Here is a 68756-nt window from a genome sequence, read left to right as displayed (position 1 = left end):
TGGTGTGGTGTGGTGTGGTGTGGTGTGGTGTGGTGTGGTGTGGTGTGGTGTGGTGTGGTAAACTTACTGGAACTGGTATTATTTGTTGGTAACAAAAAAAAAAAAGAAAAGAAGGAAGACGATAGAGATTTCACCAAATATAGAGCAGTGTTGGGGCACACTCAGGTAGGAAGCAGAGACAAGCTTATCTTACCAAAAACTTCTCTGTTTTCGCTTAGTCAGTAAGACAAACAAGAACACAAAGAAATCCCATCCTATAAACAACCTCCAGAGCACCCTGTGATTGCTTCCTTTGACTGACAGAGGAATAATTCACTTCCTGTCCACTTGAAACTTTCAACAAAAACAAGTTAGAGTAAAAAAGATACCGTAGAACATTTTGGCATGATGCCAAAAATATGAATGCATGTTCTTACCTGTAATTCAGTGGCACTGACATGCCTTGATATCAATCTACCTTAGAGCTGCTTTTTAACGTAACCGGTAACTTAACAAACATTTCTAGGATATGCAAAAATATTTCTGATGAAGGGAACAATCCAGTTTCCTACACTGAATCCTTCATGTTCTGAGCACACAGCCTTGTCTTAATTAAATAATTTTGCTGTTATTTTTATTTTCTAGTATTATATCATAAATTACACTCCTCTGCCATCAATAATTACATCAAATAAATACAGTATTAAAATACCTGAGTGCCTATGAGAAGTTCCAAATTAATGTAACTGGAAAGTCAGGCATTTTTTTTTTTACTGAATGGATGGTAAGACTCTAATTCTCCTACTTTCTCAGCCAGTCTGCTACAAGCCTCAACCAGAATTTTGATCCAAATGCTACAGAAGTCAATGGGAAGGTTGACATTGACTTCAGCAAGCTTCAGCTCAATTGCTGGAAGAAGCAAAACTTCTGTCCTCATGGATCTTCAAAGCAGTTAATGATGGCTGAGAACAACAGCTATGTTAGTTTTGTTATGGTAACATCCATCCAACAAGAACTAAACCAAGACATACTTCTTTGCTATTCCCCATGAAACACCCACAGACAAAAGCTCTCTGTCACTGCCTCCTTTGGATTGTGTTCAAAATACTGAATGAAATGCAAAAAATCCTAAATAAATAATATTTTCACCTGTCCTTCTCTTTATTTCACTCTGTTGCAATTTAAGAATCAACATTGGAGAAATGCTTTTCACCAATAGTAACTGAAGTCTGCTCTTGCAGTTTCTTAATTCTGATCAACTTTAACCACTTGAAACTCCTAACCCACCTCTAAAATATTTTTTCAGTGGTTAAATATGCACACAGTACTTTGTGAAAGTACTAAAATTAACATGCAACATTTTTAAAGTTTTTTGAGTAAAGTTTCTATCCTCAATTACATTTAAATCCTAGAGGAATGTAAGATACTGTCTTTGCTCACTGTATGTGTCAGGAACTCACAGCTAAAAGTTTAGGAGTATGTTTCATATTTATAGGATGAAATGAGACTTTTCTTTTTGTTAGCAAGTTAAAAACTGAATTCACACTCATTTGACAGACAAAAATTCTGCCTGTGATTACTTCAATCCAACTCTGAAGGAACTTTTACACACTGAATGGAACAAATTTACATTGAGTGCTTAACAAATGTTTCCGGAAATTTCCACAGCATATCAATGTACTCATTTAAGAGGAAAATGCATACTGAAAAATGGGATTGCACACAGCACAAAAGATCAAATTATATTGCAAAATTGTATATGCTGAAGGTTATAAGCATCATTTTACACATTAGAGGTCAATGTGAAGGCACTGCAGCAAGCATTACTCTTTTCTGATACATATGAGGACAACTTCTGCTATAAAATACCCGTGTTTTAGTACTAATGAAAGAATGTGATTAAGAATGGTCACAGCTTACTTTGTTACTGAGTTCTCTATCTCACCGAGGCTACCTAAAATGAAAATAAAGTACCACTGCAACTTTCTGAATCAATTAGTCTACTTAAAAAGCTGCACAATTAACATATTTCAGTAGTTGGAGCTGCAGTTTTTACTGATGGTACTGCTTAGTGTTATGACCATCTAGAATGGAATAACCCAAATCTTTGGAATTGAGCAAACATGATCAGGATGTATTTTTCCACAGATGATTACTTCATAAAACACTTAAAAAGAAGTTCCATAATCTTAAATGAACTGTGTTTTATAAATGAATAAAGATTTCTTTAGGATATTAAACTCCCAGCCCCAGTGTTTCATTAAAGACTAATGAATACTGCTATGTACTCAGTTGGGGTTTTTTTCTATGGAAAAGATAAGAATCTCTCTCCTGGCCTAGACCTAAGCAAGAAAAAGAGAGAGGGAGAAGACTGTATTTTCCTTATTTGTTCACATTTTAAATGTTACTGTAAATCATCACAGAATGATGAATGATGAAAGGTAAACATCAAGAAATGGAAGAATATGTGCTTCTGTTGGTAATAGCACGTTATCAAAACACCTTCCCATAGGAACAATCTACAAAGCTTCATGAATTATAGGGGCAGAAGAAGCAGAAGTACAAATCTTGTATCTTAGTTAACTCCAACTTTAAATCTTCTAATTTCTTAAGCAAGTTTGTAGGTATGTTGCAAAATAAAGGTCAACACTTAAAGATGCTCACTATACTGGAAAGTGCAGACAAGACCATAAAAAAGAAGAAAAGAATGAAATTGGATTAATCCATCCTATGCAATGGTAAAGGTTATGAACTTCTACTTCTGAAACAACTTTTAGGAAGCGTTTCTGAAATAACAGGGGGAAAATGCCCAATAAAAATGTGTTTCTATAATTACTTTGCTTTTAAGGCAGTTTTCAGCACACATTCCAGAGGTCTTACAATGGATCTGTCTTCAATTTTCAATTAAAGCAGATGGGACTGTGCACAAGAAGAAAGCAAATTAGTATCTTCCATATATAACCACAAATAATCCCTAAACTCGGATACTTTGTACAATTACAGTGATGTCTCCTAATTGTGTCTAAAAATTATACTCTAAAATTGAACAGAATCTACAATAATAAATAGTTTGAACTCAAGATTAATGAGATCTGAGACATTGGTCAATAAAAGAAATAAAGGAGCTCTAATGGAAGAGACAGCTAAAACTGTTTCACTTCCAGCAATGCAAACATTTTCCTGCATCTTGTCAAACACAATCAATCCTTTCCCATCTTTCACATAGATCCCTGAAATATCAGTGAGGTCCCTATCCCAGCAAGAAGTAGGGAGGCTCAGCTTGTTTTGCTGCCATTGAAATGCCTCCAAATTATACCTCCTAGACCAGTGGATTCACTGTGTAAAATCAAGGCTGCTCTTCCCCCACTCCCTTCCACGCAAGGACAGACTTAACTGACAGGCAAAGATCCTTGCCGAGGCAGGAGCACAGGGAAGCTGCAGGGACGTAACAAACACACACATTGTTTTTGTGTTTCAGCTACAACAACCTGAAAAAATATTCTGTGACCCAAACTGATTTGCAGTTTGTGTTTAGGGAGAAAGAATCAAAATCTGACTACTTTGAAAGCACGGTGCAGCCTAATGCATTATTAAGAGTAGAAATTACAGCTATTACTTTCAATATTTTTATGCAAGCTTTCTCTTCAGCAGATTAGGAGAAACAGTCTATATCTATAGCAACCAGGAGAGAGGAGGGATGGATAAATCCAGTCCAAACCATTTCTCCTTAAAACCTTGCATCACTACCTTCACTATAGCAAGCATAATAGCTCATTTTTATTGCCACTTGACTGAAGCCTCATTAAAAACATGGTCAGCTGATTTTAATTCCTTTTTAATAAACAGAATGTACATGAGGAAAACTGCAGCAATACTACTCTGGAAAGCTTCCTTTGTTTCTTAAAGGAATTTAATTTTTTTTGTCTTAGAAAAAGATTTCTTAGGGATAGTTTGTTTAGTTTTCCCTCTGTGATCTCCGTAACCACCCTAGGTAGGTATTAAAACAGGAAAAAATACAAAATTCTCCTAGTCATGACCTTCTTGACTTAAAGTGAGCTTTGGGAAGATACTGTTAGCGAAATGAGACTGACTCTATTAATAGATATTAATATTAATAGCCAATTCAGGTGAGCATACAGTGCTGAGTGCCTCAGTGCAAGGAAAGGACTGCCAGGGAGAGTGTCACAGGAGAATTGCATCGATTTGAAACACACAGAGTTTGTTTCCAGGATCCCTTCATGCCAGTGTTGGTCATTTCACTGGTGGGGATGTTTAGTATAGATGGTACCTTCTAAATGAAGAAGGGGTCTGTCGAGAATGTCTCAACAGAAAGCGGCTGTTTAATGGTCCGCACTGGGCAGCACTGGGCATTTTCTGACAGCTCTGAAAGAGCCTTAACCCGGAGCCAGTGCTGACTTCCACCTCCAGGAGAACGAGTTGGAGGGGGAACTCCACCAAAGGCTGCATCTGGGGGTTTGTGGCCCGGCAATTTCCTGTCTCTTTCACATATAATGGCAGTTCAGTGGCTGAATCCAACAAAGCGGGAGAAGGGTTAAATATGTGCAAGCTGGAAGCATTTTCAGGGACTCGCCACCGGCGCACCCCGATTTTAGGGGCCTCGTGAGCCCCGGCGGAAGTTTTCAGCAGGCAGGGACAGCGGGTGAGAGCGGCCCCGCAGAGGTGTCCCCCGAGACGGGACAGCCGCCGGGGCAGGGGCTGCGGGCGGAGCGGCGGGGGCAGGAGGTGTGAGGGGCCGGGAGCGGGTCGTGAAGGACCGGGGGACGGGGACAGGCAGCGGGAGGCGGTGCTGAGGCACCGGCGGACGGGGCCGCTTATCCGGAGCCAGTGGTGAGGGACCAGAGGACGGGGCTCCGGAGCCGCCGGTGAGGGACGGGGCGGACGGGGCCGCTTCTCCGGAGCCGGGGGAAAGGGACGGGTGGACGGGCCCCTCAGCGACCGCCGTGCGGGCGCGGCCGCCGGGGCCCTGCCAAGCTGCCTGCGGGGAAGCTCCAGGGCAGCAGCGCGGGTAGCGCTCCCCGCCAGCCCCGCGCCCCCTGCCCCTCGCCCCACTCACCGATCCGCGCCTCGGCGGCGGCCCCCGGCGGCTGGATGCGCGGGGCGGCGGCGAGCACCTGCGGCAGCGGCGGCGGCGGCAGCAGCAGCAGCAGCAGCAGCGGGAGGACGGAGCCGAGCGCGCCCATCATGCCTGGCCCATCGCATGCCCCGCTCCCCTGCCCGCCGCCGCCAGCCCTCACTCCATGCCGCCCGCCCGCCCTCTGCCTCCCGCGGCCGCTCCCCGGCTCCGGCAGCCGCAGCAGATTCAACACCCAGGACAGCGACCAGCGCCGCCCGCCCCCGGCCCCGCCCCGGCCCGCCCGGCAGCCGTGAGGGGGGAGCGGTCCCCGCCGCCCGCTCCGCCCTGCCCGCCCCGCCGGGACCGCGAGGAAGCGGCTCTCCCCTGGCCAGGGCAGCGCTGGGGCTCCTCCGGCCCCTGAACCTCACCGGCCGTGGCGGAGGCCGGGATCCTGCCCGCCTCCGCTGGCATCGCCCGTAAAGATGGCTGGGCTTGGGAAGGGAGTAAACGTTCTTGTTCCACACACCTGTACGGGGAAACAATGGAACCGTACGGGGGCAATGGTCATGAACTAAAACATGGGAAGTTTCACCTCAACAAGAAGGAGAGCTTCTTTACGTTGAGGGTGGCTGAGCACGGGAACAGCTGCCCACGGAGGTCATGGAGTCTCCCTCTCTGGAGACATTCCAAACCCACCGGGACATGTTCCTGTGTCATCTGCTCCAGGTGATGCTGCCTTGGCAGGGAGGTTGGACAAGGTGATCTCTAGATGTCCCTTTGAGCCCTAAAAAGTCTGAGATTCTGTGAAACCAGTTCACCCTATCAAAGTTCTGTCCTGAAATGTGCCAGCTGAGTGGATCCTCCCTGTGGCCTCCTCAGCAATGGTTTGTGTACCAATGCTTTCTCCACAGAAAATTACTGGCTATCCCAAAGGATTTAATGAGACCTCAGGTAAACACCTCTGTGAGTTTACCTGGGAGACATCCACATGGGTGATGTGTTCATCCTCCACCTCCTGTCCCCAAATCACTCCACGCAAGTGGGACCATCAGTCCAGGCTGCCAGGGAGGGATCAGGAGTCTCAAGCCCATGGAGTCCCTGCTGGTTCACAGGCTCTTCTTTTTCTCATGAACTCACTGCAGCAATACTCAGCCTTTAATGCAGCAGTCACAGACACCAAGGTAACACAGCACAGGTGCCATGTCTCCGTGCAGGGCATGTGTTTTTGGCCAGGACAGCCAGCTCCATGCTACACCAAGTGATGTTGGTCCCAGCCCCCTCTGTCACCCAAACATCTACTTTATTCCTCCCTGAAGTTTCAGATTCCCCCCACCTTCTTCATACTTCAGGTAAACAGCTCTAACTATACCTGATATGCTTCATCTCTGGCTTTAACCAGACTGAGACACACTCAAGGTATTTAAAGAGTAAAAATTGTAGTAAAAAGAATAAAAAATGAAGTGGCTTTGCCATGGAACAGAAAAGTAAATAACAAAAGTCCACAGAGAACAGACTAAGCCTGGGAGAGCAGAGACCTTCCTCCTTGCTCACTTCCAAGACCTGGGGCAGGGGCGCTAGGTGGGAGCTCTTGGGGGGAACAAGAGGCATTTACAGACAGCTGCAGACAACTCTTATCCTCTCAGTTTTGCTCTGTGGGACAAGCATGAACCTCTGTGCTGGAAAAATCATTACTTCTAGAACTGGTGCAAAGTCACCTCCTTTCCTTTGTGGTTAAGGTTGGTGACTCAGATGCAAAAAAGGGCAATACTTGATTCAGAAAACAGAAATTTCAAGAAAAATGTATTGATACTAGATGGTCTTTTCAAGCATTTCTGCTCTTGAGGTCTGTTACATGACTGTTTATGTCTTGCAGGAGAGTGGTTTCAGTAAGCCAAAAGGTCCCTTTACCTCAGAAAAATCAATTTTGATGACACTGAGAGAAATCTGAGCACTAAAATGGGAGAAACAAAAAAGGAGGGAAAAGCATTCTGTGGAAAGGACAAGATGAGAAATGAAAGTGCTGAAACATAAATTAGTATATTCTCATGGGTTATGCAAACCATCTGGCTTTAAAAGCTAGTAGTGGGAACAAGGAAAAAGGTCATCAGAATTAGCAGAGAAGTGCAAAACAACTGAAGGTAAGAAAGGAGCAAATGGCAGGCACAGCAAAAGAACAAGTTGTACGTCAAAATACAAAATAGCAGTGATATTACTGGAAGTAGTGCAGTTCTGCAAGGAATGATTTGCATAGTTCCTGTGAATTTATGATCAAATACTATGCAGATTTTAAAAGGAAATTAAAATTCTCATAGCCACTCCATGCATAGGATTAGCAAAATAACGACATTTGTTCAAAAGCATTTGAAGCAATGTGAAAAATCAGGACAGAAAGGGCATTCATGGAAGACAGGAAGAAATCCTTGAATATACAAATTCAGTAAAGGCAGGAGTCAGGTGTCAAGCAAAGAGTAAAGAGTGAATCAGTAGGTGAATTAGGCATTTGGAGATAACTCAAGTAGCAATTCTCAGGACTGGGAAGTGCAAGGCATTCCCTACCTGGCTGTATTTTACAGTTTTATAGTAGGCTTCACCTAACAAAGATACACAGATCTGTCTTAAAGCCCCAGGAGCAGACAGATTGAAGGCATGTGTATAAGGTATAATGAATTTTGTTAATGAGGTGTAAAAACTGCAAGACTTGAGTCTGTGTGCAAATTAGATGAAAAATAGTATCACGGTGTAAATAACATGTCACATGCAGCTTCCTTGCTGGTTCACAGTCATTTTATCAAGATGATTATCAGTGCCAAGGTTTTCAATAGTTTATATAATAAATTAAGCATCCATGTTTAGGTCTACCAACCTTGTGAGGTTGTTTTGATTGTGTTTTTTCTTATCATGTTTTCAATAAGTTTCTGAACTGTGGAAAAAAAAATCCCAACATGTGCAAGTCATTTGTGAAAATTTCTAGAAAGACTAGAGAAATTACTCCATTCCTGAAGTCAGGGATGTTGTGGGGCTCAAACAGAACTGTAGGACTTGATAGTTTTGAAAAAGGGGTATCAGCACATTATTTCTGTAAGGGCATATTTGAATCTTTTTGGTAAGGGATTCTAAAAATATTGAATGGTGGCTGAGAGGGTAGAATATCAGCTCTCCCTTGCTAATGTGTCTGGAGGTGAGTGTGAGGCTTCATGAAAGAATGACTTTGGAAATAATAGAACTGAAAATTTCAGCACAGTGAGGTTTAGCATGTCCTTAATTGCTGGAGTTAAGTCTTTTTATGATACCCATTTAGATGTGAAAAACATGCTAGGCAAAGTAAAGAGAGCTGGATAATCTATATGACTTTATGCATATGAAAGATTTACATCCTTATCCATGGCAACCACAGCTGAACAGGAGTTTTTCAAGGGAACACTTTTCTGTTTGAAAATGCTGTGTTGTCTGACTAAGGTTTTTAATGAGAAATATACATGTTTTAATCAAAAATCCACTAGTAAAGGCTAGAAAAAAGATCCAGAAGGGGCCAGAAATGATCCCAGGATGGCTAATTAGCCCAGTAGCCAGGACACTTGTGTGGCCTGGTATTTTAAATGTTCAAGTGTTTGCTCTGGTTGATTCAAAGACATGAACTAACCACTGGATATTTAGGTCAGCTTCTCTCAATTTCACTGGCCTGTTCAAGATCTTATTAAAAGCAAAAGGCCCTGCTAGAAAAGGCCTTGTCGGTAGTCGTTTAGCATGGAAGAGGCAAGAAGATCATTATAGGATTTATTTTGTTGATTTAATACTGTTTAGAATGAAATATTAGGAGTAGTGAATTAATCAACTGAGAATTGAATTAATGGTAGAATTTTTTAGAGACGTAAGAACAAAAAGTGCCAAAATTACACGAACCAAACATTGATTGCGTGTAAAAAACAAGCACAGGATTCAGTTAAACATTGCCAGAGAATAAGTTAGGCATAAAGATACACAAAGGGAAAATACCCTTAATACTTAACATTTTATAAATAATTGTGATATGAATAAAATGCAAACAGGATTTAATGAATACAGGATAGTTAGAGGCTCAGTATTAGAACTTACAACCCAAAGGTAACATCTGAGTTTTACTGTGTACTTAGTTACTGAGGTCATGTTAGAAAGCTTTTGCAGGGTTGTTTTTTAATTACAAATGGGAATTATATTTATAAGCATAGGTACACCTGTGTCATTAGGGACCGAGTCCGGAGAGCTGGCCGGATAAACGACACGTACACCGATATGATTAAGCATCGTTCTCCCTTTATTGTTCAACTAGGCCAACTTATATCTACTTTTGCAAAGATTCACGCCCAGTCCCTCTAGACAGCCTCTAATCAGTGGGGGAGCCAACCAGTGCATAACTTGCCAAGGACTCTCAGAGCTGCCTGCAGCCAGGTGCTTTCCAGGCCTGCCTGCAGCCAGGGGCCTGTTCAGGGGCTTTTCCTCAGCAACGCTGGGTTGTCCAATCTTTCCAGGGGTATCATATGCCCTTGTTCCATAAGGAATCCCTCTACACATCCCCCATTTTCTTTTTTGGGCAACCCAGGCCTGGTTGATGATCTCTCGCAGCCCCGCTTTGACGCAGGAAAAAATGCACCCAAGTACTATTAAGCCTGATATAACTACAAATAGCAATCGGCAGCCTTCTACTACCAAGGTACGCAGCCATCCGGTGATACCCAGACCCTTAAGCCAATCTCCAATAGGGTCATCTGTCTCCCGAAGGTTGTGCAGGCCCCTCTGGAGGTCAGAGAGGTGCTTCTGAATTGAGACAGAGTGGTCAGAAAGATTCATACAGCACATACCTTGGAAAACTTCACAGCCGTGGCTGTGGGCTAATAGTAGAAAATCAATGGCTGCCCTATTTTGTAATACTGCATGCCAAATACTAGTGACATCTGCGCTTAGCTCGTCAAGCATCTGCGAAGTTATGTTTAGTTCATCTCTCGCCCAACAAGCAAGTTTGTGTAATGTGGTGTGCACTCTAGCTGCTGAAGCACCAGGTAAAAACATGGATGCTAGCCAAATTGTTCTATGACTCCAAAAGACGGGCTCTTCAGTCCCTTCACATTTGAGCTCATGGAGTGAACGCCGCACCCTGGTTTCAGTGCGGTGGGTGATATTTAAGAGTTGATGCAGGTTTGGGTGGAACAGGGTGAGTTTCCCTAAGTAGCATGGTCCCCCATGTGGGCTAGCGGGAACCTCATTCCACGCACGGTTCCCGCATATTAAGAACGTACTGACAACAAGGCTTTGTGGGCAAGAGTCTGTGAATACTGATGAATGATGGTGGGCATGGTCAGCTGCACCACCGTCGCTCCAAAAGCCCCACTCCCAGTTAGCATGTCGGCTTGGATCACACACAGTGGGTCTTGCGTATCACCTTGGTGTTTGCTAGCTTCTTCATTACTTCATGCATCATCTCAGTGCTTCTCCTCTTCTTGGGTCTGATGCCCGGCAGCCGTGGCTGCAGGCGACAAAGCCATAGAGGCTGCTTCGCAGTCGGACGATGATCCGCTGTCCGGCAGAGGAGGGTAGCGCGCTGCCGTTTTTGGCTGGCAGCTAGGACCACTTGCTTCTCCTCTGCTCGCCGGCGCCCCGCCGCCAGAATTGGGAGGCTCTGCTTCTGCCTTTGCTTGCAGTTCTCCCTCAGGCTTCTGCGGGGTAACTTCCTTCCCCGCTGGGTCCAGCAGCTCCCGCAGCAAGCGTACGGGTGCTGCTGTTCCTTTCATCAGTCGACCTGCGGTCAGCCCGAAGAATTGCGCAACCCTGGACTCCGCCCTGGCCTCCAGCCGCCGCTCTGTGAGACCCCCCTCTCTTTCTTTTCTGGGGCTGTCACCCCCCAGCGCCTCCATGGCTGCCACAGACACCTTCCTCTCTGCTTTCATTTCTGCGAGGGTATTAGTTACAGCTCTCCATGTTAATCCAAGAGCTTTAGCTTCCTTTTCACCCTCAATTGTGAACTCCCATAGTCTGTTTCCAACTTCCCACCACTCTTCGGTTGAGAACAAAAGCGAAGTGCATTTCAACAACCCTTGTTCCCGAGCCCACGTTATTAGGGCATAGAGATCTCGATCTTTTACAGTCTCGCCTCTCTTAGAGAGGATACTGGCTAGGAGACGAGTTGCAGCCTCGTACTCCATGGCTGTCTTACCTGCGAGAGCTTGCTCAGCTGCGCGAGCTCCTGTCTCCGGCACCACTCAGCTTTTTGCCAGGACACTCCCGCTCCAGCTCTCCAGGCTCCTCACCACCGGTGCAATGATTCGGAGTCTTGCCGCATTTAGGCAAACCGCATTTAAGCGAAACAAGCCACGTTTAGGCAAGTACGATCACTTGAGTCCCTGCTCGGGTGCCAGGCGTTAGGGACCGAGTCCGGAGAGCTGGCCAGATAAACGACACGTATACCAATATGATTAAGCATCGTTCTCCCTTTATTGTTCAACTAGGCCAACTTATATCTACTTTTGCAAAGATTCACGCCCAGTCCCTCTAGACAGCCTCTAAGCAGGGGAGCCGGCCAGTGTATACCTTGCCAAGGACTCTCAGAGCTGCCTGCAGCCAGGTGCTTTCCAGGCCTGCCTGCAGCCAGGGGCCTGTTCAGGGGCTTTTCCTCAGCAACGCTGGGTTGTCCAATCTTTCCAGGGGTATCATATGCCCTTTTCCATAAGGAATCCCTCTACACTGTGTGATTGTAGAAACTGTGTATTTGTACCAGGTAGAAGTGCATGTTTCATCTGAAGATCACAGAGCTATTTGTCAGTTTATTCAAGTATAAAGGAGAGCCTGAACAAAAGGTCAGCTCCAGCTATGCTAAATACACTCTACCTGCACAGACAAACAAGCCGTTAGAGAAAAAAGAAGCATTAAAATTACGTTCTTCATTTTCTTTCTTCCTCTCATCTCCCTGTCCCCTGCACACCCCCCCCCTCCAAAATCAAGACTTCTGAGCACGTTAATTGCAGATCATTTGTCCTGCTAATGGGCCCAAAGTCCACAGGGAACAATGCCTATCAGGCAGTTTGTCTCAGATTCAGTAACCTAGATATCTTAGCAGAGCTTTAAGATGTACTCGGAGGTTAAGGGTGAAAGAAGAGAGAAGGGGAGAGAGAGGCTTGTGCTATGTCCGTGCCCCCAAAAGACAGAATTTATACTGTTTTGTCATCACATGTTCTGGCTTGAGAGGATGTAGGTAAAACATTCAAAGCCTGTATTTACAGACACAAAGGGAGATTTTGAAGGCTCTGATGCACGTGTGACCTTCACCATGCTTTTCTGAGGGCAGAAAGAGCTGCTTGAGCAGCAGTAAGACTCCTGCACCTTGTGTGTGAGTTGAGGACTTCTTTCACAAGACTCTGAAAAGTGAGGTCAGAAAAACCATCTCTAGAGCCACCTCTTGGAGTGCCATGGTTACAAGAGGAGCAGCTCCAATTGCCACTTTGCGGGTTGTTGGTGTGAGCAGTCATAAACTCTGCTCTGGCAGCTGCCATGCACTGGACACTCTCCAGGGTGATCTTGCAGAGACACTCAAACTGTGACTGCAGAACTGTTCACACATTCATATCCTGGCATATTTTAGTTACATTTATATATACTATTGTTGATGGAAAGTCTAAAGTCACAAGATTTATATTCAAATTATGTGAGGGGGGTATTGCAACTGTATTTCAGAGGCTGAAATAGCCCTATAGCCCTTGGTATTAAAAACTATCAGAAAAGTTTAATAGAAATTTTGTACGATACACTTAGCAAGTAGCTTCTTTTGCTCATGTATGTTGAAAAAGTACAGGTGTGGTTATATAGCTCTGTGTATTTGATCCCTTTAATAAGAAGAAATGTATAACTTATTCCATGTACACATTTTTAAAAAATATAGAACTAAAATAGTTAAATCTTTTAAACCAATTGAGAAGGAAGGGCTTTACTTTGCAATAATGATAAGCAATACATATAAAAAGCTCTCCAGTGCCTGAGACACTAAGAGTGTTTAAAGCATGAGAAGCTCTTCAGAAGCCTGGATTACTGAGAGCGAAAGTCATACCACTCTCTCCATAGCAGTACAAATACTCAGTTAGATTTCAATTTGGTGGTTGTATTCTGAATTCAGAGACAAAGTTTTAGGACAAAGGAATAGAAATTTCCTAAAGGGAAAAGTCTTTAACTGGTGTTAAAATGTATAGTCCAAGTCAGCAGTGGTTGTGGTCTTTCTTTTTCAACTGTTGAATATTTCATAGTGTAACTAAAAGTACTTGAAAGGATTTTAGCATTTGATACAGAAATTACCGATTTTCAGAATTTTTCATTTAATGTCTATAAAACTAGCAGAGCCTTAGAAACTTTTAAATGAATTCATACTGAATTCAGCTTAGCATGAAAATAGATATTTGTGGGATCTAGAAGATATCAGGCTGCTTGATGGGAAATAGAGGTGTGATTAATTTTATGAATATCATAGCAATTGTGTTGTATCTAAGAATGATGTTGTCTGGCTGTTCTCAGCTATTTTAAAGCTTTTTTTCTTGTTTCCAAAATTGTATTAGAAAATGTCTTTGCTCTGGTGCCCACTAAAAGTTTTGCTCTAGATATTTCAGCATCACTGAGGAACAGGAGTTCAATACAGAGCCAGAAGGAAAAATCCTAGAGAACTGTGCAAGTGCACAACGGATAGAGTTTAAAAAAGGGAAAAAAAAAAAAAAAGTAGGTTGATTTTAGCTATGTCTGCTAAGCTGTGAGCCAGTCTTTTATTCCCTGTGCTGTAACTGAATGGTAATGGTTTTTATGTGTTTCTGGAAAGGAGCCTAAAGCGGAATGTTCAAGGCCTAAGAGATGAAGTGCAGCTAGAGAAAATTACCAGTGAGAATAGCAGGAGATGTGACTTAAATTAACTGAAGACCTAAACATCTCTGTGTATGAGTGCTCAGGGCTGACTTCCAAGGCTGTAGGAAGCCTTGGTACCAGACCAACCACTTCGGTGTGCATGTGTGAGGAAAATTTCCATAATCTCTCCTGCTGGTTTGCTAGGGATGCTGGAGAAAGCAGCTTCTGTCAATGTAGGCATTTGCAGGTCTGGATTCAACCCAAATTCGCTTAAGACTCGTCTAAAATTCTAGCTGACTTTTTCAAATACCACTTATGGTGATACCTACAGGAAACAGGTTGCTGAAGCTGTGTTTGGTGTGAAGTTGTTGGAAGAGAAGGCAAAGGTAAAATGAAGTGAGTAACAATGTGTGGATGTCCAGAACCTGTGAAGAACAGACCCCTGGTGTCTCGAGGCAGGGATACAGTAACCGATGAATCTAGCTCTGAGGCCATCCTGACATCTTTATATCTGGTGTCAAGCTATATAAGAGAATTTGGGCTTCCCTGGGAGAGGGATGGCCTCTGTGAGAACAAGCACAGGTGACTGATGTGCTCTAGAGCACCCTTTTGACTGAGCAAGGCTGTATTTCCTGCTAATACCCACCGTCACCTCAGTTCAACACAGGCTTGCCTGTTTTGTAGTCACTGGAGACAGATTTCAAAACAAAACCACCTGGATTACTGCTGATTTTCATATGCATTTAGAGTCTTCAGGACAGCTCAAAAACTTGCTGTCTGAGCACACCACGATGGGATATCGAGATGAAAGGATTAGACAACTGTAAATGTTTTTTGATAATAGGTTCTTGTTCTTCAAAACCATCTTGAAACCCTTAGGTGTGCAATGAATAATTAGATTTGGTTACCATTGACCAAAATTGATTTGAAATGTCAATAGGGAGACAATTTTTAAAATTAATTAGGTTCTTTTAATGGAAGGGAGTTCAAAAACAGTTTAAAAATTCTATTTTCATCCAGCTTTGCTAATCTGTAAGACTTGATACTTGGTGAATGGGTTTTACAACGAGTAACTAATCCCCTGGGATACCCACTCCTCTTGTGCTCAATTAAAGGATGAATGAGATTACTGCACTTTGTCATTCTGAAAGAATTGGCCTGTAGTTGATTGAAGCCACTGGGGAGGCTCTGGTTACATCTCCCTCACTTGCTGTGCCTGACTTGGGAACCTGCAGCCTGGTTCAAGTGCTGAGCACCCACAGCTGGAGATGGGTGCCTTGAGGCACAATCTGACAAACAGAGTTCCTAAAATTCATGGAAATTTTTTACCTTAGTGTCACTGTGCCTTAGTGATACTTAGTGTCATTGTAAGATGATGATAAGTAAACCTACAGGGAGCTGGAAGGAGACATGAATCATTGTGAAATTCTGGGACTGCAGTGAATAGTGCCATAGTAACGCCATTGCAGAAGGAGCTGGGTATGAAGAGCAGGCAGCAGGCTCAGTGTGGAGCTGTGTGGTGAACCACAAGGGGAAAAAAAGCACTGACCATTTGCTGTGTCATCAACAGCAAGGGGTTTGCATGATCCATAGAGCAGGTACAGGGAACAGTTTGTGTGGAATAAGTAACTTCTCTTAATGTGATTAAAAATATTGTGTCATTTGACAGATAATTACAGGACAGATTAAAACTAGCGCATCTTCTTTTTGGTATCACTTGACTTTTGAGTGCCTGACTTTTCAGCTCTAAAATGTTCTTAAACCATGTTTTTATGTGTTTTAAAGAATCATTGAATCTTTAAGGTTGGAAAAGACCTCCAAGATCATTGAATCCAACTGTTAACCCAGCACCACTGTGTTCGCCAGTAAACCATGTCCCCAAGTGACAGATCCACACATCTTTTGAACACTGTCAGGGATGGTGATTTCATCCCTTCCTTGGGCAACCTATTCTAATGCTTGACCACCCTTTCAGTGAAGAAATTGATCCTAATATCCAATTTAAACCTCACCTGGCCATTCCTCTCATCCTGAAAACATATGAGGGAGGATCTGGTTTCACAAAGCACAAAGAATCTTGCATTTTCCAGCCCCTTGCTGTGCTGGTGAGAGGAAGTGTGGAACAACACTGTCAAGAAGCCACCTGTGCTCTTTTCCATTATTTTCTCCAGCATCTCTCTCTCACTTTGGCTGCCTGATGCTGAGGACAATCTGCTTTGGGAGTAAGCTGATCCTCTATGTTCTATCCAGGAAGTGTTGTCCTGCTTACTGTAAAACACAGAAGCAAACCTGGTCATTGCCCAGAGGTTAGAATATTTGCTATAGCTGCAGTGTGTCTATAAACTTGGAGTATCCTTGAGGATATTTTCCTCCTGGTACACTGTGAGGAAATGTAGAATTGAACAATATGTTTGATAGCAACTCAGAATGGAGCAAGAGCAACTGAGCTCAGATCCGTTTCACTGCAGTTTTATAAATTAATGCTTACTGACATGGGTTATTTTGAATAGCTAAAAAAAAATAAAGCACATAATTTCCGGTAAAAAAATTAGAAAGTCTTGCTCAAGGCATTGATACCTCAGAGTACAAGACTGCTTGGGCCATTGCCTATGATGTGTTTCTTTTAAAGGAAGGTCGCTTTTTGAGGGTATGCTGTGATCAGAAAAAAAGAGATAGGGAAAGTTCATGGTAATGACAGCTGGGGAGAGGAACATTGTTTGGACTACACTGAAATTACATCATGTGTCTCTGCAAGTACAAGATTATGTTGAGAACAGTCATAGGTTTTGAAGAAAGTATTAAAAGTTGAATAATAGAAGAGACAATGCTCTTTTTCTGTTCTGAATCACTACTTTAAAAGCCTTCCTGTTGCTCTCTGTTGTAGTTCAGAGTGTTCCAATGGAACACCAAAAAACAAACAAAACCACCTACTTTATTTCTCAAGGGAATCTCCCTCCTAGGCTGGGCATTTCCCATAAACTCTTCTGCTCTGTATAACAGAGCTTCTGCTGTGTGTGATGAAGAGGCACAGAGACAGATGAACAAGGTTCTTGCTCTAAGCTGCGTGATGGATACTTAATACCCTATCATTTCATCTCCGAGATTGCCAGTGAAAAAAGGAATGAAAAAATGGTACAGGCACAAGATTCTACTGGCAAGAATTACATTAAACACAAGAAAAAATACCAAGACAAAAATAAACTTGTCACTGACATTTTCTTTCATTAGCAGATGAATAACATTAGAGATAGAAAAACTGTCCTAAACTAAAACTGCAACAGGAAGGTTGAGACCCAAAAGGACAAAAATGGTCTTCACAACAGGTTTGTGAAAAAAGAATTCTTTGCTTCCCTTTCACTATAATTAAACAAAAAAACAAACAAACCAACAAAAACCCCCAACCAAATAAAATGGTTCCATAATTTTTTTCCACTGTCTATTTACTTCCAGAGACAAAAGCATTGCACCTGTTCAGGTGTGCTAATTGCCCAGAAGAGTCTCTCATCAGATAGCACAGAGTGCTTTCTAATATTAGATCACACTGCAACAGGCCTGCTTTTAAGCATTCAATCAATGCATCATGATCCACTGATAAATTAAAAACTGCAGGCTAGGTTCCCTGATCTCTATGTGCAACTCAGGCAGTTTAAGGCTCTGTGATCTCAACTGGGAAGATAAGAATCCCCCAGAGGCTGGCTGACCTGTGATGGATGGCTTAGGAGCTAAAGTTTGCTGTCAATTCCAGTGTAGATCAAATCAGGGAACCAGGAGGCTGTAATCAGATCATTTGATCTCTTTCTTGCATCAAACAGTTCTCAATTTCATTGCAGATGGACTGGTTTTATATCCTTTTTGAGCCCTAGCATAACATTAACTTTTAAAATTCTGACAATAGGAGACACCTACAAAAGGAAAGAAAATCTGATCTGGAAGATGGTAAGTCCACCTTTAACTTCTTTCATTTACAAATCAGATTCTTGGGACACAGCGCACCATGCAGTGTCCATCTCAGACATTTTTGCTACTGTCCTTGAGTTTGATTATAGGTTATTGTGGTCACTGCCCATTCACCAGCAGCTCTTGTACACAACGCAAACTCATCTGCTGTGCCCAGCGACCAGCTCAGGCACTGGCAAACAAGTGTTTTACACATTGTGAGGGGACAGCCCCATGAAAACAACTGTCCTGCAGACCTAGAGACTGGCCCATGAGAGGGAATCTAGGGGTCAGAAGATGAGAGGAAGGAAACTATTTTTGTCAGGAAGGACCATTTTTAAATACAGGACAAGCCTTAGAACTTCTCTTTGTGCAGAACTGAGGAAATACTGAGAGTAAATGCCTTTATCCTGTGTATTGGTAGTGTCCAATAGAGGCTGGTGTAAGAAAGGATGCAGCTTTTGGCAGTATGATCAGTAAAATGAGCCTATCCAAAGGAGCTTTCCCTTCAATGCAGGACAGTCACACTGTCCTCAAATAGCCAGAACTAGAACAGGAAGCAGTCACTTTTAGTTTTGTTTTGTTTTGCTTTGTTTTGTTTCTAAGTGCTGTCCTAGACTGCTCTAATTGAATTTGTAGGCTCTTACAGATGCTGCACTTTTCCTTTAGATGCTATCCTGAGAAAATAAAGTTGCAAATACCTATTTTTAATAACCATGGCAATATTTCAGAAAGGTCTGTGCACGAAGCCTGAATTTCTCGCTAAGAAGCTGGTGCTCAGGTACCATTTTAGGCAGTGGGTAAGTGAGGATGGCTACAGTAGGAGTCAAAGAAAAAAAAAAGCCAAATCAATATTCTTTATTCAGCTGAAAGTTGAGCTAACACAAACAGGTTATCTAAATTTTTAATAATTAGCCCAAAAGGCAAGAAGCACACACCATTGCACATTGCAAAGAACTCTAAAGGAGGCTGGGCTGACTCTGTCCTCTACGTGGCCACACAGGATTCATGTACCTTTCCAGCAAGAACTGCTAAAATGTACCTGCTTAAAATGTAAGGCTTTACAGCACAGCATCTGCTACTGCAGCATAATAAAAATGTATTAACCCAAGACAAGGATTTATTGTAGGTGCAGTAAGATGGGTAAGGAACCAACTGAACGGAAGAGGGAACTAGATTAGGCTGAAAAGTAATTACTAATGATGTTTTGGAACAGCATCTTATTTAATATTTTCATTAATGACAGCACAAAAAATAAGCTCAAACTAATGAAGTTTGAACATATATTTGAAACTGGAACAAGTTGACAGTATAAAATAAAATACTAGAATTTTACATAGGAGGAATCTAGTAAAGTGAAGTCTTAGGTAATGTAAGCACCATGAAATAAATAATTGTCATGTTTGACAACAAAGTTATTTTGCTAAGAACAAGGTGGTCCTCTGGTTAAAAAGAATGACACAAGAGAAAAAGGTTGGTACAGCTTCTACTTACTAGAGTCATAAGCAGTAAGAAAGTAATAGTAACAGAACTCCTACTGTCACACTGTTTTCAAAAAATGCTGACAGATACAACAGAGAATGAAGTTTCCTCAGTGTTATCATTTCTGCAACTTTGCTAGAACCATGATAACTGAAGAGAGACAAAGACTCTGATTAGAGAAGACCAAGAACACATCTATGCTGAACACCCTAACCCAATGAAAAACTCCCAATGATTGCTGAGTAAATGAAAGCTAAAGATACACCACTGTTGGAAGCCTGGGGCTGTGCATCAGGTCCTGCTCAGACAAGCAGCTACACAGAGCCCAGGACCAAGAATTCTTATCCAAAGCAGATTAGGCAAGACCTGTGCCTATCAGAACCTGAAGAACTGCTGGCCACCCATGAAAAGTTCTGTAGCTGTTCCTGAAAGCTTCCCTTGGCCAGCTGCTTGTCAAGGTGCCAGTACTAAGCCACGCCCTTCTCTCAGAAATGGGCAGCTGCCATGACAGGAGCTCCTGGCACAGGCACAGCTGGACATTGTGCAGTGGTCTTGGTTTGCAAGACACTGGAGCAGATCAGCAAAGAATATGGGAAGTTCACTGCTGTGTGTCATGGTTTCACATCAGTTATTATCAGAAGTGTCCTTCACTAGGCATCTTGCAAATGAGGTGAAAAATTTTGTCAAAATTAGTCTCTGATTTCCTTCTTAAAGTCAGAAGACCTCAAAGCACTTGAGAGCAGCAGCACATGGGAGTTTAAATGTAAAGTGAGTTGCAGCTCGCATGGAGTAAACGCAGGTGCAAGGTGAATTTTTTTAACTTTCTTGGCTAATCTGAAGGTTTGTGTGCTTGGATCCATATCTGAAGACATTTATTTGCTAAGGAATAAGCCTGAGAATTTCTCCTGGTTTTTCCTTAGCTCGGAAGTTGAAGCTGTGATAGATGGCAGATGCTGGGCATTGTTTGCCATCCAGACAACACAGCAAATGACCACTGTCATCACAAAATGGCCCAAGTCCTTACAAACAACATTGATTACTGAAAATAATTTAGAATTACTGCTTTCTTCAGTCTCATTGATCCTGAATGCATATGCACAAAGGGAAGAGCTCCAGACATGCCACTCACAGGTACAACTGTGACCAGAACATTTATTCTGCAGGTGGCTCTTCATCACCAGCACCTGCCTGTGCCAGTTGCCCAAAGGATTATCACAGACTGGTGTTTTCTTACTCACTTTCCAAGCACTTTTATTAATCAAAGTCAGGTCCAACTTCTTCAAAAAGCTGAACAGATCTCAAAGGGTCTGTTTTAAGATTATGGGAAGTTTTCAAACACACCCAGAGAACAACACCTCTTTCCCAACAGCACTTTTGATGAATAACATGAAACAAATCTGCTTCACAGGTTTACAAAAGATAACAGCTTAAGAAATATCCTATTTATCTTCCAAACAGAAGGAAAATGTAGATTTAAAATTTTGCAAGATTAAAGTTTGCAATGAGAACAGCAAGTGAAACATAAAACTCCTCTGAAACTGTGAAATTTGCCACAAAGGCCTAAGGAGAAAGCGCTAACAAACCCTGGCTCAAGGAATCCCAACTACACCATTATTTTTGTTGCAGAAAGCCAATGTTTTTTCATGGCAGAGTAGTTTAGTAAAGCTGGACTAGAAACTGAGCTGAAATATGTTCACCAGTTGCAGGACTAACAGAAAATGATTTCAAACACTCTTGAGAACCACTTGAGTACCAGCCACCAGGAGGACGGACAAAGGTTTATCTTTAAATTTTTTACCCCTCCTACCAGTATCACCTCTGAGTTCTTCAAAGGAAATCCACATATTTCTGATGTTGATGAAATGACCTTTATTTCTTTAAGGTGCAGGGATATTTCATCTGTACATGAATTCCATGAAAACTGAAAAAAGCAAAATTATACACTGAGGAAAAAAGGCAGTAAATTTGGATTCTTTTCTAATCTAATGATATGAGCAAATACTGAGAGACTGAGAAGCAGAAAAAAGAAACTTATTTACATATTCATTGAGTAATTTGTATAATCAGAAGATTTAAAAGGTCATTACCGGAACACCTGCCTGTTAACAGATGTAGAAGAACGAAGGCCAAAGAACAGTTTTTATAAAGATGTTGATAGATAAACAGTTGGCAGATCTACAGCTACCTGCTGGGGCAGCATTAGTTCTTTTAGTGAGGCCACTGTTGTGGATGAGGTAAATCTGGAACTCATGAATCCATGCACACACTGACTATCCTGTTGCAAAGCTTGCCAGTTGTTTATTAAGAACTGCATTGCTCTTAAATGTCAACATTCCAGTTAAGCAGCTTTAACCCAGTTGGGAAGTTTTACATACCAACGTCAAGTACGGGTCTGATGTTTGCACTGACAGAGCAGGTAACTTGAAAAAAACCTTACAGTCTCTTACCACGGAAAGAAAACCAGCAGAGTAGATGCTTGTTTAGACAGACAGGAGGTACAGCTTTGCATAAATCTCAATCAAGAATGAAGAGTCTGTCTTAATTTGGCCAAATTGGTTCACTTCAGTGCCAGTGCCCACTCAGTGATACTGGAGACTCAATAGCCATTTGCATAGGCCCACCCTGAGAATCACTTCACTTAATTGTAGATAACCAAGTGCTACATATCCAGGTCCAGGTCTAAGCTGGAGGATGCAACTTCGGTCTGTGGCTGAATTGTTTTCTGGAGATTCCTATTAAATCTCTGTTCCACCCCAAGACAATCTCCTAAACCAAAACAAAAACTAAAGCATCAGAAGCTGTGGTTCTGGCTGAGATAAATTCCTTCACAGCAGCTGGTATGGGGCTGTATTTTGGATTTGTGCTGGAGACAGTGCTGATAACACAGGGATGTTTTAGCTATTGCTGAGGAGGGCTTACACAGCATCAAGGCCTCTCTGCTTCTCACCCCACCCCTAAGGAAGCTGGGAGTGCATCAGCAGTGGAGAGGGGACAGAGTTGGGACAGGAGACCCCAAGAGACTAAAGGGATGTCTCACACCGTATGGCACCATGCTCAGCAATAAACTGGAAGGGAGGGTGTGGGGAGGGCACTACTCAAGGACTGGCTGGGTGGTTTTATTTCCCTCTTTTTTCCTCTTTTCCTTACAATTTGAAAAAGTACTATTATTTTTTCTTCATTATTAAACTGATTCTTTTTGACTTTTACTCTTCCAGTCCTTCCCCCATATCAGAGGGGTGGAGGTAGTGAGGGAGCAGCCTGGCTGCTGGCTGGGCTTGAACCACACCATGAGCTCAGATAGGTAAGCTACAGGTATCTCCATTAAGGCAAAATAACATTGTGCAATCAGCATTCTATTACTCCTAGGAGAGCATCTGGTTGCACGAAGAAAATTAAATAAGTGGTTTAGATGCCTGCATTATCTGCATCATTAGTATTAACTTACCAAAATAGCTATAAATTTTTAAAATAGCTAAATATAAACCAATTTATATATTACTTGAGTCTATGTTGAGTAATATATAAATATATTCATATAAATATATAAATATGTTTAAGGCATTTCCCCCCAGTGTACTGGGTACTGAATCACCTGAATATTCAAATTATGAGGAAGGTCAGGGGAGAATCTGGTCCAGTCCTCAGCAGGGCTAACTCCAAAGCTGTGACATGATGGATGGTCAGAGCCCTCTTTGTCAGCCAAGTTCTGCTCGTCTCCAAGGATGAGTATTCCACAGCCTTTCTGAGCAACCTGTTCCAGTTCCATTTCCACTTCCAATTCACTCTCATAATGGTTTTCATGTCCAACAAGAAATTCTCTTGCTCAAGTTGTTTCTGTAGCCTCATATTCTCCTCCAAGTGCATCTCTGGGGAAAGTCTTTCCTTTATCCCCCTGCAGGCAGCAAGAAGCCGCCCTCGTGCAGGTGCCTGTGTGGGTGCAGGATTTGTCCATCGGGAGCAGCTCTTTGCTGAACATCAGGAGATGCCCCTCGGTGTCAGCTGTGGCTCCCAGGTGGTGTCATCTGCCATCAGTCTGAGGCTGCTGCTCACCCTGTCACCAACCAGCCCTGGCCACAGGGCCTGCCCTCAGCAGTGCCACAGCCACAGCTGGCACCCTCACCCTATAGCAGATTATTCTTCCAGTCTGATGGTCCAGCCAGTTTCCCTCTCACCTTCCAAGTCTACCCATCCATCCCATCCCTCTCCAGTCTGGCTGTAAGGATACTGTGTAAGACTGTGTCAAAGTCTTTGCCAAGGACAGGAAACAGGACACTCTGCTCTCTCTTCTTCTACAAAAGGGAGGGGAATCAGGCTGGTTAGGCAGAGTTTGCCCCTGGTAAAGCCATGATGGCTATTCCCAATCACCATTCTGTTCCTCACGTGTCTCAAAACAATATTAATTTCCATAACCCCTGGGAATATGCTCTAGGTCCTCCCAAAGACTGAAGTTACACGAGACCTCAGATTATCTATGATAAAATTATTTGTTTTACAAAAACAAAGATATAAAAATACTGCTTTTACACTCCCCCCAAGAAGACATTTTTATACAGAATAACCCCTTTGCACCTGTTACAAAATCTTTACTATTGCATAATTTCTATACACACTTTTATACATTTCCCTTGCTTTAAATGTACAGAGTAACAGAAAGCAATCTTAAACAATTCCAAAGTTTAAAAGATAAGTTGATAAGTTATTTAAAAAGCAAGACATCTTCCTTCAATTTTCACAACAAAAGCTTCTGTGTGGTCAAGGATTCAAAAACTCATCCAAAATCTTCAGAGATGATTCATACAGGAATCTGAAATGACATAAAACAACGCATAACAGAATTAGAAATGCTAAATGCCAAATCAATCTTCAACTATTTGATTCTCAGAGTACAGCTACCACATGATTGCTTTGACCAGTTAGTCCACATTAGTTTATTAAAAATGCCTTTACAAATTACTTTTGAAATAGCTGGATCCTTTTTCTTTCAACTTTTCCATTTTTCTGCTGATCACCTCTGTCTCTAGAATAACCAACAGCAAAAGCTAGTTTAAATTACTATGTCAATTGAAGCACATTTTCTAATATTTCATCATCTAGTTAAAGAACTCACTCGTTTTCTGCACAGCATAGTTACTCTTTTGTTCAAACACAGTGAAATCCTTTATGGATAATTCATTCTAAGACCACTTTTCATTCTTTTACTTTCTTCATTTCTCCCTCAGTCTTTATAATTTTTCTTCTCACCTGTGGCAACTTTTTTCCAAGCCTAAGCTTTCTATCTTATCGTTATTAGCAGCTGCCTCCTCCAGCTGCCATCACACTCCTCCTAGTCTCATTCTGACTCTAATCTCTAATGGCATGCTCCTCTCTACAGTGCTACAGCCTTTAAGCCAGGAGGAAACTCCAGTATCAAAGTAAGGTGGTGGTGTAAGGTACTACAGAATTAGGATAATTAGTTAAGTTCTGTGGGTTCAGGCATAATGCTGCTTTGTATAAATTTTATTTTAGTTTTATTCATTTTATTAGTTTAAGGCTAATGATAGATTTGTAATGTGGGACCACTGGCACACTGGGCAACGAGCCATCAATTGGGACAACTGTGCTCCTCCAAAGAGACAAGCTGAAATCAGTTTTACCAAGTACCTTTCTAGGGAACTTAAAGATGGGTGACAGAGAAATCATACCCACAGTTATACACCAAAACAATTCAAGAGCCATTATTTACAGATGCAATGAGAGTGCAATTAAGAATTTGGGACCTAGGTAAATGACAGTACTAAAGAAATATCTTTCAGCACATCCATTAGCTAAATTTGAATTCTAATTTTCATATATCAGAATGCTAATTAAAGTAAATACACAGTATTAAGTAAAAGTTATTATCCTATAGCACATTAGATTTTACAGAACATGAGACATTTTTCTGTAGCCTCCAAATGACTGCACTGACAGCTTTATCTGCATTTTTTTGTTAGGCATAAATATTTGCATTTTATAAACTGAACTAATGTGTGTGCCATTACTCTTGAGGAAATTCTCTCAATATACAGGATGTTGTCCAGAATTTTCAAATGCACTGAACAGCATTTTTAAAATACAAACCCATAGGACCATCTGACACCACTAACCCAGCTGAAGAGGGAAGAGTAAACTGCAGTGAAAAGTTTTGCTTCTGAATTAGTGCAACAATTCCTTGCATAAGGGCAGCACTTTAATTACCACATCAGACAGCTTTTTTACTTTTACTTTTTCTTTCACTGCTAATGTGTAATAGATTACACCTAAGTCTGAAGTTAAGATGCTGGCACAGAATGCCAAGTCTCTTGGGAAATTAAAGAATGTCACCATTTCCTGGTATACCTGGGTATTAAATAAAATAATCCCTCAAGGAGTTATTAGGAGATAATGCATTCAGAAGCAAAAAATAATATTATTAAGCATGAGTTAAAACCCAGTAATGTATTTTAGCAAGCAGCAGCACAGCACTGTGTGTTAGAGGACCGTCTTCAAATTAATGACCAGAGATCTAGCTTGCAGCATACCATAACTAAAATTTGGTGTTTGGTAAGTGGAGTAGGATGATAAAATAGTTTACAAACAACAGGGCACATTTCAGACCATGTATAATCACATTTTAGCTGTACATTAGCACACAAGCAGCAGAGCACTACAAATGGCATATCACAAGCCACCAGAGGCCCAGCCTAGTCTGACATTCTCTCTTAGCTGTGAAACTGCAAACACTTTTAATTTATCATGCAAAATGTAATCACTGCAGAACTTCCTCCAAACCTCCTTCCAGTATCAATTATTTTACCCTTCGGGAGAGAAAAAATCCCCAACATAACTGTACAAATACAAATCCCCCCCAAATTCTGCAAAGCTGTGTGATAGCTTCTGAACTTTGTTATCATACTACAATTCTGATTCATATAAAAGATCTTTCCATTATCATATTCATATTACTAACCCTTGAATTTTGTCTGCAGCTGTCTCCTGGGTTGGTATTATACAAAGGCAGCCACTCATATATCACGAAATTAAAACACTGTGTAGCATCTTATACTCTTCATCTGCCCCAACATGTCGGTTGATTTGTCCCAGTTCACTGGGCAGAGACGATCATATAGATTCATAAAGCAATTATCTGTGTTCTCACTGAAATTTATAGTCAGTAGTGCTCTCAAGTGGCAGCAATTATTCACTTTAATGTGCCTATTTATTTAATCATGTTAAGATTCACTTTAATTTCATAGCATTTGCTACTGTCTTGATTAAAAGAAGTGCAAACTGAAACACAATACCCTGCCGCTCTTTCTTTTCCAGATAATTATTATTGTTGTTAAAAATATTCTAGTAGGACACTTGGCCACCCAATGTTAAATGATTTCATGGGAAAAAGAATGGGCTTTTGTTTATTTGTGTTTGATTTTGTTTCTAAGCTAAGTCCTGACTAAAGGAGAATTTATTGACAGCCAAGCAATTCTCCCACTTTCCTGTAGACCTCTTTCAGGTAGTGGAAGGGACCCCAGGCCACCATCCTCTGGATGGAGTCACAGCTCAGCCACCAAACATCTCTGTCAAGTCACTAAAATGCCAGAGAACCATGTGCCTCAGGCCAGGGATCCACCAGAAGAGCACACTGGGGAAGTGTTCTCAGGCTGGGAGAGCCATGCAAGAAACTATTGAGTAAATGAAGCTGGGCTTTTTGGCTTGTTTGGGAATCTTTGGTTTTGGGGTTTTTTTTATTTTAAAGTCTGTCTACTCTACATTCATTGTTTGACTGAATAGTAAGGATCATCAGTTTCAAGAATGAAAGACTGCAAGGGCCTCTGCATGTTCAGGCCACTAGGGTGCATTACGAATTTTCTCAGTAATTTTGGATTCATGTCCATAACCATAGTCTGCTTTCTTCACATTCTGTATTTGTGCTTATAATGTCTCCTTTGCACACTTTCTGATTCCATGGGCAGTTCAGTAACTAGGCAGAAATCAGATGTTCACAAATTTTAAGACTTAAGCAAGCTTGACACACTTAAGGCTAAAGCATTCATCATGATTCTCTATCTTAGGCAGGCCTGAGATAAATGATGGCAAATACAATGCAGCCAATCACTTTTAAAGAACTTATCACAAAAGACACACTAGATACAACAACTGAAATCCCCCCCAACGAAAAGAGCAAAATAAAATCACCTGTGGAAAGCTCTCAAAGTCGTTATATTCAGTTAATTTTTTACTGTCTGCATAGTTTTGGATTAATATGCCCAATGCCAAAGTGTGGGAGAAAAATCTACTAACAATAGTAACTGGACCATTTGCTTTGTTCTACCCCTGCTGCAAACAGACCTGGATTTCAGAAGTGAATCCTGCAATATGCAGGATCAAGTGATAACACATTCAAATTAAATGAAAAAACCCCCAAGCTAAATATGTAAAGATTGCAATCACAGCAGATATAAGGGCAGGAAATTTAATACTGTGCTGGGCTCAATACCTCCCCCTTTTCTTCCCCAGTATTTTAAACCTTGCAATCAATCACTCAGAATGCTCTAAAAGTATTATGTAAGTAGAAAACAGAGCCAATTATTGCAGAGAGGGGATAGGAGAGCTTAGTGTTCATTTCCCACAGCACACTCACCTTTCAGTGCTGCTGGATTCTTCTGTGCCAGCATCCTTGCATGTTATCAGTTTCCTTTGAATGGCAGGTGCAATATCCTTTAGAATTAAAGTTTTGTGCTTACCTATTTGAAATAAGGTGAGTTGAAATGTTGGACAAAACCAATAATTTATCAAAAAACCAACCCCACCCTTCCATATCTTAATAGAATAACTTTAAACATAAAAGATTGCTTAATGGAAGATTAGATATTAAATTGGATTTTCACTGTCCTGGATTAACTACAGTGTATTTCAATGCAGTACATGAAAAGAAGGAAGGAAAAAGGACAAAAATGTTTTGACTGACCTTTAATTATAATCACAATGCAGACAGTAGCTGTTAGACTAAAAATCCCTTCAATTTCTTCAGAGAGAATGCACTCCATTAATTCATTTAAAATTGACCTAAGGAAAAAATAAAGCAAAAAACTGCTATAAACCATATTTCCTTCAAAATAGAACCAAACAGAACCAAACAGAACATGTCTGTAATTATGTTACCCTGCCACCACAGCTTCAAAGACCATGCAGGACAAAGCAGTGGTGATTGGGTAACTGAAGACTCTGTGCTGCCTCTGGAACTGAGAATATCAGAGTTAGCAGAATGGTAAATTGCTTGGGAAGTAAATAAAGAAGTCTGCAAACAGAAAAAAGTTGCTGTTAAGTGAATGAAGAGCTTGTGGTAGTATTTTAGAAAGTCAATCCATGAAAAAACTACTGGTTCTACTGGAATTTAACTCACAGAATTTGTACTGAAATTTCTAACTTGAATTTCTACCGAAGTTTGAAAAAATATGTTCTATGACTACATTGGTTTGCTAGTACCTACTCATGCTTAATTAACATTTTGACCTTAAATGTGTTCCTCATAAATATTAAAATAGATGGTTTTACAATTACAACCCAGTGAAGATCATTTTTAACTAAACATGCCCTGGAACACTTCCAAACAACATTTTAGTTATTGAAACTATGGACAGAATAACGGAACCATGACAGCAACTCCTTGTAAAATACTAACTTAATAAGTATCTTAAGAGATTTTGTCACTTCTAGCAAGAAAGTACTACCAGCAAATTCTAGTGGTGTTTTGGGATATATATCAAGTTAAGAAAAATGAAACAAGAGAGTCACAGATGGGGCCCAGCAACCAAACTAAACTGTAGCAGGGAATAAGTCAATACTTATGGAATGGAAAAAGTAACTGGTCATTAGTGTTTGTGGTAAAAAAACCAATTTAACTCAGGAGAAATTCTCAAAATCAGAGACAAATAAAAAAGCAAGAGGGATAAAACAGGAGATGAAAGAGATCCATAATCCTCATACTCCTCAGAGCACAGAGCTAAATGCTCTGTGAAGAACTAAAGGGGAAACTGAGAGCAGCAATGTTACAGTAACTTTCCCTAATACATATCAAAATACCTTTAGCAATATTATTATCTGTTATGAAAACTGAACATCATGCATAGCCAATTCTGACCTCAATTGTTCTTCAGGCTTTTATTGTGCTAAGATATCAAAATGGAACATGCAGTTGAGAACTAGTTCAGTAAAAACGCTTTGCAGAAATTCAAATATTGCTTCTAAGAGCTGAGAAAGATGAAAAATCTTTAGCTCTAGAAATAAGCATTATGAAGTTGCTCATGTATTGCATCAGTTTCATTGTATCATTGCAGACTAATGTGACCAAACACTGATTCCATTTCACATTGCTCTTAAATTGCTAACGGACAGTACTGGGATCGGAGTCCTGACTTCATTGTTATCATTGTTTGGGTCGCTAAGCACACTCTTAACCTCCGTGAGGGAACACTGGAATTTCATTAACCTGTAACAAGACTCACTGCAGCTGCCTTTCCCCACCTCCCTCTGAAAAAGGGTCACATGAGCCTGCAGGCAAAGATAAAATAGAACAGAACAATAAGCTATTTAAAAATACATATAAGGTTTAGAGGTAAGTAATTGGTTCCTATACAGATAGTTCCCTACTAAAGTAAAGGATACTCACACAATTGGACAGATAGTGCCAAGCCTCCCAGTATTATCACTGCTATGGGGATTGAAATTCAGTGCTAAAGACTGACTGGTTAGTACTGAAAATAAAACAGATGCTGCAGAACTCAGATCAAGACAACTGTGAGCTCACAGAGCAGAAGTTCACATCAGATTTCGTAATGTCAAAGGCTTTCATGTTGACATAAAGATTTGTGAAATACTGAATGATTTACTACTGGACTCTGATTATGGCCTATCAATACAGATTTATAAAAGAGCCTTAAAAGTAGTCTCAATTCTGAGGCACCAGTAGAACCAGATGAAAATTATCCCCTGGATCTTTGTCCCAAGAAGATCAATAAGAGAAGATAGATACATTTTTTTCCCAAGTACTCAGAAACAATTTGGCCCAAACTTGCAGTTTTCTCCACCAAGAATGGACAAGATTCACCTTGATCACTACAAGAAAAAGTTTCAGAAGAATTAATGGATTTTTTTGCATCTCTTTTGAAAAGAGATTTGTAAAATAATTGTTTCACTAAAAGAGAACACCTTGACAGAGAGCTGCTGCCTCATGGAAGAACAAGATTTGGATTAGTTGGACTGTTGCTGGACTCCCTGGAGTCTTTTGTTTTTCAAGTTCAACTAGAATTAGAGGATTGAGAAGAAAAAAACACCTCATGACAGTAGAGACAGGGCTATTCAGTGCCTGTCAGATGAGGAAGTTAAGAAGAGGAATTAGTTGTGGTAAGTCAGAGAATGATAGGACTCCTAAGACCCTTTATCATTTAAAACAAGTCTAGTGTGTACAGTCATGCAAAGAAAAATTGAATATGAACAAACTAAGCAAAATGAAATTCAGTTGTGAGAATTTTAGAAGATGTTCAGGGCCCCCAATGAATATAGCAAATAACCCTCTCCCTCCCCAGTTTAAGTCTTAAATAACATAAGCTCACTTTTGGAGGCTTTTAGCACTCAGATACTTTCTATTTTGAATGTTGTGACTTTAATACAGCCATAGGTAGATGTCACCTCGTTGTAAATGTTCAACTAAAGGATTAATTCTATTTCTGGCAGATATTTTATCTCATCTTAATATCTCTGTATTGAGGGGACTCAGCTTTATAAGTATCTTATGAAAGAAGCAAGACAAGAAGTATGATTAAAAAACTCATCATGATTAACAGTCTTGTAAATAAGAAGCACTCTTGCTTAAAAAAATGGACTCAACGCCAGCAATCAATACCTACAAGGCAATATGTCAAGAAGAAGGGATTATGAAATAGTCCAGATAAAATTTAGAAAGCAACTAGTTCTTCAAAATATATTTGAATTTAGAAATTAAAATTTTATTGGCAACATATAAGCTGTTCTATATTAGCAACAACCTTGGACAAATAAATATACAAACATTTACCTGACAACATTAACTGACTTCATAATTACAGCCATTAAACTGCTTGAAAGAGGGGGAAGGTCTGAAATAGTCTTTGGTATAGTCAAGTCTTTTTCACTGGAAGCCTAAAAAAGAATAAATCAACAACTGTTATAGCTCAAGAAAGAATATTGTATTTCAGTAATTACACTAACCAGAACCTATCCTTAAATAATTAGAACATTCACAAGTATTCTTTGAATAGCTTTAACCCAACTGTGTTGTGTCCAAGTAAACAAAACTAATTTAAATCAGAAAGACTGAAATTAAACCAAATGAACAGTATTTGTACCAAGGCAAATATTCTCTGCAGTTGTTCTCACCAGAAGTTTCATTTAACTACACCGGTGGTCACTCTTTATAAAGGCACAGCGTATCAAACACAAATGAGTCCCCTCTGTGGCTTCAAGTTGAAGCATGCATCTGTGATTTCTAAATACAACTTCAGTGACAGTGATTTTCTGAATACCTGCTTTTTTTGGTACAAAGTACTGAATTGCATGAAAAATACTTAGTTTGAACTGAATTTTGATTTACAATAACCTGGAGGCAGGGAAAATTCCAGCTCAGATGAATGACTGGAATGAACACTCAATCTGTGAGTATGAATCTCCAGTATATTCAAGCCCATAAATGTTTCCTCTGCATCATCTGTAAAGAGCACCTGTCACCCCACAGCCTCTCAGCTGACACATTAATGTCTGCAGGTAAACATCTGGTACTGTTCCAGTGCCTCCTGTAACAGAACCTTGAAAGTCACTCTGTGGTACTTTCTGGCAACTGTTTCTTGCTCTGTTTCTGACACATCCAAAGCCCACAGCAAAAGTACAGCCTCTGCTGAAGAGCCTCTGCTCTTCCTTGTTAGTTCTCAAAGCTTCCAATCTTACCAATCGTATTCGATCCTAACACTACCTGCATTAGAAAAACGGGGTGGGGAATGTGGCCCTTCTCCTTCAAGGACAGTCATGGTTACTTGGACTTCCAGAACATGAAATAACCTCTGTCTACACATTCTTTTCAGTATTAGAGATTCTTTCTTTGCTTTCCAAAGCAACTCAGATATTTGGAAATCCTCTGCACAAAAAGCAAGGGAACTAAAAAAAGATGCAGCACATGAAATGTCTCTGTATCGAAGCAGAGAATGCACAAGTGATCAGTGCCAAGCAGGGCATTAGCCTGCTTTGAAACAGAACCTTATGGGGCCATTCCAAGAATAGGGAATGGGAATCTGTCACACATCAGTGGTTCACTTCCTAAGCTCTCTAATGCTGGGTGAGATGAAGTGAGGTAGGTTCAGAAGCCCCTGCCCTCCTCCTTTCCCTGAGCTCTAATTGCTGAACAGGACATTGTAGGTGTGGAGTAAGCCTTTGACCAGTTTGTGTCCATGGCCTCGGCTGTGTCCCCTTCTCAGCCTCTTGCCTACCCACAGCCTTATTTTTTTTGAGTGAGGGTGAAGGGAAGAGGGAAACCTTGACATTCTGCAAGCTCTGCTCAGCAGCAGCCAAAACAAACTGGTGTGTCCTCAACAGTGCTTTGGTCACAAATGCCAACCACAGCAGCACAGGGACTGCAGGGAGGAAAGCTGACTCCTTCCCAGCCAGACCCAGTACAAAAACACATAGAGGGAATATCCCGGAATCATGTTGTTAATCTCCAACACTGCCTAACTGCTAAGTTCTCCTGTCAGAGGCAGATACTGAAATAGGTATCAGAACAAGTCTGTTCCTACACAGCTCTAGTCGGAAATCTGAGAGATGAACTCTAATATGAAATTATAGCAAATAAAATTTCCTGCTTGTTCCATGACAACACACACAAAATCCTCATCTGCAGTACAAAGATCAATTTTCTGAATAAAGCTCTGTCGTTCCAACATAACATTTAAAAAGCAGAAAGTCTTAAATAGAAACAAGAAAATCAGGATTAACTTTACCTTCTGTAGCACACAATTTATCTCTGCTACTATTGCAGCCAAGAGAATGGAGAGTACACCCTGGTGAACTGTTGGGAACGAGGAATGCCAGCACTGCAGTGCATGGATGAATTCTCCAAGAGACATCTGAATAGAGTGAATCAACTAAAACCAAAAAGAAAAGCACAACTTTTTTTTCAGATTGCTTGAGTATAATAACTGAAATACATCAGCAAACCTCTCTGTGAAGAAATGCAGACCACACCTTGAAAGCCTTTGAGGTATTCTAGTCACTTGGGATCAGAGGGGGAATCAGCAACGTTTGGGAAGTCTACTCACAAATTTGAGAGAAACAAACAAAGCAATGGTTGTTACAAAAAAGAACAATGTTTTTCAGAAGTCCTGAAAAGTGGATCATCAAATTTCCCATAGTGATCTACCCATTTCACTACTATCTAGGATCTGCTTGAAAAAAAAAAAGTCAGTCAACTTTTCTGTGAAGACGTGAGATTTTCAAGAATTTTAGAACATCATACATATTTTGAAGTTCATATCATTCAGGCTAAAAGAAATAAATAATAAAGAAAACTTTTCCCCCTCCAAGATCATTATATATATAAACAAATCCTTTGCTCTGGATTGAGAAAGTTCATCTAATTGCAGGTAAGATTAACAACCTAGAAATACTAGCACAGTCCAGGATCATTGGCAACAGAATGTTCTGCAATTTACTGGTTCTTCTGTCATGACGAGACCAAAATGGACAAAAAAAATTGGTAACAAGAAAACTTAGAAAATTTAACTGAAAATTTAATCACATGTCTCCTTAAACAGTCGGTAACAACCTCAAAAAACACATTTGCATAAAAATTATGAATTCATCTACACATTAGGTAGCAATTTAAACTGTAATATGATACCTGAATCCCTTCTTCCTGTTGTTTCTTGAGTCTATGTGCCACACATTCTAAAATTTTCTGAAAGACGTTCTGTAGACTGTGGAAAAGATTTGTCACTTCATCTGTCTCAGTATTCTGAGTTAAAGAAGCTTCAATAATTTCTTTTAGAACACACAGTAACACTGGAGCACAAAAGCCACCTCTCTCTAGAGAAAGAGATAAATACCGTAATATAAAAGCTGTAATATTCATCAGGTACAAGCTTAGAATGAAACTTAGATACAACAAATAGTGATAGTTTACAAGTGTAGACAAGACATTTAGTTTCTGAGCACCCTTAGCTGCAATTTTCACACAGTTCAATTAATATTTTAAGTATGAATCCAGTGTTCCTTCCAATCCCTGAAAGTCAGGGATTAAGACTGCTAATACAAGAAAAGTCAGTTAAGTATAAATGCAGATGTTGCTATTAGTACAAAATATGGTACCTGTTTGCATAATCAGAAGAGCCATTTCTAAAAGGTGTGCTTGAAATGTGAGATTTCCCAAGCCCACCATTATGACATCTTTACATACTGTCAGGTAGGCCTAGAAGAGAGGTGCAAAATTATATGAAACCATTCAGTAAAAGTAAAGTAACCATTCAGTAAAACTTAATAAACCCATGAACTCTTAGCCAAGGTGCCCTGAGAGCTGGTGTATCTAACTGGAGTTACTCAGTTCACACCTGCTGAAAAGCACAAATTCCAACCAGTCCTCCAAATGCTTCCATTGCCCCTTCTGACAGTAAATGGTTTCTCAAAAGGCACTAAATCCTCTCTTTTTTACTCAGGCTCAGATCAAAGGCATTGATACTTAACATCTATTGAGGCAATATATGACATCTCTACCTGCCCTGAATAGCAAAATTAAAATCATCAAACAGAAAGAGCTTTTCCCTACAGAGACACACAGATGTTACATACTAAACAGAAGTCTAGACTTGCAGAGAACTTTGAATCAGTCTGTGTATATGTCAGCTGAGTTGTTCAAGGACACTGACAATGACTACAGTTAGCCAAATCTTCCCTTTCACCAAAATCCGGTGAAAGCTCAGTGCTAAAATCCACCTTGAGTTAAATGGTATGTCAGAGGAATGCAACAGAAAACAATTCAAAACTAGCTAAAACTCCATCCACATTATATTGTCAAATGATTTCTTTGAAGGGCAAATCAAGATCAGGGGTAAGGGACACTGTTAAGTGATGACAAATGCCATTGCAGTTTGTTTGCATACACATTGCTACATACAGCTTTTCACATTGAAAGCAGCTTGATTTATAAGAATCCTCTAACCTGGATAATTAATTCAGAAACATTACTGTGTATTGATATACCATCCTCTTGATCACTTGCTAGTATAGAAGGTACAACTTGACTTTCTATCCAAGCACCTGTCTCGTTCAGAAGTGAAAGGTAATCTTCTCCTTCTTCAGAAAACTGAAAAAAAAAAAACAAAGGGAAGTTTACCAAATGCCTTTCCAGTTGTTTTGGAATTTCCTTATACTGTCAACTGGAACTCCAGCTTACTTTGGAAAGCTATAACCATACCTTGTGCTGAAGATGAATACTCAACCTGCAAAAGAGGCTGAAAGCTCTTAGGCTAGTTGCTTGATTCCAGCCACCAGAATCTGCTCCTTTCAGAACTGATCCAAGAACCCTCTGAAATATCAAGGTGTACATTTATATTTTTCAGAAAATCCTTTCAAAGGTTTCTTTCCTCAACAGCTTTGAGCAAAAGGTTAAAAAAAACCCCCAAACCCATAAAAACAGCAAAGCACCAACCCCAAAAAAGCAACAAGCGTACTTCAATTACTTCCATTTTGCAATGCCATAACTGATTTTCAGACTATTCCTTATTTGCATATTCTGAAAGTCAGGTCCCTTAAAAACACTCACCACTAGATCACAAAAATTTTGAGACTCCTGAAATGGAGAAGTTGGTTAAAATCTGCCATCTATAAACAATTCTGAACTACTATACTTCTAGTTTAGAGTATTTGTTTGAAGTACAAATCAAAAGGAAAACTTTTCTACAAAGGGGGACGGGATCATGAACTTCATTTATTTGTTCTTGCAGGCCTTTAGTTTGACTCAATCAATATATGGTTATGCACTTATTTCATAAGCACTGTTTATGGTATGGAGAAAACTACCTTTGCAGCACCGAGGATTTTCAAAAGCTTCTTCAGTTTCTTTTTAGGAACAGAAAGGAGGCAACCACGATTGACAGGATGAGTCAATAAATACTCAATGTAATCAACTGCTAAGTCTGGTTTTGATTCATGTGTTACGTGGATACGTACTCGACGTTCACATGTTTTAGTATTCTAAATAAGAAGGAAGCAAAAAACCAGTACAACTCTGTTAGTATCTGACTTTAGAACCAATTTCAAAGCAGAATAATATAGCATTAAAAAGTCTTATTCTATTAAAAAAAAGCATGATGCCTTAATGCAATCTGGCAATTCCTTAATTCCCTGTTGTATGCATATACACACCTTTGTTGGGGTGAGTGTGTCAGACAGCCAATCACAGGCTAATTCCATAACGTGCCCCACTTGACCCCAGCGACACAGGCAGTCAATCAGGATAGAATATTTGCTTTTGTCAGCTCCACTGTCGATATTTCTGAGTTTGGAAATCACACCACAACTTAAAAGAAAACAGACAACAAGATGTATTAACTTTACATCCGTAAGTGCAGAAAAATCCAAAGAAAAACAATTAGTACAATACAAACAAAGGATTTACCAATGGCTTAGACAGACGTGAACATCACAAATTTTACTAACTTAACACAGTATTGGCTTAATTTATCCAAATGGGCATTTAATACATCAAGTTGTCAAAAATTAACAAATATAGCCAACAAGAAATTTCTTGTCATTCACAGTTTGGATTTCAAAACAGTACCTGAACGTAGGAATAGCAGCAGGGGGCATAAAGGATGCCAGAATAACCAATGGAGTCATGCACCGCTCATCCTAGGATAAAAGAATTACATTCTATGACATAAATGTACAGGCACACAAATGCAAGCAAAACCAAAGAGTAGTACTGAAGAAGTATGATTAAATTTTCTCAGATTAAGGATTTGCCTTTTTCACTACAAATGGAACTGAAAGGAGCTCAAAACAATATGTGGCTTGCAATCTGAAATGTCTGATTCCCATTCTTGGAGGTCAACTATTGATTATTGTATCCTTCAGCTTTCTGACAAACTGCCAGAATAACTACCATGAATAGTTATGACTCCATTAGGTTAATAATCATTGCAAAAGAAATAACAGCTCTACCTTACTTTTTTTCCCAGTAGTGACTAATGTTTAATTGCACAACCACGACACCATCAAATTCCTCTCAAGTAACCAGTGCCTTAAATGAATATTCATTCACATCACAAACTTATTAAAGGACTCTAAAGAAAAGGGTTCTTATGTAACAATGGTAATCTTTAATGGACTATTATTCATTACAATATGTCATAATACATGGTCTAGGCCACAACAATCTCACTCAGGTTATATAGAAACCAACCTATGTTAAGAACTCTTCAAAAATCATTTATTTCTATGTCCAAGCTTCATGAAAATAGCGAAATGAAATTATCACCTACTTAGCAATTCCAAGATCTAAAACCTTTTTTAAAGCTCATATTTTTAAAGGAACATTTAAAATATATTTGTAGCTTTTTTAGGAAAGAGACAGGCTGCTTCTGTATGTTTGTAGCCTTTTAGGAACTAAGCCTCTGATGACAGTTCCTTTTAAATCCAAGCTGCTTACTCGCTATAAGAATATCAAAGTCAAAGAGGTTGCTTGCTAAAGCTGGATCTTGTCTGTTCACCAGACCCTTTCAGAAGGGATGCTACATCCTCTACCAAAATAGATTTGGAATGCCTTTGACAACTTCCAAATGCTTTCAGGGTAGAGACCATTTGGTGTATCTGTGCTGCAGAATATTACAGAGCAATGAACTGCTTTTCACTCCCTGATTATCTAAAGCAAAGTTGCAGTGGAACAGCCACCATAATTCATGGTGCTTCAGCATAAAAGCCATCAACTAAGAAAAAGACATCCAGTAGATAATCCTTCCAAATGCACTCTGGGTGCAGCAGCCACTATTGGCCACTCTGATGATGGCATCCTCCTCAAGAATAACACTAAAACAATTACAGCAAAGAGACTGACAATTTGAAAATGACTGATTTTAATTAATTTAATTAATTGCCTGTATCAAACCAAAGCAATAAGTAAGAGCATCATCAGATCATTGGAGAGTAGATTCAAATTAGCAGAAACCTCAGAATCACAGAATGGTTTGGGTTGGAAGGGACCTTAGAGACGATCTTATTCCCATCACCCTGCCAAGGACAGGGACACCTTGCACTAGACCAGGTTGTTCCAAGCCCCATCTAACCTGGTGTTGAACACTGCCAGGGATGGGGCATCCACAGCTTCTCTGGACAACCTGTGCCAGTGTCTCACCACCCTCACAATAAAGAATTTCTTCCTAATATTTAATCTAAATATACTTTATTTTAGTTTTAATCCATTCCCCCTTGTCCTGTCACCACGTGCTCTTGTAAAAAGTCCCTCTCTGTCTTTCTTGCAGGCTCCCTTCAGGGACTGGAAGGCTGCAATTAGGTAACCCCAAAGCCTTCTCTTTCCGGGCTGAACAATCCCAATTCTTTTAGCCTTCCCCTTTAGGAGAGGTGCTCCATCCCTCTAATCAGCTTGGTGGCCATCCTTTGGACTCACTCCAGCAGGTCAGCAGGACACATTTGGCTTTCTGGGCTGCAAGTGCACTCTGCCACCTCATATTCAGTGAAAAAGGAGCCTCAGCTGCTTCGGTTGTAGCTGAATCATAAGAAGTGGTGCTGGTGGAAGAGTCTGGGCGACAGTGGGTAGAAAAACATATGGACTCTAATGGACACTGAGTATTTATTCTACAACAGCACATTTGCATTTACTGTTTTCCCAAAGTTCCAAAACATTCAAAAGAATAAAACCCTAGAAAAACCTTACAAGAGAGCAATTTATTGCATCAGTATTTCTGAGCTGACTATTTAGATAATGGTTCATTTGTCAGACACTGCAGCTGGAGAATAGTTTCTATCCATTTGTGGGATTCCAAGAAACTTGCTGTTGTTTGTGGTTTATAGCAACAATGAAAAAGAATACTTAATGCCATAAAAATAGATAAAAGACATAAAACATGAAAGCATCTGAAGAAAATACAGGAAAATCTAGGCTTTCTTTACCTGAAATACTTTAAAATATTCAGGAAGTACAGAAGCAAACTTCCTGATAGCATAATCTTTGGCATCTTCATTGTGATCTAGTGCTCTGTAGATACTTCTCCAGAGTATTACAGTGATCTCCAACAAACTTGCCATGCTGGCCACATCATTTACTGACAGCACATTATCCAACACCTGAAATACAAACACTTAGATGATATTACCCTTTTCAAATAGAAATTTAAGTTAAAATAAGGCTTAAAAAACCACTGAAAATCCTTCTAGTCACTTTACAAAGGCATTGTGGTTGCTGTAGACCATGAACTCCACAATTCAGTCTTGCTCTCTCTCTAACTTCACATATCCTACAACGGTAATTTAAAAAATAATTTAACTGCAAAACCAAACCACTTTATAATCAGTACTGGAATTAGGCAAGTATTAATTTAAAATATGCTTCATATTCCTTCTATCTTATTCTAGCTACTTGACCAAATTTCTGCTATCACAAGACATGAAAACCCAATAATGGCAGTTCCCCCCCTTGCAGTACCACAGATGCCCAAGGGCTTTCCTTTAGACTTCTGTCATATCATTCACTGCCTATGTCTCAAGCACCACTGAAAAGAAGTTACCAGAATTTAGCATAAAGTGGACTTTCTTACACTTTTGTTCTCCTTTTCACTTCCATCTTCATCATCATCATCATTCCCACTATCATGAAGACTCTCCTTCCTTGCTTTCTGGATGCAGGCATTCAAGCAGCGCCGAATAGTGAGCATCAATTTAGCTACATTTAAACAGAAGAGAAATAAATTAGACATTTACTCTTTGCTAAGAATTATGCTAATAAATGCTTCTAATTATAATGCTGGAAAGCCAGTATGAAAAAGTAGGCAACAGAACCAGAAAGAGCTAGGAAAGAAAGGAGAAAAATTTCTTGTAAAGGAAATGGAAAAAACATGAACATATTTTATATCCTCAAGTCTGAAGAAGAAATGGCAACATTATATCAGGTTCTGTAATTTTATTGTTAAAACCGTATACTAAAAAAACCCCCCAAAAAAACACCACCTTATCAAATCAGAATCAGAGTAAGCTCCTAGAACTCCTACATTTAATCTGGCTGAACTGTTAACTTAATGAACCACATTCAAGAACACATTCCCTCCTATGTCAACTCCCATTCCCTTCTATGTCAACTTCCATTCTTTGGAAAAGATGTCATAGCCCAACCATTGCACTCCTGAACAAGGAGCTCAGCTCTAGAAAAGGTGAAAGGGTTATGCCCACTCTGGTGGAAGTACAAGGTGATTCCATAACTGTGATTTCATAACTACCTTATCAAGGTGATCAGCTGGGAGGCAACGGTTTGGGCATTTCAACCAAGTCACTCCATGCTGATTACTTGGGTTTTATCAGAACTCCTCTGAAAAAAAATTTTCCTGATTTTACTTGGTTCAATAGCACTTTTCCAAAAAGCAGTGACATTCTGGGCAGTACATGCCCTCTTCACTGAAACTTTCTGAAGGAGGACTTTTTAGATTTTCTCTGAGCAACTTGAAAATATTGAGCCATAAATCCCACATAACCAGATTATCCGATGTGAACATTTTTTCAGTTTCTGTAGAATCTTTCACATGAAGTTCTCAAATCACTTAAGGCACCAGGGTATTTTGCTACCCTATTTCTACATAAGAAATAGGTATCAACTGAGATAGTTTTAAGGTATGTGTGGGGAGAAAGGGGAACAGAGGGACCAGGTACCACCACTGGCTGGAGTGTACAGTACAGCATCTAAGAGCAGAAATGAAAAGCTTTGATCTCCTCATTGTTGAAGAAGATGATGACTTTGCCAGCAGTGCTTATTGCTGGTATCCTGAATTTCAGAAACTACGAATTAGTATTATACTAAGACCAAAAAATCTAGCAAAAATGTACCACTGTTACAGGAAAAAGAAAGAAAATCATTTACATGGTGTGGTATCAGTAATTCCACAAACTCACAAAGTTTTGCACTTTACCTATATTGGTGGGGGCAGTAAATTCATAAGCGTATTGATAGAACTTCCTGGCTGCTGCTGGATTCATCTGGATCAGAGCTACACAGCGCTCACACCACACATCCTCGGGCTGGTTAATGGGGAAGAAGGAGTTCATCAGGAGGTTCACGATGCGCCGCGACACAGGCCGAGAATCGGCTTCAAGGCGAGACAGAAGATGCTCCATGGGACAGATATTCCAGAACTTTTTAAAGTGAGAAAAAGATATTAAAAGGAGTTTTAAAAAAATAGAGGAAAAAACCATCACCTTCATCAAGTGATTTCCATGTCAATGGTCTAAACGAGTATAAGGAGCATTTACCAGAAAAACATGAGCATTTTTTATATTTACTGAACGCCAACATGTACTGGAGGTCACATTCTGCTGCAATAATGTTATTTTGCTGTTCTGATGTTTCTGGTTTTCTATATTTCCTCATATCTCTGACTCACTGGCAAAATTGTGGTTCAAGCAATTTCAGTTCAATACGTATGCAATACTAATGCAATTCCATAGATACAGGGAAGAACTCTACAAGGATATCACAATAAAATACAATTATTTTTCATTATGTGCCATGTTTCATATTCTCCTTACAGGACAAAGTAGGACCAAACTACTTTCAAGTATTGTATACACCTTAAAAACCTGTATAGATCAACACCCTTTCCAAAACCATCCCAAGCCCTACATTACTAAATACTGAATGCATCCCATTCTTAGCCGAGCTCTAGTTTATTTGTAACACAGAAGTCAAAGGCTATGAAATTCAGAAAGACTACACAGATGTTATGCCAGCAGTAACACTACATTTGTAATTTCTCTGAGAAGATTCTGAATTAATTATGCTGGACAATTTCAAATTAAAACAAAAAATCAAAAAGAAAGTATTTTTCAATGCCAAGAAACCTATTTGACTCTTGAGTAGCAATATTTGCAGCAGTTCATTACCCTGCAAATTCAAACTATGGACGCCCCTATTAGAACTGCCATAAAGAGTAAGTTTGAAGTGATCCCAGGACTTAGCAGAGATACATATTACAGTTTTTAAATCAATAGGAAGTTACTGAAAAACATCTAACACTTACTACGATTTTTTTTTCTTTATGTAAACCTGATCCTTCCTTCCCACCAAAAATCCCTGACACTGAGAATTATCTTTCTTCTCTGTCTTTAACGGCAGCGAATTCAGAATAATTCACAAACCAAGTGACCTCAGCCACTCCTTGTATGGCTTCCCCCCCTAGACCCTTCATCTTCTTCACAGCTTTCCTTTGGATGCTTTCTAATAGTTTTATGTCTTTATTGGGCTTAGCAAGGACAAAAACACAGCTAAATTAAAATATAAAATTGAAATTAAGAAACTATTAACAGTAGAGAGTGGAATAAGAGCTCAAAGGTGCTATAATGTAATGCTTGTGGCTGGAAAGTATCACCCTAAATAAGACTCCACAGCAGAACATAAAATGCATTCAAAATTACTATAAAAAGACACCAAAATCCTGAGGGATGTGCCCACAAAATACAGACATTACAAAAACAGGAGAATCAAAGCAAAAAAGCTACTGGGGAAAGGTGTTAAGCATTTAGAAGAGTCCTGCCCTGAGCTGGGCAGCCAAGGGAAGTGCGGTTGTACCACTGCTCTGCCCCACACATCCACAGAGAGAACAAGGGCCCACAGAGTACTCAAGATACCACAAATCTAAGAGTATCACTACAGCAAAGCAGGTATTTCTTTCCTTTTAGGAACACCACAGCAGTCTCAAAATGTACTTTTTTTTTTTTTTAATAAATGCCTTGATTTTGTCTCCTTGCTACTTATCAAGCATCACTTGTCCTACCTTAGCAGCCTTGGTAGCCTTCACTTTCAGCAGCATATCCACAAAAGCCACCCGCACTTTCTCGGAACTGTCATGAAGACTGTGTTTGGTTGCAGGCAGGAGATGTTCCAGCAGTGGGTGACTTAGCTTGTTCTCCAAAATTATTGGTAGGCACTAAAAAAACCAAAACCAAATACAGAAAGAGCTGAAAAATAGTTAGCTAAAAATTGTTGAAGAGGACCACGACATTTCTCAGGTTAAATAAAGCAGGGACAGATACTGTGAATGCTTATTTTTCTTGTAATACTTCAGTAAAAACTGCTTTGATTATTTCAAATTTACAGTGAATTGTGCTCAGTGAACTCACTTCAGCTGAATCAGATCTACATGGAGACCATGGTCTTGCCCTCTACCTGAGGGCACACTGTATAGTATCAGCTCTCTAAAATACACTGATTTCAAATTAAAAACACATCTATTTGTTACCAATTTGTTTTTAAATCAGCACTTTCTGCTTATCCAGTATAGCTCCCCCATGAAGCAGTAGTGGAGCAAGTGAAGATTAACAGGACAACAGGTTCAATTTAAGGTTGAACTGACACAGACACAAAATCTTCAAGTGAAAATGCTGCTTAGGGAGTTCATTTTTCTGTCCGAGCTATCAGTTATTTCTCACATGCCAGAAAGATGTAGATGAACTAATTCTAACATATTGAGCAACGCAGAGGAGGAGGCATCCCCAGACAAACTGTGGAATTACATCCATCCAAACCTCAGACACACAAAGTGGAGTACAAAATCCTAATTGTGCATGTCTTGGGGTGCGTTAAAGCCAGTGACATAGGAACATCCTGGAACCTGTCTATTTATATTTTCAAGCCTAACCATCATTTCTAATAGCTAAAAAAACTAAATTATCGGGTCCAAACTGTGTGTGTACAACTGGAAATTCAAAATGGTTGAGTCAGAAAGCAAATCAGTTACTATTTTAAAAGGCATTTTTGTATTTCAAACATGGCTTTTATGAAATGTGCAAGACTTTCATGTATTAGGAATTCTACTGCCTAAGACGTTTAGTAGAACAAGTAATCTCCTTGATTTAAAGTGGCCTATACTAGAAACCTGTACATCAAATAAAATATAAAAATTACAATCATGATTTTAAATTTAGAAAAACATTTACTTTAAAAACACAGCATCGAACATCAGCAGATGTTATATCACATGCCAGCTCTCCAGTTATCTTTTTTAAAAGATCAGCAAGAATTGTTGGAGGAATCATCTCCCAGTATTTGGATGTTATCTGAGTAACTCCAAGTATCCCTGTAGAGCGGACAACTGGATGAGGATCTTCTAAGAGACTCTAAAACAAACAGAAGAAGAATACTGTGAGCATATGGATTATTGTAGCTCTACTGCTGTTTGACATGAGCCTATCTTAAACAAAATGCATTCCTTTTAGTAATTATGAAAATTGTCATACAATAAAAGAACTGTAATATTAATAGTCCCTCAAAGCATTTTATGATAAAGAAACCAAGGAAATTTAAATCAGAAGCAAAATTAAGATAACTATTGACCAACTTTTTTAATTGGGCTTTTGAATTTTTTTTAAAATAAATCAAGTCTTGCATTTGTGACTTAATTAAGAATATTTAGACTTTTACTTATATGAGTCTACACTGATCACTGTTCCTAGGAAATGACAAATAAACTCTGAAATTCATTCAATTATCTGATGTTTACTCAAGAATCCCCAAAGATTTTCTTAATGAAAACACTATGTCCATTCTCACCCATCTAGACTGGTAAGGAGATTTTTAGGTTATCTCCATTATACTTAATTTCAGAAGCATTTAGTAACACAGTACTGAACTTTCATTGAATGCTTCCACAGTAACTATGAAGCTCTCTCCTCCAGTCCAAGGTTAAATAAGGATCAAGATCCATTATTCATGTGTTCAATCTTTCAAAGGTATCTTTCATTCACAGATTAATGAGTTACAAACCAAAATATTTTCTTTTGAGAGTTTAAAGTGGTAGATAGCATCTGCAGAAAACATACTACAGAAATTTAAAATATTAGTTTATTTTTGTATTTTCTGCACCACAGAACTGTATTTCCCTACAAATACTATCCAGAAGTTCTATAAATTTTAATTGCATCAACATTTAATCTTATTTTTTGAGTTAGCTTTGATAAAAGTTTCATTTTTAACATTTCAGTTTCATTAAAACTTACAAAAAGTTCTTCAAACTGTTTCTGAATTTCATTGTCCATCTCTTCAACCTTAAAACTGGGATCACGAACAGGAAAAGCATCAATGAACAAAAATGCTGCATTTGCTCGAACTTCTGAGTTTTGGGCCTGTTACAATGGAGGAAAAATATTTTTTCCATAAGGACAGACTGTTAATATCCAAAGGTGTGTATCCTGTCAAACACTGTTCTCCAAAAATTTTAACAAGTTAAGTGTTTTTAATTAAGTAGATGGAAAAGATGAATTTATAAATGGATAGAAGAACCTAAAGTCACATACGAGTTTTAATGTTTTACCTTATATTTCTGCCCATTCAGTAAAACCTGAGTTATTGTTACAATCAGCTTTCAAAGCATATCAGCTTCAATGGCCCTGAGGAATCACAGTCAGAGTTCTCCTGCTTTCTGTAATGCTGAATAAATTAAAGGCAGCTGGGATTTCTGTTGGTGCCCTTAAAGCTCCTCTTCAGGACAGAAGACTCTTGAATTCAATCAGATTGAATTAATTAACTTGCTTGTCAAGAGACGGGTGATTTAATTGAAAAGCTCAAGCCTATTGCTTCAAGAAAATAGTATTTAGTAACTAAGTACCAGAAAGCCTGGAGAGTAACTTATCCAGCAAAAACATACTCATTTCTGCATCTCTGCACATAAGTAATAGCACCATGTTCTGAGGTCCAGGCAACTCATCAAAAATCTATGCGAAGCCTCTCAACCCTCAGAGATTTTACCACATTCAAGTTTTCTATGTACTCCACTACGTATTTTACTGGTTGTAGAACCCCAAATGCAAAAAAAAAAAAAAAAAAAAAAAAAAAAAAAAAAAAAGGTGCATAATTAGACATTGATTCAGTGAAAGATAATTGACCCAGTGAACTCTTGAAGGACAGAAAAAGAGAGCAGGCAATAAAAAGATGAAGAAATTCAAGGCATCTGTCTTGGGGTGACTTTACGATGTGTATCCCATATCACTGCCCTATGCCCAGAAATTAATTTTTGTGCCTTTCTATGCCTTTAAACTGAGCCTGAGAAGGGGGAGGAAAACCTGAGCAAAACTTTTTCAAAGCAGTTTGCAGTTTGTTCAAGGTCACACAGAGACAGAGACTTTTTTTCAGCTGCGGCAGGAGAGTGAGAGGGAAGGGAAGCGCCCGGATTGCTTTTCTTTCCAGCCAGCAGTTTTTTTTCCTCAGCTCCTTTTCCTCCAGAGAGTTGAACTTTTGTTTTCCTGGGACTTCATTTTTTTCCTTTTCTCTCTGCTGGACTGTTTCAACATCAGAATACATTGGGAGGACTTTCCACTGAGGCCTTGGCCCTGGAGGTGGGCCCACCACCCCGTCCCAGCTCCAAGGAGGGGGAGAGAGAGATCTACAGAAGGACTCTGAATTTTCCCCCAGGTTTCTCTCAGCAGAGCGGGAGGTTTTATCATTTAGCATTATTATCCTTTTCCTGTGTGTTTGTTAAATAAATAGTTTTTATCTCTTTCACTTTCCTTCAAGGAAAATTTATTTTTTCCCGAACCTGGTGGGGGAGGGCTGGTTGTAGCCTGCCTTCTCTCAGAGGATTTCTAAATTTGGCCAAACCGGAACAGCATCACAAGGAGAAAGCTGAAATCTAACCACCAAACTGCATTTATCAAAGCAGTGCAGTGATTCAGAGCCTCTGCTGACTTCTCCTGGAAAGAAGAGAAGGAAGAATTTTGTCCAGATTTTGGGTCCAATGAAAAAAAACCTCTCTCAATACAACTAGCAAAGTAGGCCTAATTTTAACAGCAAGATGAGACAAGGTCGGGTGTTGGGGAAGATGAAACAGGAAAGCCTTATAAATATGATTGCCTGACAAAAGACTTTGGGAATATGAAAACTACAGGCGACATCGAAATGAAAGCCACTTTTGAAATACCAAGTCTTAGTTACTGAACAACTGGAAAACAATGGTATGGCCGACTGAAGGTACTCCCCTCTTGATTGAACAATACCCTCTGCTTGCAGGCAGGTCCAAGGGTCAGAGCAGACCCTACTAGCTCAGCAGAAGGGGTCCAAAGAGTAGTTTTTAGAAGTTAAGATGTAACACTCTATGGTAATAGAAGAACTCTTATAAGCTGTATGTAAATGCTATAGGATTTGTATCTTGTATTAGATTGGTTAGTGACAATTAGAATATTCAGTACAGAAGATGATTTATTGTATTGTAACCAGGACTTCACACACTCTTATTCCACTCTCTCTCTCACTCCACTCCACTCTCTCTCTCTCTTTACTTACTCGCTTACTCTCTTGCTCTCTTGGGCCTGCTCCGAGCTGCGGCAGGCAGCTCTAAGCAGTGCCCCTGTACCCACGCCCTTTGCAATAAACCGCATGTCCCAAGATCTGACTTCAGAGATCTCTCGTTTCCATCCGTCCCAACCGTCCGACCCCCACCAAAGCTCCCGCAGTCGGGGAATCTCTTGATTATTCTAATAATCTCATTTTGTTCTTCCCTTGTCATAAAGCACATTGAAATCAAAGGCAGGGAAAAGAAACACGGCAATAACCACGTAATATTTAGACTTGAATAAACTAATGACAAATAAAACCAGAAAAACACAAAAGAAATGAGCAACAATTACTTCATTTACAATCTGTTTTGGGTTTCTCTTCTTGACCAATCCTGATATGGTGGAGTAGAACCAAAACATTCCATATTCTTCAAGTCAACAAAATTAATAGGAATTCTAAACTGAATACTACAAAAGCAAATAAAGCCCATACATACAGTCGTTAGTTAGGGATTTGTGTTTTCCTTTGCTTATCACGGATCACGCAAACAGTTCAAAGGTGAGAAGATCATAATTCTTAATTCTAAGCTACGAAGCTGAGAAAATCCTTCAACTTTGAGCTTGTCTATATCAAGAATTAACACGTAACAAGATGACATGTGAATTCAGGGTGAAATAGCTCTTCTGCACTAACATTGCATGTGAAAATTAATTCAAATGTAGTTTTGTGCAATAACCTAGACCTTGTCTACCATAGCCATTCCAGAAAGCTAATTTCCATAACTTTTTAAGTACATTACACTGAATTCCATTAAACTCACTTTTAATTCTGAACTGAGTACCCACAGTTCAAATTCCTGCCTTTAATTAACTGGAATTTATCCCAAATGTATTTGCATATTCAGGCTCATACAATGTCTTCACAGAGGTAGAACCTAAGACTTTAAATTCATGGCCTGTTTTAATCCACACTGATTTTTCCAGGCCAGAGCCTGCAGTTATTTAAATGACTAATATTTCTTTACCATTACGCTTGTACTATTCTGAGGAACTTTCAGAACCTTTTTAAACAATATTTTAATTTTTTCTTCAGTTAATTTTCATGGCTTTCTTTTAAATTTTATCTGGTCTTACAGGTTCTGAAATTCACTTCAAACTATTTAAAACACTGCTTCCCCAGAACATGTTAGTTTAAATGTATGGGATGTTAAAAAAAAATTTAAAAAGACAACCAAACACACCACTTTAAAGGAGTCACTTCCTTCAACAGCTTGAATTCCTGGAGGAGTGGTTCTTGACTTTTTCAGCTTGATAAGAAATAGCTTAATCACTACTTACCTCGCTCTAAATATCCATATTTTTATACCCATGTATCTTCTTATACTAACAGCCAATCACTACACATCTCTTTTAAGTTTGCATGACACTTGCTTTTCGTAATAAGAACATGAAAAAAGATGGAGTTACATATGGGCTTATAACTATAAAAACTTAAAAGTTGCATCAAGGCTTATAAAGTACGTGTTGGTAAAAGCCCCAAAAGAAGTTGTGCAATCTAAGTATTTGCAAAACAAGCAATTTCAGAAGAAACAGAGAACTGTGCATCACAAATGTGCATTCTCAGTTTAAAGATTGCAGAGATGCAATCAAGTGGTTTCAGGATGAACAGTTCTGGAATTTGGTGTATTCTTACAACTGAAGTATTTTTGCTTTCTGCAAGGAGGAGTAAACAGGCCTTGTATGTCCCTTCTGTTTCATAACCAGTGTTCTAGAACAGGATTTGTTCTTCACTATAATAAATTAGGGATATGGCTAAAATAGGAGCATCAAACTGGTTATCTAAAATTAAAGTGACATTTCAAGCTTTGGAGTAGAATCCATACAGTAAGGACAGTTATAAGCTTCCCTTCTTAGTTCAGTATCTTAAACTACTGGTTCAAAATGCCAAATAATTCATGCAGTACTATATGATTTGTTCTAGCAATGGAACCATTAGTGATGTGAAAATCATGAACAGCAGCTGTTAAAAACTTCAACCACTTCTGGAATCAGGAATTCTCCCACTGTCTTGCTGCAGATCAATCATTAACCATTTTTTTCCCACAAGACACATCTTCTGTTATATTTCTCCAAATAAATGTATGCAGATTTAATAAGGTTTGACAGAATCTTCCTCCAAAGTACTCTAGTCCTACATTTGTGTCCTGGGCCTTGGAAAGTGACTACAACCCTCCACTGACAGACAGCAACTCCCTTAAGAATGGAATACTGTATTTTGTTAACTAACCAAGAATCAATTAAAACCCCTATTCTTTTTAGAGACAGAAGTGTAGAAATTAAAGGAAGCCATGCTTTGTAGCTATTTTTCTCTTGCACTAGGACATACACGTTTCATCCAGAAGGCTCCTTGCTTATATTAATTCTAAAGGGATGGGATCCAACCCTTACATAAGGCCAAACAAGATACTGGGTTAGCAATGACTGCTCATCTTCCCACCTCTACCAGAGGGTTCTGTTGAAACCAAACAGCTCTCAACTCCTTCCTGTAGCTCATAAAATCCATTGTAAAGAACTTTTTAAGTTAATAGTAAATACTTTCAACTTTGAGAATTTCAAATACCTTTCTCATGGCTAGAGAAGATGCAGTATGACTGACCAATAAATGAAATATGTTTACCAGAATTTCATTTGGCTGTATGTATACACTCTTACAAACAGGGATTTCACAATCTCAGACAAAATAAAAGCTGTTACCAAAGAAGGAAGCTTAGCTCATCTTAATCACAGAATGTAACTGAGTAGACAAACTGCAATAGGTTGCCATTAGTCTGTGCATTCAATCCATAGGAGGACATACACACACACACCAGAAAAGAAGTCAGAAATTTCATTCTGAGTGCACATCCATACCATGAATGTCTGTACATACAATCAAACTAGAATAAAAGTTTTTCTAAATTAAAACTCTAAGAAATTCATTGAGCTGTATTCTAAGGCTGGTAATTAATCAAAAGGTGAAACTAAAATATCCTCTGAACATTTCTGGCCTTGATCAATAAAACACTGATAATTCCCTAAAGATCTTGGAAAACAGAATACAAGATTACACAGAATTTTCAAATTGAGAAGGTAAGAATACCAAGTGCAATCCTGGAAAGCACTCTAGATACCTGTAAACAAAACTGGATTTTACAAATAAATTATATTAAAAAATTAGAATATTATTGTGCATGCTATGCCTAATTACAACTTGCAAAGTTACTCAGCTACATCTGTGATGTCAAACATTCATTTTGGGTTTTGTAGCTATTTCATTTTAAAAGCAAATAATAAAAACAGAAGATGTGGAAGGGACCCAAAATTTAATAGCTGGAGGAAGACAGTCCTATTTTCTGAAAAGGATAATTACCTTCAGTGCTCTCCAGAGGATGGGTTGATACAATCTATAGAGCATTTCTTCAACTCCTTGACGAACTTTACTTTGCTTATGAAAATAACTCAGCATCTAAGAAAAAAAAAAAACAGGCCCAAAACATTCAAGAAGTAGTAAGGGGTTGTCTCATTTAATAATTATGTAACATCAGTGTTTTCATACTATGGAAATGATAAAACTAAACATATTAATTGACCCTATATTTTACTGAAAAGTCTCAAAAATAGTAAAATTGATCTAATAAATATAATATTTTATAACTTTATAGAGTCAATAAGTTTGTATAAAGATCTACAACTAAGAAATAAACATGGCTAGAGATTTCACAGCAACAACTCATTTTTCATTACTGTAAAAAACTATTTTTAAAGTAACTGGCAGAAAGAGTTTGAAACCATGAAATTATGAACATCAGATAAATAAGCCTTTTCTCTGTTAAGAACAAAGGAACTTATTTGGTAAGTAGAATTATACAAATAAAAATGTACAAACCTAATACATTTTTTATGCATTGATGAAAAGCAAGTATCAGCACTCCTTGGGACTCAAAACTGTGCTTAATTAGCTAAAAATCCTGTTATTTTTGTATCTGAATTATGCAGAAAAGAAAGTGGAAGACCAGAGCAGAATACGAGAAAGGACATCATATAACTTGAAATGAAGAATTCCTCCACTCGAAACACTGGTCAGTTTGAGCTGTGTTCTAAGGTTGGTAATTAATCAGAAAGTGAGACGAGATCATCCTCTGAACATTTCTGGCCTTGATCAATACAGCACTGATAATTCCCAGAAGATCTTGGAAAACAGAATACAAGATTACAAAAAATTTGAAAAGAAGCTGACCCTCTAGTGGTCAGTTCAAATTTATTCCAAGACCTACTCCACTTGCAGCTCACACTCATATTTATTCACTGTCCTCTTTCAAGATCATAAGCCTCTGAGCCTGAAAACATGAAATGCTCTGTCAAAAGCCAGGAATCACAGAACAAGGGAATCCTACAGCTATGAGAAAACAAAACAGAACAAACCTGCTAAAAAACCAACGCCAAAAATAAACAAAAAAAACCCAATATAACATTGTACACTCGTTATGCATGTCAAGCTATATAGTACACACATTTTACACTCTAGAGTCTGTGTATTTGGAAGGAGGCATGGGAGGGGAAGGGACATGGATCAAATACAAATGTCTTAAAAAGCTCTGTGGACTTCTCACTCTGCTTCAAATGTTCTGCCCATGACTAATGGGCAGAGATGGACAACTAGAATCAAGGCTTGTCCCTATAAACATCTATAAACCCCCTATATATAATAAAAATTTTAAAAGCCAAGTTTAATTTCAGACCCATCTACTAAGTTTGCCTCAAGAAGGTTGTGACTTTTCGTCCCTATGATCATCTATGGAATGGTCAGTTCTGTAGGTAAAGAAAGCATAGACAACAGACAACAAAACTATTTCTGGCACTCTGGAAAATCCCCTTCTATTTCTACTTTTGAGCAGCAAAGAGAAGTCTGGTGCAAAACTATAAGCAGGTTCCTCCTACTGTTTCTCACAATGTGCTATTTTTTAAGTATTTGTGGTGGGTTGGCCCTAGTCACCAGCTAAGCGCCCACAGCCATTCACACACTCCCTACTCAGTGGGGAAGAAAGAGAATTGGAAGACAAAAAGAAGTTCAGGGGTCAAGACAAAGACAGTTTAATAAATGAAGCAAAGATGACCAAAAAAATCCCCAAACAAGTGATGCAAATGCAATCACTCACTACCTGCCACAAGCAGACCAATATCCAGGCAGTCTCCAAGCAATGGCTACCTCCCAAGAACCCACTTTCCCTCAGTTTGCTGAGGGAATGATGATTGTATGGCATGCAATATCCTTCTGGTCAATTTGGGTCAGCTGTCTCAGCTGTGACCTCCCAGCTTCTTGCTCATGCCCAGCCTAGCCCTACGGAACATGGGAGGAGAAAGATTTGAGACCACACAGGCACTGCTCAGCAGCAACCAGAACACTGGTGTGCCACCAGGACACCAAACACAGCCCTATACAGGCTGCTATGAAGGAAAGCATTTCCATTCCAGCCACACCTGGTATAGTATTTTAGTATGAAATGGAAATTTTCCACTGTATAGCAACTGATCTCATTTTGATGCTACTAGCTCATGTCATGCTTTCCAGGAACTTACCTCTCTAACTTTAGAATGAACAGAAGAACTTCTGGGAAGATGAATTCCATGATGCATGAAATCCTGAATGCAGTTATATTCAAGTACCTACAGTACAAACACACACATGCTCCTGTTAACACAATAAACCAATAGTAACTACTGTAGCCACACAGCAACCATATTTTTCCCTAAAACAAGCAACTGAAAATAGTATCTGGTATTATTTCTTACTTGGCTTCTGCTTGGCTCAAACTTTTCTATGCTCAGAGCCTCAGTCTGCCTCAACTGATTTTCAAAATTTCAGAATATACAATTAATCCAATAGTCAGAAGCTAAAGCAGGGTAAATAAGAATATTTGTTACCTGAAATTTTGCTCTAGCATTGTTGTGATGCTGTAATTATGCCTTTAATCACTTCCATGGAAATCCACAAAAACTAGATAAATACTTGAGCTATCAACTATACAGACTTGCACATACTGAATAAAAGCTTCAATAATTCATCTAACTGGTGTGTTTATGAAAAACACTGTGTATATGCATAGTTGTGTGAACCAATATTTCAGCAGCAGAATTAAAGGTGTTTAACTGCAGCTAAGCTGATCTCAGTGGGAAAACATTCAAAGCATGACATATTGGTACTCCTTGACAATGCTGAAGAGGCCCTTTCCTTAGGGAAATAATTCTTTAAGGCTTGGTTAAGGCCCCTCTCTGAGGTGGAAAGTCATGAGTCTTTCCCACCTTGAAACTCAAAACTATCCAAATGAAATTTCAAGCATAGTGTTACCTCTATGAATTCTCCTGACACCTTCTTCCAGGCCCTGAAGTAAACTTCTGAAATGTATTCCACCAAGGACCTGTATTAACATATAGGAAGAAACACTGTCAAGAAAGCATATTAACCATATCTATGTACAGTTCATAAAGGTGAAACGTGAAGATTTTTACACATACCAATTTTGTTCTTAATTCTGTGCATCACCATGATTTTTAGAAGAAGAAATTCTCTTTTTCAAGTGCACACCCATAACTACCACCTTAAACTCTTAATTAATGAATGCAAGCGCTATTACATGGTACTTGAAATATCTCTTAAGGTGGGAGAGTCAAAACATTCACAGAGATACTTTATCATTTATGTCATGATGAATGCCTTAAATTCTTTATAGAGATGTACAGGTATACATTATTTTACCTGAAAGCATTAGAAAGCCTCTGATTTTAATGCAAAGAATCACTTCTGCAATATTTCACTGAATAATCAAAGAAAAAAAGTCTCCACGTTTTCATCTGTCAGCCAAATTCTCAGGCTACGATTGATCCTGCAAGTCACCTCTTATTAGAATGTCTGTACATAGAATCCTATCTAATTAATTTAGAGGTTGCTCATAGGAAAAAACAGAAACACCCTACAAAAGAAGAAATGGACCCGCAACCCTCACACAAGCACTGCAAATTTCTATTGAAGTCATTTGCTTTAGCTAATGGCAAATAAACATTTACTAGTCCTACAATTGTATGCCCAGGCACATCAGAGCAACTATTAAATGAAGTTGCTGAAACAACGCAGCAGTTATATTCAGAAGATTTGAGGGTTTCTGGGTCCTGGTATATTATTTCAATACACGAGGTATTTTTAGAGAGCGAGACAAACAAGATTTTGGACAAGCTCTTCCTAATTAAGTACTCTAACTAGGATGCATACCTTGGAAAGAACTGTAATTGGTTTTTAACAGTTCCATGTATCATTTTAATGAAGTTTACATTCCAGCTGAACAAAAAACTCAGGAATCTTCTTCCCTGTGGGGAGGGGAAAAGAGGAAAAAAAAAAGGGAAATCAAACCTCAGAAGAATACCCAATTTAAGAGGTACCTCAAAAATCAGTCAGTACAAAGGAAACTACATCTTTAATTTTAAAATGCATAGGTGAAACAGAAAAAAAATTTAAGATTCTTAATTATTAAGCAGAATTCAAGCATTACTTTCATTCATACTGTAGAAAAAACACAGAACAAATGAACATGTGATCACATATCTGCCTCCATTCCTTCAGTGTCCATTCTGTTTTGGTGTAACTTGAAGCAGCGTTCCAGAATGGTAACAGACTGTGCAACTCAGCACCCTCATCAAAGCCAGATCACTGAGCTCTGCCAAGTGCAATATCATTCCAAGACAATGCCGGAACGACGGTGAAGGTATAAATAAAACACTACCAGCACTGGACACAGGAACATTTTTAACAAAGCCACAGAGAACAGCTGGGCCACTGAGGAAATTAAATGTTCTGATCAGCAAGGACAATTCCTTTCCTCTTGCCACATGAAAGGTCATATTGCAAACCTCCTGGAGCTGCTTTCATTCATGAAAGCAGAAACATTATTTTTCCCAAATTAGTTTTCTTCCATCTTAGCAAGTCAGGAACAATGATGACAAATCTGATGAGCAATAGAATTTTGCAATAAAAGGCAGTGGAAGGCTGTGGATGAAGGAAATAAGCCAATGCTCTTCCAGAATCAGCAAGATCTGCCCAAGGAATTGGAGCCTTATACAGTATCTGTACAGGCAGCCTCACTCTGGCTTAGCTTACAGATGAAGTAGTGGCATCCAGCTTCTAAGACTTAAAAATGTTTGATCATACTTAAGGGTGAGTCAGCCAGTTGTAAGAGTCCTTTGTATCTGTCAGCTTTCTAGTCAAAAATAAATTAGGAAAATTAATAAAGGAAGTGCCATAGTAAAGAACACACTGGCAGAAGTGCAAAAGGGTCACTGAACAATTAGCAGAGGTTCAGAGGCAATTCCATTGAGAGTTGGACCAAGAGTTGTGTTCACACCTAAGACAAAGACAAAACAGAGAAAATAGAACACCAGTCACACTTGGAGTTGAAATCTCACAGAGTAGGGGAGGGAGAAGGAAGCACATAGTTGGAAACTGCCCTGTAGTGCAACTGATAGCTGAAATGCCTTTGAGTGAAGAAGTAATTCAGAAGCTCATAAAAATCAAGACCTAAAGGCTAAATACAGCATCAAGATTCTTGTCTACAATGGAATCCTTCCTGTTGTCAACGAGAGTTGCCTCTATCTCCAACTTTGGTGGCCTAATAGAAATATCCAGGAGTCCCACTTGGCACATCACACATCAACATCCCTGACAAAACAAAAGGTCAAGGGAGTCTTAACCTACAGCTCTTCCCTCAACAAGGCAAGGATGAGGAAAAACTTGAACTCACCTCATCTGCTACAACCCCAGAAGCAAGACAGATGATAAAAAGCCAAAAAATAGATTTCAACCAATTCCTTTTAGCCTTGGGTTTCAAAAGATTGAGCCTACTCCTGAAAATTATGATAAGTGCCTCTAACTTAATCTGCTGCTTGTGAGTAATGGATCTGAAATAATTACTGGTATCAACATTCTCATTATCATGACAGGTAAACTGGTGATAGGTGAATAAGACTGTGAACTTGTCATTTTTGGGATTAATGCAGTATCAGAATGTTGGGTGTCTGGTACTCCTGTGCCTGTGGACACAGAGCACGTGGCTTTGTTCTATACACACACAGAAGGTTAGCAAGGAAAGAGAATACAACAGACCTACCACAGTAACATGCTCTGCAGGCTCTGCAGCTGTTGGACTGGAAACCCCATCTGAACAAGAATGTTTTCATAAATCACAAAAGTCAGAGGATCACTTCACTAATGCAGCCTGATAAAAAGCCTCTGAGAAATACTACTCTGTGTTGAATAGCACAGCCTGGGAAGGCAGAAACAGTGAACTCCCTGATCTAGCAATGAGGTATAAATGTGCAATTCTCTATCAGTATAATCTGATTTAGAACTGATACACTGCATTCCTGACCCTTCCCTTCCTTCAGCCTTGCATATGATGAACCATTGCAGACAGTTAATCTGTCTGAAAAACAGCCTCACTAGGAAAAAACAGCCACCTCCTTCAATCAACCCATGGTATTACTGCTTGAACATTATACTTTGGAAAGGAAAAGAGGAATGCTAGCCCATGACAACACAGGATCATTGGAACCTGGAGTTATAGCAGCTGAAGCTGCTATGATGCTATGCTCTGGGATATGTACTCTAAAGAACTAGGAATACTTTTCTTAGGAACTGTAGGACAAGTCTGCAGGCACTAAAGGGAGTATTAGGCCTGATACACAGAAGCTCAGTTTCGTATCAAAGCAATTCATATAACACGGTGATATTTGGTATTACTACGAGCATTTTAGAAGCAACACAGGATGCAAGAAGAAGTCCAGCAGAGATACTGGGGGAGTGTTGGTTGGTTTCTTGTTGCTACAATCTACCAATTAGTGAAATGAGCCAGGAAGGGAAATTAGAGAACACACATGAGGTGTGTTATCACTGCAACTGAACTCCCACAGCATGCAAATCCCAAACAAAAGGACTTGCAGCAGAAGTGCAGTGCTTTGCAAAGGAAAATGCTTTGAACACTTTGAATCTCCTGTCTGCAGAGCTAGGAACATCCAAGCTGGTTACCATTCCAGATATGTCCTGGAAAGTCATATATTGAAGCTGGATTTCTGTTCACAAACTGAGACAAGTGAATTTGGATGTTTAAGTCCCTAAAATACTAATTGTCTGAAGAGTGATGCATGTGATCAGCTGTTTAGTTACTGTTTTATGGAGCTGAATTGTTCTGTTGACTCTGCTGACTAGGGTTAATACAGCACACACCATAAGCACAGCACAATTTTACATGCCCAGATGGTTTTCCAGAAGGCAGAGATCTATGACAGTGTTTTACGTGCCAGCTCCACATGGGTGTCTGAGGCAACGTAGGTCATTTAATGTAGCATGGGTCATTCACTCAAGCAATCAAGTCCTTCCCAGGACCTGTAGCAATTATGCTCCTGCACAGATGTCTAAATTTATTTCAGACACTTAATTTAACTGAACCCTGTCCTGGGATCTTTCCAGAATGGGTTATGGTTCTCCTTTTATTTTGAACTCTTATCCTCCAGGATGTAACATCACTTGTGTATTGGGCTGGCATGGCAAGGTTTTGGTAGTGGAGGCCAGCAGAGGTTGTTTCTGTGAGAAGCTGCCAGAAACTTTCCCCGTGTCCAATAGAGCCGATGCCAGAGGGCTCCAAGGCAGACCCACCACTGGCCAGGCTGAGCCCTTAGGCAACAGCTGGGAGCTGCTACTTTCAGTCAATCCTTCCAGCCAGAAAGTGAAGAATCCAGAAAGGATTTAAACCACTAATGATCAGACGACACAGCAGAGAGTGCAGTAAGGTACTCTCTATATCCACCTAGAAAGAGACAGACCTATGAAAATGCAAACGTGACAAAATGTCAAGAATCAGAAATCACTGGGAGAGCAAAGAGAAAAATCCTGGGCAGAGAAGCGAATGTGCAAATTTGGCCACACTTCGCACATTCTTGTAGAGCAAAGGGGATGAGTTTTAATATGGCAGGAAAAATATTCTTTACCAAGTCTGACTGCCACTGTTTTTTTTCCCTCATATTTAAAAAAATCAAAACAAAAAAAACCAAACAAAAAAAACAAAACAAAAACCAACCAAACAATAACCCACATAACAAAACCACAACTTATATACTGAAGCCTGTGTTTCACTCAAAGATTCTTCCTTTAGAAAAGCTGTGTAGTAATTAACATGTTGTACTAAGTCTCACACAACTTGGAAGAAAAAAATAACTACAAGAATTTGCTTCTGAAACCTAGATACCAGTTGTATTTTACATATATAATTACCAATTATTTACTGTGCCTATATGAAGACAAAATATTAAAATGATACAGTGGATTTGAATATAACAGAAGAAAAAAACATATAGAATCAAATATAGCTAATGCATTTTAAGTACTGGGACAAAGAACACACACAAGTACACACTTTTTTCAGAGGGCAAAAAATTACCTAAAATGAAATACACCAAGGACACAAAACTAACTGTAAACTCTGTCAATATAGTCTTACCTGTCTTTCCTCTTTCCACCCATATTTTCTCTGTTTCCATTCCCAACTCTCATATTGTCTTAGTACATCCCAATTTTAGTCAAAACTAAAATAGCTTAAAATATGATATGTAAGTAACAAAAAACCCACCAACTTTGTGGCAGGTATCCAAACCCTGCTCTATCAAACATTTCACCTAAGTCCTTTGCTATCTCCTTTTCAAGATGCCATATCCTCATATTAATGCCATATTAATGCAGCAATCTCAGAGCTCATTTTATGACAGAAGTTCATATATTCCATAGGAAAAGGAATATATCTATTTTAGATGCAGGGAGGAGTCAGAACTTCAGAGACAAAGTCAGGTGGTCTGGTCACTTAACCAGAAAACAAGCTTGGACACCACTATCCTGGTGCGCAGGCACAATCTAAAAACAACAAAACAGCAACTGTTCACTAAGAGAAAGATACGTAGTTAAATAAAATAATTCCCATTTTTCTGTGAAGTTGGTTTCTTTTTATGCTTTTAAAACAAAATATGGCAATGCAATCTTCTAAATGGAGTGATTTAGAAAGAAAATTATTTTGCTACAGTTACTTGTCTTCAATAAAAGAAAAACTGCTATAAAAGAAGAGAATTACACCATGGAATGATTTTAAGTATCAAGGGAAATGCAATGGAAGCAAAGCACTTGATTCTTATTGCCTCGAGATACAAGAACTGGACAGAAGATTTAGACATAGACTTTCACACTTCAGGCTGGAATAGAAACAAGTTTTTCCAAATGAAACAGAAAATCAACCATTTATAGCTTGGAGTCAGAGCTGATGTGTCTCATGTTGCTACCCGCTGTACTGTAAAACTATTAAAAACGACCAAAGCTAACTGGCACAAAACCACAGTAAGATAAAAGTTGACTTACCTCTTCTTTGTTAATGTATTTTACACTCATAAAACACTGAAGTAACAAGTCTTTGACTTCATTACTCTCCTCTGAATCATAATCAAAACAAAGTAATGTCTGATGTAGATTCCATACACGAACTATATCTGCACCCTGACAGGAAAGAGAAAGCCCAGATTAGAGTGGAGTAGGCATGGTTTTAATACAAAGAGGCATTGAAAGGATTTTAAATAATGAATTTGAAATTAATTGTTACAGACAGATTTTTAGGTTGTGAAATTATGAACATTAATTTCATCACATTACTGGGAAAAAAAATACACATAACTACAGAAATTCTGACTTCCAACAAATGAAGACATGCTCAAGTACGGAAAAAAAGTTGCCATTTCATGCAAAATACATTAAAACCACACCATTCCACTTTTTAAACTCCATACAATACATGCAGTTAACAGGGAAAAACAGAAGAAAGAAATAAGGATACATCTATTTTGTTAGTGCAAAAGATGTGTATCACAATACTACAAGTAGCTCACACATCTTGAAAAAAGAATTTCAGACAAATAGAAAAGAAAAATTATTTGTAGACAAATAAAGAGCAAAGGAAGATGAAGCTTCCCACAAAAGTTGTCTCTATGCATAGCTGAACATAGTACTTCCAATCTGAACTGACAAAAAGAGTTAATTTCTATAAAAACCTTGGCCATTGGACTGGACAAAAGAGTGAAAAGATTAAAAGGAATGCAAAAGAAAAAAATCCAGTTCACTTGTGAAACTGATGCCAAAAATCTTTAAAATTTGTCCTAGAGAAGGCAGTGTTTTATTGTAGGGATTATCTTTGTGGAAATATTCAGTATAACCTGAAAGTCAATATAGCCTCAGCATACCGTAGCAGCTTTATTCAGGCTTTTTCTCATCAGAATGACAAACAGAGGCTTCCCCAGCTGCTCCTTCCTTTCCAGCCCCTTCTCCCACCACATTTCACAAACACGTTGGATAGCGTCCTGTAGGATTTTTTCAGATGCAGGTAATGCAGGAAGAATACCTACAAGAGTAATTAAATAATTATTTACTGCAATGAACCAAGTCATTCCTGTGAAACAGTAGTCTGTTAGCACACTAACTATACCTCACAGTGTCAGCTAGCTCCTGCCACATCTACACACCTTCATGACTTATGCTTACTGCAGTATTTAGGCAACTCTAAGGTTTTGCCCAAGTTTTTGGATCAGTAACAATGAAATACTGAGTTTCCCTTAAAAGTAATGTGTCACTGGATAATCAAAGTTATATTCCATTGGGTGAACAGCTGGGAGAAAGAAAATCATTTACATTCCAACTTCTAAATTGTGCAGCTGATTTTTAAGCAAACACTCCCTTAATTTTGTCTCATAAATATGAACTTAAACCAGTACCAACTTTTCTCCTGTGAATTCTGTTTCATAGGCCAGCTGGATTTCAGTCAGATCAAAGAAACAGTCTCTGTAAAATGCTGTGTTCTGTACAGAGAAGTACTCACGATTTAGTATAAAAGCGCATTCTACAAGAGCTTTGTAGTTTACATTTTCATCCACTGCAGGTATGGAAGCAGTAACGACAGCTGCCACTCCTTGGATCACTGCTACACTTTGTTTCTGAAAGAAAGCAATGTTGAGGAAACACTCCTGCAGTTTATTTTGGACTCAGAAAATAATTCCAACAAGAAATAAACCTTAGCAACAGAGAGCAAAGCTGAATTGTTATTATGCTTCCCCTTTGAAAAAGGAGCATACTGGCACCCAAAACCTACCAAATAAGAGGCAAAAGCATAGATTTTTAAAGTACATCTTTTCAAAAAGTTTGGAAAGAGTTTTCAGCTCCAGCTAGTAGATAAACTCTGTGACTGTACATGTGCATCCATTCCTGCACTAAAATCCTCATCTGCAACAAAGCACCCACTCAAACACAGATCCATTTCAGAGCTGAAAAGCCCCTAACTAGCAGGGTCTTGTGCAACTCAGAAATGTTTACATCTGGTGACTTTCTCTCCAAGTGTGTGATTCTACAGGCCTCTGAATGGATGACTGATTTTTCTACAAGCTTCTAGGTTTCTCCAGTGATTTCCCCACTGTATTTCTTTTCTGCCTCCAAAATTAAATAACTTTTTCCCCCAGTATTCTCAAGGCCACATAGACTACAGCACAGAAGGCAGTATATGAGGGTCTGAGTCAGAAAAACTCGATATATTCTACATTTGTGGGAGGGGCAGTCAAATCTAGATTTCAGGATCTTCGTTCAATAAAATGCCATCACAAATCAGGTAGTGAATTTCTTATACTGTATGCCAGATACTTCACATCTGCAATATTAACATTCACTTACTGAAATAAAGACATACAAGCAGCCCCTCCAACACTACTGAGAAAACTAACTCACATCTTCCATACCTAAAATTATCAGCAGATCTAGTCTTTTATAGTATAGACCAATTATAAGTTCAGATTAACCCAAGCATAAATTAAGTCCTTTAAAAAATGGGCAGGAAGGTGATATTTGGAACTGATCTTATTTGATAACTCTGGCATGTTTTCAGCTGTTACCAAAATATTCTATTTTATTTCCCAAAAATCATGAAGCATTCATCACCTTTTCATTTTACAAGATTCTTACCATTTCTGGAGCTATCTCAAGTTCCATGTCACCATCACATTTATCATCTCCAGTCCTGTGCCATGTTTCCACAGGGTTCTCCATCAAGCTCTCTCGCAATAGCTGTGTCAGTCTCTGCCATAGCACTTCTTTTTGCTTCCTTGGCAATTCTTGAAGCAGCTCATTCAAGTCAAAATGATCAAATGTATTTTTCTATAAATGGTCAGAAGATACCACATAATTCCACATCAGTGAAGTGGCTTGTATTTCATCATATTTTCTACAATTAATGGGGGTTTTTACATTAATCATTAACTTACATTCCTCTGCAGTCATAGAGGTAAAATACCTTCTAGAAGTTATACTTTTTTTAAATAGCATAAGAAATTCCTGCTACTTAACTCTTTATCATGAAGCAAGACTGCTACTTTTAAGACAAAAGTCTTTAGCCCTTGACAGCAATGAAGACAATTCCATACCCTTAGCTATGAAGCTCAAAACTGCACAGAATTTAAGTCCCTGATCATATCTTTGCTATCTTAAACATCGATTGATGATGGCTGTTGAAAGAAAATCCTTAGGCAAGGACTGGAAATGTAACAGTCAGTACAGCCATAGGGACAGCACTAATCTGGGATCTCACACACCAGACCTCAGCACACTGCACTGTTTTAAAGCCCCCCATCAAACCCAGCTCCTGAGCATGTTAACCCCACACCTCCTGCTGAAGCCCTGCTAACAGGGAAGCCACCATCAGTCTCCAGTAGAGACTGCACCCCAAGACTGATCTGAACGATTTCCTCAGAAGAACTTGGCTAGAAGAATTTACCTCAGAGACACAGGGAGTCTGGTAGCATCAAAGAAGGGTAAGCAGCCTGCTAGGAAAGGGAATATGCAGAGAGAAGATGAGATAATTTCTGAGATGTAATTTGCAATACTGAAGTGAAGGTTTACTGGATCAAAAACACTTCAGAGGAAAGAGAGAGAATGTCCATGATATTGAAATAAATATATTTTTAGTTTGCAGCTACACTGCAAGGCATCGAAAAAAAAAAGTTGAAGAAAAAACCAGAAAAGAATGAAAGAAGCAGCAACAAGTATTAAGAAGTTCCCAGAAGGGTGTGAGAAGAAAGATCCTGTTACATATTTATAAGATAATTTCCATTCTATTCTACAGCTGAAAACAAATACAATAAACCAAAGGCTTCACAGGGAACTCTGCAGCCCTCTGCTTCAAACAAACCCAAAAGACAGGATATTAAGATTGTACTGTTTTGAACAGAAAGAATGAATTCATAATAGGACCAGAGCTTTTGGATCTTTCTTTGGGATGATATGAGATAGAATTATTCCAAAACCTATAAAGGCAAAGGATGACAGTGAATGATAATCATATCTGTGATTCCTATTTTTCTGTCTAAGAAATTACGTCTTTTCTTGAATTGGAATGGGATCTAGTGGAAAAAATTAACAGCACCTGTTGAAGATCTCAATGAACAGCACCACAATATGACATTTTTAAAAGATTATGAAGAATAAAAATGAAAAGCCCACGAGAAACCTTGAAGGAAAATTAGCAAACCCCTGGAATTTTAGAAGACACAGATGAACCTAAACATTGAGAGGAAGGAAAAGAAAAATTCAAGGGGGAAGTAAGGGGGGTGGGGGTGTGTGTAGAAAACAGACACTGAAAGAAACAGCAATGCTAAAACCAGAACTTTCAAAAATGTTTAAAAGGCAAATTTTAAGGCTAGAGCACCAAATAAGTAGCAAATATAATACAAAAACTAAGGAAAGCAGTGAGGCTTTAATGACAATTTATTTGACCACAGCCTCCTCCAGAAAACCAGTCTAGAATTTTTCAAGGGAGATCCTAAAAGGAGGATCCTCATACTAAGACAAGACAAGGTCACACATCCTCCATCACTGAAGGTTTCAAAAGGAAATTAATAAAATAACTCGAGTCTCTTGGATAGTCTAAAATTCACCTGGATATTCATGTTCCTTTATGCTACAAAGGCATGAAGACAATTTTAACCAATATACTCATTGTAGCTGGTGACATAGTTTCCAGAGATATTGGCAACAGCTGAAAACTGTTGCACAAGAACTCCTATGCATTGGTGATGAAAAATAAAAGGATGAAAAAACTTTTAATCCAAATAACTGGATTAATAATACAATAATAATTGGCTATCCAAATAGCCCACGGCAGTTAAATTATTGAATGCAGATGGCAGAATGAACACAACCAAATCAACTGAAAAGGAAACACTGCAAGTGAAAACTAAAGTGAATAAATTTTTGTTAAAATGTTTAGATTTAGGTAAAAATGGGAAGGAGACTTTAAGCAGAGGCAATCTGGTAATGAAGTTGTTATCTATAACTACATACAAGAACACAAACGAAAAAAATAGCAAATTTCTTGGGGAAAGATTCAGTGATGTTTGGGAGACAAACTTTTTTAAGCTTATTATACAAAACATGATTGTGGGTTTAATACAGTTGCTACATTAAATCAGTTCATGCCTTTGTGCACCTAGAGGTCAACTGAGGTCAACTTCTTTATCCTGATCCAGGTAACATTAGGAAAATACCCATTAGAAAGCTTAAGAAACTAACTTGACAATACCATTTACAGAGAGCAATCTACCCCTTCTCCAAAGCAGTGACAGAAATAACAATTCAAGTAAAATTAAATGTAGACCAAAGAACAAGTAGACAGGCCAAACTATCAAATGAATGAACACTAGTGAAACACAACTCTGCTATGTTTGTACATCAACTCATATTCATTATATACCAATAAACTTCCTTAAGTTGAAATTAAAAAATACAATACTTCATCAAGTTAGTATTTTTTTAGTACTACCACAGTACTAATAATTTATTTTTTTTAAAGTAAGCTGTATGCAGAACAACCAAATGACAAAAAATTAGCTGGTTTATAAATATTCATATTTCAGATTCCACAACATTTTCAGCCTATATTCTTTCAAGTGCCCTTTGAACTTATTTTCTACAGCAATTATTCCCACACATCTGCAAGTACCAGACAAATAGTTTCGGTCCCTTTGTCACACTACTGCACCCATAAGAGACTTATGACTCCGTAAGTGATATATATATATATACATTGGCTCACTTACAGCATTCTGAGTGTAATGCAGGAAGTCTTCAATTGACTCTTTAGACACAACTTGCAAAAATGCTTCGTGTTTCATCGTGGAATTGTTTTCCCTAATTTATAGAGAAACCATAACATTAGAGAAGGCACTGTATATCAAAACAAGATCATTTTGGTCTCAGTTGTAGCCATATATCAGCTACATACATAGCATTTATATATATATATATGTTATATGTTACACTAGTTATACATGCATTCCACAGCTAAAGAAGCTTTTCCCTCCAACGTATTTTACAGTTATCTGAGTCAGCATTTAGATTCACAACACCAGTAGGCTACAGGGCTTGATTTCTTTCTAGTTTCTTTTGCAGAATACATTTTTAATGGGTACTTTGATTTTTAAAAAGCACAGTGCATTCTCCAGCACACACCCACTATTTAAGCCGGCCATCATTCCCGACAACAGTATTTATTTGCGTAAGAAGCACGGAGGGATAGTAAAATGGTGTCTCCTTTTCTCTACTCTCAAGTGAAAACTATGGGAAATGGGCAAGGCCACCAAGGCCATTAGCTCACGTAAACATTCCTCCACTCTAGGTGTCTCCTGACATGCTTTTCCAGTTGGGAAAGTGACTTACACAGCCACTGTGTGTGTGAAGCCACAACACGGAACGGGGCAGGGGCGGCTCTTGGGCCCATCCCGAGTCACCCGGGGGCTCCCGCCAGGCCCCGGCAGGGCAGGCAGCGGGAAGCCGGACGGGACGCTTACCTTCGGGCTCCCTCAGAGCGGCCGAGCCCTCCTGGATCCGCAGGATGCACTCACAGCACCGCGGCGCCGCCTCAGCGGAGCGGAACGAAGCCGGCAGACTCGCTCGTAGGAGAAGAGCCCGCGGCGCACAGCAGCACCGCCAGAGGAGACACCGACCCCGGGAGCCGCTCGAAAGGGACACCCGGGGACAGCCCGGGACACCCCAGCGCCGCTCCCAGTCCGTCCCTCACCCGCCACTTTTCGAATCGTCCCGCGGCCGATGTTGAGCGCGCGCCGCGGAACTCCCGTCTCGTCTCGCGAGACCTCGACCACCGCCCCACCCTTTCCCGCGCCCGGCACCGCTGAGGGCGGCGTGGGGGAAAGGCGGCCCCGGAACTCACCGGGAACACGGGACGGTGTTCAAAACTCACAGAATCACAGAGTCAGCAAAGATGGGAAAGGCCTCTAAGATCATCGAGGCCAATCTGTGGCCGAACACTACCAGGTCAACTAGACCATGGCACTGAGTGCCACTTCCGGTCTTTCCTGAACACCCTCAGGGACGGTGTGCCTCCATCCCCTCCCTGGGCAGCCCATTCCAATCCCCCTTTCTGTGAAGAAACTCCTCCTAGTGTTCGACCTGAACCGCTTCTGGCGCGTGCTGTTGTCCTGTCGCTGGCTACGCGGGAGAAGAGCCCGACTCCCACCTGGCTAAACCCTCCTTTCAGGGACCTGTAGAGAGCGATGAAGCCCCTCTTGAGCCTCCTCCAGGCTGAGCCCCGCCGCTTCCTCAGCCGCTTGTAGGATTTGTGCCCCAGCCCCATCGCTGAGCAGCGCCTGTGCCCGCAGCGCCCCGCGGGCGGAGGGGCTGCGCTGCTCCCGGGAGCTTCGGCCGCGCTGAAAGGCTCCTTCCTCCGCTGCCTGCACTAACACAGGCTGGCTGGAGACGCGGCTGGTCCCGGAGGAGCATCCCATCAGTTACCCAGAGACAGCTGCCAGGGTTCAAACCCACTCCCCCCTCACTGTTCCCTTTCTGTACCTACCTCAAAAGTGTCAGTGCTTCCAAACGGGGGTTAAGCCATGCTCAGTTAAATTCATGTTCACGCTTAACAACACAGTATTCCTTCTTCCATGGATCTCTGGTAATGTCGACGTTTACAAAAACATCACCCATTTGATTACACTGGTGGCTTTTTTCTCCAATAATGTTATTGTTGCTATTGCTGACCTCTCTGCCTTTACTCACAGTCCTGGTGAACAACATAAGTGTTTAGCACTCTTCATCCAAAGCAATCAAGAGTTAAACAGCCTACGTGCCAGAATGTATAGGAGCCTGTGTAAGCCAGATGATATCTAGACTTTGATAACTAAGGATTTTTTTAATATATCAGGAAGTTATGTCTTCTGTTTCTTCTTTGCAGTGTTTGGAATTAGTTAGATCTTGAATTCTGTGATATTCCCCATTCCATTTTTTTGAGCGTTTCTGCAAATCAAAACCAGTCAAAGTGTCTTGTTAAGGGCTTAATTTGTATTTTTCCATTTGGCATTTTCAGTAGCATAATATTTCTCTGTGTTGTTGGCTGTTCAGAAGAGAGAGGTGCATGACTGAAATAATTTGCTTTCAGTCTGTAGAAGCAGTACAGCATGTGCTGCTTTACCGTGCAAACAAACAGAAAACCAACTGCGATGTCTATAAAAGTTCTCACATCTGGACTTTTCAGGATCGTAATTTTAAAAAAAAAATGACATAATTCAGATTTTATTTAGTATTAAATGTGAAAATTCACTCCTTTTAAAAGTAGCACTTACCTCTTCTGCTGTTTTAATTTTTAACATAGAGTCTTTGTTAATCACCCTGCCTTTCACTGATTTAGATCATATTAAAAATTAAGGTTTTTCACATTCTCTGCCACAT

The 68756-nt window shown here is 39.5% G+C and overlaps 2 protein-coding genes across 7 annotated transcripts in view; both read right to left on the bottom strand.

Annotated features, from left to right (window-relative positions):
* Nucleotides 1–5348, bottom strand: part of PTPRN2 (protein tyrosine phosphatase receptor type N2) — a 654654-nt gene extending 649306 nt beyond the window's left edge. For all 3 annotated transcript variants that reach the window (XM_042044446.1, XM_042044450.1, XM_042044448.1), the window contains exon 1: nucleotides 5054–5348. In XM_042044446.1, coding sequence (XP_041900380.1) covers nucleotides 5054–5183 — 130 coding nt within the window. In that variant the 5' untranslated portion in view covers nucleotides 5184–5348. The remainder of the gene's footprint in view (nucleotides 1–5053) is intronic.
* Nucleotides 5349–21341: 15993 nt separating this feature from the next.
* Nucleotides 21342–68507, bottom strand: NCAPG2 (non-SMC condensin II complex subunit G2). 4 transcript variants are annotated; one of them, XM_042043742.1, is made up of 28 exons: nucleotides 66863–68507; nucleotides 66113–66203; nucleotides 62985–63176; nucleotides 61855–61969; nucleotides 61223–61380; nucleotides 60351–60485; nucleotides 55176–55270; nucleotides 54258–54327; nucleotides 53489–53575; nucleotides 51282–51377; nucleotides 45602–45727; nucleotides 44543–44722; nucleotides 43381–43533; nucleotides 41521–41743; nucleotides 40162–40286; nucleotides 39518–39691; nucleotides 37170–37240; nucleotides 36755–36908; nucleotides 36410–36583; nucleotides 35805–35915; nucleotides 35550–35693; nucleotides 34703–34802; nucleotides 34236–34420; nucleotides 33337–33480; nucleotides 31386–31489; nucleotides 28281–28378; nucleotides 27954–28056; nucleotides 21342–24119 (listed from the first exon to the last, which is right to left on the bottom strand). In XM_042043742.1, exons 2-28 carry the CDS (start codon nucleotides 66185–66187, stop codon nucleotides 24068–24070), a joined length of 3444 nt encoding a protein of 1147 aa, XP_041899676.1. In that variant the 5' UTR covers nucleotides 66188–66203; nucleotides 66863–68507; the 3' UTR covers nucleotides 21342–24067. The 4 variants fall into 4 exon arrangements, with proteins under 4 accessions (XP_041899676.1, XP_041899677.1, XP_041899678.1 ...); XM_042043743.1 differs by having other exon boundaries at nucleotides 67549–68507; XM_042043744.1 differs by having other exon boundaries at nucleotides 67885–68507.
* Between the last annotated feature and the right edge of the window lie 249 nt (nucleotides 68508–68756).

The sequence above is a fragment of the Corvus kubaryi genome, unplaced genomic scaffold, assembly GCF_017639235.1.
Source record: "Corvus kubaryi isolate FWS band 111438036 unplaced genomic scaffold, C.kubaryi_AGA036_p1.0 37398, whole genome shotgun sequence".
NCBI lineage: Eukaryota > Metazoa > Chordata > Aves > Passeriformes > Corvidae > Corvus > Corvus kubaryi.
The sequence above is the reverse complement of the archived record's forward strand: the minus strand, read 5'-3'. Positions and strand labels throughout refer to the sequence as shown.

Coding starts and splice junctions, on each gene's coding strand:
- NCAPG2 (XM_042043742.1), bottom strand. CDS start 66,187: ATGAAACACGAAGCATTTTTGCAAGTTGTGTCTAAAGAGTCAATTGAA. Junction 36,584..36,754: donor ACACACTCACCCCAACAAAG/GTGTGTATATGC, acceptor CTTCTTATTTAG/AATACTAAAACATGTGAACG. Junction 28,057..28,280: donor CATTGTGATTATAATTAAAG/GTCAGTCAAAAC, acceptor TATTTCAAATAG/GTAAGCACAAAACTTTAATT.